The sequence below is a fragment of the Pinus tabuliformis genome, chromosome X (genome assembly GCF_031772625.1).
Source record: "Pinus tabuliformis cultivar Carrire ecotype Pingquan chromosome X, CPIR1, whole genome shotgun sequence".
Lineage (NCBI taxonomy): Eukaryota > Viridiplantae > Streptophyta > Pinopsida > Pinales > Pinaceae > Pinus > Pinus tabuliformis.
In genome coordinates this window covers 1,521,942,135-1,522,014,223 of record NC_142308.1, presented here as the reverse complement: position 1 = coordinate 1,522,014,223, position 72,089 = coordinate 1,521,942,135, and the positions used below count along the sequence as shown (strand labels likewise).

Below are 72,089 nucleotides of genomic sequence, written 5' to 3'. Positions count from 1 at the left end.
TGATGCTCCTTTCTGTGATGTTTTCCTTGGCTTAGCAATCTTCTTAGGGTCAGGCACTGGGTCAGCTGGTGATTTCTGAGGATTTCTCTAGGTATGCCTCACAAACTGAGCCAGAACTGTAATGTCAAGTTGCCACTAGGTTGGTCCTCTAGTAGAGTCGCCAGATAGATGATCACAACTAGAAATGTGTCTAGACTTTGTCTATCATCAAAGCTGGAACTGTGTCGTTCTCCTAGGGAAGCTGAGCTTCAATATCCTCTCCCTAGCAATGGCGCCAATTAATGTTATCACCCTAAGAAACTCTCCTAGGTTGTAGCTCAGATATGCTCAGGAACATATAGATTCAACTTATTGTTATGGATGGATGAATGGAAGGAATGATGCTTATTCAAGCCAGATAACCACTTCTACTTTGCTTGACTCCAGACATGTGTGAACACCCCCAGACTATAAGGCTTTAGACCACCAATTACTCACAGTTTAAGGATTGGGTAAATATGGAGAATATTGACCACACCAACAGATGCACAAGACCATGTGATGACCGGCTGCAACCAGTAAAGAAGTTTGCAAATCTAACTCCCTATGCATAGATAGGATGACAACTCTCTAGCACTAGGTGAAAAGAAGCCTGAATAGCTTATTCACTAATACATACAAGACTTTAACACAGAGATAGGATGACATCTCCTCTAATGCTAAACATCAAGGGCTCATAAATACAACATATCAGGCACAGCTTGGAATAGAAGAAGGATGAAAAGAGAGCAATTAACAACAAAAGAAGCTTGTATTAGCTGAAAATGAAGATGAGATGCTGCAAGTGCCAAAATAGTTATAATATCTAGAAGTCGAACCTTACATCAAAACATCAACTATCAACCTTGATTACATCTTATTTTAGGGTATATATAGAGTTTCAATACAAAGGCACTCGGCCATTCTAGGTATGGAAGGGTCATAATTGACCACCAACTGCATTTAGTTGCTTGATGGAGCTTTTGAGTGCGTTTGCTTGCTGTAGTGGATGAATTTGATCTTTTTCCTGTGCTCTGTTGTCCTCTTAGGCAGTTAGAGTGTTGTATAGGATGAAGCTCCATAACTGTTAAATGTAGCTATCTATTCGTGCTTCGTCCTTTTCCTCCTCGGCCATACTGTTTGTTGAATATGGTGGTTGAGGAGCAAATGCATCGGGTACTAGTGGACTGATCACCTTCATCCTTCAGAAGCACGGAACAGTTAAGAGATGCGGACTACATGGCGAGTGTACGAGCAGGATGAAGGAGCTAGACTAGCCATTGGATCGGGAGGATAGATGGCAGGGATGAATCAACGAGGATATTGGAGGAGGCGAGAGCGGGATTATTGTGGCCCATTAGATCTCAGGCAGGTAGATCCAACGGTCATCGAGCAGTGGAAGTGTGTAGTGGTTAACGGGCGTCTTATAGACATTTTTGTGCCTTACAGCTACAAGCATGAAATGTCCATAATTCAAGGGATCCAAAGTCCCTAAAGGTTTTGTTACAGCTCCTAAAGGAACAAGGTCAACCAATGACAGCTTCTCCCAGAAGTTCTCCACCAAAAACCACTCAAAAATAGTCAATTCAGGGTCAATTCAGAGGCTCCACTAGCTGCCTGCGTTGAAATGCAGAGTCTACACTGGCTAGGTGCACGTTCAACGCAGATGGAAGCACTACCAGGGTGCGCTGAGCGGGAAATGACAAATGGCAAGCTCATTCAACGAGGTGGAAAGACCCTGGAAGCTTCCAGAATCTTCTCCAATGACACTTGCCTCAATGAATTCGACTAGTGATGAGTAAGAGGTTCTCAACCTCCAAGTGGAAGCAAGAACTGACAGAGAGAAGCCACAAGTCAAAACATAAGCTGACTCATCCTCTCTGCTTACATCTATATATGGATCTCTCACCCAGAGGTTCATGAGGCTGGAATTTTGTACTTTGCAGAGAATTGCTGTTGGTTTGAGATTGAGATTAGTACATTGGGTGATTTATGCTTTGTTGGAGGAGAGGAAGGGATTCCTTTGCTGGGAGGTAGATGCTGGATTGGAACTCACTTGGTTGTATCTCCTCTTGGATTTTCTTATTTCATCTATAAACTATTTGAGTTTCTCCTACATGATGTGTACCAATGATGTTTTGTTATGCTTACATGTTTAGCTTAATCTGATCTTGAGCTTTTTATGAATGTATATCTGTATCTTTGTGTAGCTTCTCTCTCTTGTGATCTTGCAGGAATTCGGTGAAGCTGGGCCGGTGAAGGAGCAAGAAGCTGGGAGCTACTGAAGAGAGGAGTGATTTGGATCGACAAACTAGTGGAAGACACAGGTTAGTTAGATCCTTCTTCCTCATTTACATTTCATAAAGAAGAATACTCAAATAAGTTTCCTTGTTTGTTGCTAAGGCACTATCACCTCTTAGAGTGGGATAGGGGCATTCCAAATTGGATACTTTTCCCAACAACAAATTGGCGACTCCGCTAGGGAGAGTATCTTGTTATTTTATTTGTGTTTCTATTGTTGTTCTTCTCATAAACTCAGGAGTGTCGAATCGAAATGCATTTGCTATTTTCAAATGCAAAGTAGAGATCTGCCACTCTAGTCCACTCACTGGGCCTATTTTTATGATCTGAACAAATTGATCCACAAGTGCTCTAACAGCCCTTTGTGATAGATCTTAGTCCTCCTTTAAATCATCCTCCTAATTGTACCTAATTGATAGCTTTGATCCGGCCAAAAACTGTAGATTTAACTGCAAACCGTAACCCAGAACCCAGAAACAACTCTCGTTTCTGCTTCAGCGCAGACTCTGTGAAGAGGCTCTTCATTTCAACGCAGGTCCCGTGAAGGATAACTGCGCTGAAGTTCAGTTTCTCTGTGCTGAGGGTGCACTGATCAGCCTTTGCCTTGTGCAGCTGTGGTTCCCTGCTTCCTTTTGCTCAGTTTTATCTTTGTTTTTGCAGCCTGTTATCAGTCAGTGTACCTATCTGAAACCCCTTTTCTTTGCCTCAATTCCGCCTTGGTTGTATAAAGAAATTGTATTTTTTCTTTGTGTATTTGTTACATCATTTGCAGTTTCCCATTACAAAAGTAAACTAGTCATACTGGCGCCCTTAGATCTAGACATGTCGTAAGTGTCGTTTTGATCTTAGGAGTGAGTTTGTTTGCTGTTCACAGTTGATTGAGCTTTTACTTTTGTCGTTTGGTTTGAATTTATGCATTTCTAGTGACGAAACAAGTAAATCATAAAGTGTCGTAATCGTCTTTTGATTTTGAAAAAGGAACTTGTTTATGTTTTCACTTGAAATCGAATTCAAATTTGTACAACAAATTTCTTTTTAGGCATCAATATTAAGAAAGCGAAAACAAATACATGCATTTGTGCATTTGCATTTTGATAGTTTGCATGCTTTGATTTAGGAAAAGTGCATTTACAGTGTGCTCTATGCTCTTTGAGAAAAGATTGTGTCTTTCTTTTCCCCTTGTAGCTAGGATTTTCATTGTTGAAAAGATATAAAAGCTTGCTTATCATCTTTAGACTGCATTTAGGAATTGTATCATACATCTCGTGGTGATCCAAAAAGGAAAACTTCTAAGAAAGATCAACCTAAAATAAATTGAATGAACTTAACAACGCTTTGTAACTTAACGCACAACATAGAGGTCTAGGCTAGAGACGTGTTCCGGCGTCGTAAAACCTGGTGACTGTCGATCTCGCTGATGGTTGGGTGATTCCTCCTGAGACACGATAGCGCCAGTACGGATTGTGCTCCCACGTACCGTCGGGTATATATTGGGAGACCCCTATAGGCATAAAACCTTTATCCTTAGGAAGCCGTGTCGGCCGCCCTACTGATCGCAATGCACTGAACACAACATTCGGGAAGATTGACCGCCCGTACCATAAAAAGTATTCTGCGGTTTTGCGAAAAGTTTGGCACACCCTCTACCTAGAACTCCAAAGCAGTTACTTTTGGCCTTTTTCAGAATCTATAACGGAAAAAGTCCATACGAGCATTTGTCACTTCGGGCTCGTTAAAACATTGAAGGAGACTAGAGTCATCTTTTGCTTTTTCTCGACTCTTTAAAATTGAAAAAGAAAGTTGTGTCTAAAGCGTCGTTAAAATTTATTTTAAACGGAACAATCACCCCTTTTTCCTGCGTTGATCTTTAGGTTGAGAAAATGGAACCCACCAGCCAAGGAATTCCCCTTGGTGGAAATCCTAGTCCTTTCTCCTCTTGGGGAGATGTTGGTGCGCCCCATATGGCCACATTGTCGCTTCCAGGACTGACAATTGGCTTGCCGTTCTGGCTCTTCTCAACCAATGTCGTTCAGAACACCACTATTCCTGAATAGTCGAATCAACAGTTAGACCAGTCCAGAGTTGCCCACCAGCCTTCTACTTCCTCTAATTCTTCCTCTCCTCCTTCCTCTTCGCTTAACGGAACTGGTAAAACAAAAAACCAAGTTCCTAAGGAAAAGAAGGAAAAGAAGAAGAAAGAGAAGAAGAAGAAGGAGCCAAAAGCGACTGGGGGCAAACAAGTGTCGTCTGACAAAAATCCACACACAGCACTGACTAGGCCTAAATCGCCATGTGTCATATGCAACGGAGACCACTTCCACAGAGATTGTCCCTGCATCCCTCGGATACTAAGGGACTGGTCTCCCCGTTTGCACAATCTGGTGGCATCAACCTCTGATATCCATGTTGAATGCACACCGTCAACTAGCGAAAGTGAAGTCCTTGGACAAAAAGGGAGAGCTAGATCCCCCTGTCGACTGTGCGAAGGCAATCATGCCATCCACCGTTGTCCCTTCTTAGACGAAGCGAAAAGAGTTTTGGATGATCGTCCGGTTTCACCGTTACGACTTCCTCCTGGATATAAAAAACTATTGTCGAGTCCTTCGTTAGTTGAAAATCCAGCTGGCCCGCTCAAGTGGTCAGTTGAAGCGCCGGTCATTGAAGATGAACCAGCTGAATCCATACCCGACGAAAGTCAAAAGGTCGAGGCGGCAGTTGACCCGGTCTTGCCTTCAGAGGATTTATCTTCTAATGATAAAGTCACTGAAGAGGATAAAGATGACACCATCCAAATTCTCTTCATCAACACAGACTCCGACAAGCACGGGGGCACTCCCCCCATTCCTTTATTGCAGGAAGGAAGTTCGTCAGAGCGATACCCGCCCGTCTACTCGATCCCACCACCAAGCAACCTAGTTGTCTCCTTCGACTGGAACCAACTAGGCAGACCCCGTTTGCCAGCAAGCATACCATTCAGAATTATCGTCCAAATATACAGAATGTTCATGGCTGGCACCATCATTGATGAAGGGGTATCTGTGAGTATCCTTTCCTCCACTGCTTGGAAAGCACTTGGTTCGCCAGCGCTTTTGCCTGAAATGAGAAATCTGATAAGCTTTGATAAAGGAACCAGTCGACCTTCAGGGATCCTCCCCAATGTGCCTATCACATTGAAAGGGAAGACTGTTCAAATGAACGTGATGGTCGTTCAAGGACCCTTGGATTATAACCTACTCCTTGGACGAGACTATATATATTGCATGGGAGCCATCGTCTCCTCACTCTTTAGAGTAATTTGTTTTCCGCACGAAGGAAGAGTGGTCAAGCTCGTGGACCAGCTTTCATTTCCCGGATCACACATCGCAAATAGTCATATACCATCCCTAAAAGGTCTCTTCATGCAAGAAATGTCTCAACCCACGGTCCGTCCTCCCGATGAGCGTGAGTGATTCGGAAGGATATGACTAGAACCCAGGGGGCATGCGTCCTGGTCTGCTTCGGCAGGAAAACTTTGGGTATAGGGTAGGTTTCCGCGGGAGAATATGACTAGTCTGTACCCCGTCCGTGATTGGAAGAGGGGTTGTTCTGGAATAAGATTCTTTTGTCAAAGTTATGTGAGTTGGCGGGCATCGTCACTCACCTTTGTTTATCTCGGTAGACATCGCTGAAGAAGTGTTTTGTTTGAAAGATTAACAGGACAATCTTTGGGTAACCAGAACGAGGTAGGCCTCTCTCGGTAAAACAATTGTTTTGGCGGAAGTGAAGTAGAGGTAACCTTGAAATCATACTTTATACCTGGGGGCATGCAAACCTTTTGGAGTGCAAGCAAAGAGCGATTATTTATCTGTTTTTTGGATTAGTCATTTCCTAACTTGCATAAAGAAAGGATGCGGGGCATAGCTTTGTAAGGCGCAAGCTCCATAAAAAATGGCATCTTACATGAGACATTCTTATCATATGACTGGATAATCGAGCAGTTTTAGCACATAGTTCATGCTCGTTAAAAAATAAACATAAGACTGAGCAGTGTTTTTCGGCGTTTAAGCTCGTTAAAAAATGAACTACCCTCCGGTAAATAACCACCGTGAATGTAACATTATCAGCCATTAAAGCCTTGGTCGTGTTTGCACCATCACCTCCACTTTTCCATTGGCCGATCATTCACCTCCATATGATTGTTTACCCATTTTCAGGAACAGCTGCGAAGAGTGATTTCACTAGCCATCCTTATGACACTGCCGTGCTTGGAAAATTCCAACCCTTACCTGGAATTAGTTGCTACCCATTTTATCACTCGTTCCTCAAAAGACGAGTCTTCTTTAAGCTCTTTTCATTTGACTCGTAAAATATGAAAAGATTGCCGAGTTTTGGCCTTCTAGCCCGTTAAAGTGACCGGAAGTGCTATCCCTCCTTTAGATTTTAATCTTTTTGGACCTGAGGGATTATTGCACAAAAAGATCGAGCGCTTGTTTTGTTCGGCTCGTAAAAACTATCGAAAATTCATCCCTTCTATATTGTTTTATACTTTTTCAGACTTAAGGGATTAGATGACGAAAAAGGACTTTCGGAGTTATCTTTACGTACCTTTTTTGACTCTCTAAAAATGAAAAGGGACCGAGTTATCTTTGTCGTTAAACTCGTTACAAAACATTAATAGCGACAAACTTGTCTTTAGACGAGAATGAGTTTCACTATCGCTAGGCTCGTTAAAACATAGCGATGGGTTTGCCCGAAGGGCAAATTATAGAACAAGCATATGTTATCCTCCTCAAGCTTGACAAAAATAAAGAGGTACTGGTCAGCAATGACTGGGGAAAAATTGGGAAGAAACTCAAAGAACTCTATTGGTAGCAAGTCGCTCTTGAACATGACACTTCCACTCCATGCCTGAGTCGGGTTGGGTTGTTTCATTCACCGGTCACATTGCCATGGTCTCGCCATACCATCCACCTTTGGGGTAAATGCTACCAATCCATCACACAAGTGTCGCCGATATGTTCAAGAGAAGTCATCCAGAGAAGTCAACCGTGTCCCATCCACTACCATACATTATCCTTCATTCTTTCATGACCGCCACCCTGAACCATATATCACCAGATCGTTTTCACCTCCATCAAAATCATTTGCTCCGTTCCGTGTCACTGATGTGGGATACATTAAGGCCCTCCTTTGACGGATCGCTTCTTGTCGACATCAGCTCATTATCCAAGAAGTTGATCTAGGGACACCCCCTTCAGTACTTTGAAGCTTGCATGCCTCAATGGCAAGTTTCTCACTTCCGGCGACAAGTATACCTCAATGACCTTCGACCGAAAGATTTTGCGTGGTGTTCGACGCCAAGTCCTTTATTCACACCACGTGAATTGTACTGCAGTACCTTGAGGGTCATTATCATTATCGGTGATTCCTCTCGCACTTGTTAACGGTTTACCTCATTGACTGGTAATCAAGCGATGTCTTTCCATGTTCGACTTCAGAAAATTTCTCACATGGATCAACTTGTACTTTGAGTGAAGATCGAACGAGTTTGAAGACCCCGGATCTAGTTTCAGCCATCCGGGCTGCGATATATATTCAGGAAAAATAAAGACATTGACATGTACAACATTGCAGCACAGACAATCATCCTACCTAAGGATGATGATTTCAGCAGGATCATCAGTCTATCATCAGACAATTATCTGTCCTATGTACATAAAAATGAATTTATAAAGTTGAGCATGGGAATGCCCGTCTCAGCTAGATCATGAAAACAGTATGAAAAATAATGTATTGTACTGTATCTTATTACAGGTCTCCTCCCAGCATTGAATGAACTTCGGATCCTCCTAATAAAGCATTTGACCCGATAAACGGCCTTATACTTTAGGGGGCAAATGTTATAGACATTTTTGTGCCTTACAGCTACAAGCATGAAATGTCCATAATTCAAGGGATCCAAAGTACCTAAAGATGTTGTTACAGCTCCTAAATGAACAAGGTCAACCAGTGACAGCTTCTCCCAGAAGTTCTCCACCAAAAACCACTCAGAAATAGTCAATTCAGGGTCAATTCAGAGGCTCCACTAGCTGCCTGCGTTGAAATGCAGAGTCTACACTGGCTAGGTGCACTGCAACGCAGGTGGAAGCACTACCAGGGTGAGCTGAGCGGGAAATGACAAATGGCAAGCTCATTCAACGAGGTGGAAAGACCCTGGAAGCTTCCAGAATCTTCTCCAATGACACTTGCCTCAATGAATTCGACTAGTGATGAGTAAGAGGTTCTCAACCTCCAAGTGGAAGCAAGAACTGACAGAGAGAAGCCACAAGTCAAAACATAAGCTGACTCATCCTCTCTGCTTACATCTATATATGGATCTCTCACCCAGAGGTTCAGGAGGTTGGAATTTTGTACTTTGCAGAGAATTGTTGTTGGTTTGAGATTGAGATTAGTACATTGGGTGATTTATGCTTTGTTGGAGGAGAGGAAGGGATTCCTTTTCTGGGAGGTAGATGCTGGATTGGAACTCACTTGGTTGTATCTCCTCTTGGATTTTCTTATTTCATCTATAAACTATTTGAGTTTCTCCTACATGATGTGTACCAATGATGTTTTGTTATGCTTACATGTTTAGCTTAATATGATCTTGAGCTTTTTATGAATGTATATCTGTATCTTTGTGTAGATTCTCTCTCTTGTGATCTTGCAGGAATTCGGTGAAGCTGGGCCGGTGAAGGAGCAAGAAGCTGGGAGCTACTGAAGAGAGGAGTGATTTGGATCGACAAACTAGCGGAAGACACAGGTTAGTTAGATCCTTCTTCCTCATTTACATTTCATAAAGAAGAATACTCAAATAAGTTTCCTTGTTTGTTGCTAAGGCACTATCACCTCTTAGAGTGGGATAGGGGCATTCCGAATTGGAAACTTTTCCCAACAACAAGGCGGGAATATGGGTTTGAGCGGTAAGTGGTTTTGATCGCACTGCCTTCGAACGCTAGGTGGTAAAAGGACAATGGTGTGAAATGCCATACAACGCGTGACATGTGGCGGCGATGGAGGGAGGAAACCACTCTCTATTGTGCATTATCATGCCATTACTTCATAGGCGCGAGGAGAGTGGATGTCGTCCGATCGTGGCAGAGATGATCGAACGGCGGGGAAACAATCATGCGGGTTTTCCATCGGATGTGACGGGGAATCGCTGAATCGGGCGCGGTGACCGACGACAGAGGTTATAGGTGAAGAGTTTATGGGGGTGTGGAGTCCCGTGGGCATGGTTTTATGGGGTTTTGTGTGTTAATGCTCGGGGCTCAAGAAAAAGGGCTTATATGGTTTTTTAACAAAGGCATGGAAAAAGGAGATGGGAAGAGGATGAGCAAGGTAAAGGAAAAGGTGAGGGTAACCATTATAGACCTTCTTTGAACATGACCAAGGACCAAGTTTGCCTCTAGCTTTTAGAGAATCAATGTTATATAGCAGAGCTAACAGTCACTACAACACCTATACTTTTGGTGACGCCACCTTTGGTGATGTTCAGTTTTTGGTGACGGAGGCTATGGTCTGTCGCCATTGCTCATATGAAATGGTGATGGTCACTATCCGTCATTATAAATAATTATTGGTGACGAACTTTGTGTGTCACTACAACACCTATACTTTTGGTGATGCCACCTTTGGTGACGTTCAATTTTTGGTGATGAATTCTCTTTTGACCATCACCAATGAGCTTATCGTGACATTTTTCACCCCTCACCATTGTCCTTTTTTCTTGTAGTGATTTTTCTTCAGGAAAAATCATGACGAATCTAATCCCTCTCAGATTCTAGCAATTTTCATCGTCTTTTCTCGGGTCAGTCCATGAATTTTCCAAACTCAAGATCACAACATTAATAACTTTATTAATGAAATATAAACATTCATATAATCATGGTTATCACCTACTAGCATGTGTTTCTTTGCAGTTATTACATAATAATTCAAGTTATTGAAAATGGGAGGTGTTACAACATGTGAATGACTGATGAGCACATGAATGTAACTGATGAATGGAAAATACTGGGTCCAGGCTAACAAGTAAAATTTTTGTCAAAGCAGCAACAAATCACACCTATTTGAGTGTGTCTCTAGGGGGGTTTCTTGAAAGGAAACACAATGTACACATATTCTCAACACAATATAGCCATCAACCCATATTAATTTGAAATGTTTTTTCTTTGAAATGTTGCATATATTTTACTTAAAAGATCATGAAGCAAAAAAAAATTACACCACATGAATAATATGCGTCTCAAAAAAATCCTGCCATAAAAATTGCCAAAATAGGAAAGCATATGAACTTGCACACCAAGAGAGAGACTTAACACCATGACATGGACAGAGTTTGACTCTCATAAGTAGAGCCAACTCCTGTTTAAAGCTTCTAAAATCACATAGGCTAAAAGAAGAGGGATCCTAAATAATAACTTTACAATGATGCTTCGGAAGAAAGGCAATAACAATCAACTATGTTAGATTCCATAGATATTTGCAGTTGTTCTGAACAATAGAAGTCTCACCCATAAGATAACTTTCAACGAAAGTAGGGTAGGGATGAAGAAATCAAAATCAGCCTAATACCACATCCAAAATAAATATTTTTGCAGCTTCCATTTCATCCTCGTGACACAAATCACAAGAAAGATCCATCCCCAATCTATTGAAAACTGGCCCTTGTAGGAATAGAATCTATCTCCAAACTTTGTGCTTATAAGAATGTTATTTTCAGGTGGAATGGTACCTTGTCAACCAGCAGGCCATAGGATCCTTGGCCATCCATTGTTTGTCCAAGTGAGGGACAATTTTAATGGGTTGTCTAGGCATACCACAAAGATGAAAGATCCTTAGTCACACAGATGTAGAAGGGCTACCCAACCCTCCATCCCCAGACTCTCTACAACAGACCTGGCTTATGTAACAGTTAACTGCATTTTACTCTTTACGAATCAGGAGGCAGAGGTGGTGTTTATTTCATTAGGTCATGGTCTTTGGTTTGTATTAATATATCCTTTTCCAACCAATCTCTTATTCAAAATCCATATTTGTAGATCTCAGGATTAGGTTGGGAGAAAATTCTATTCTTGATGAGATTGACCTTGATGTTCGGGACATGATGGTTGCTTGTGTAGATTTTAAAAAAGTTTGCTTACATCTACACAGTCGTTCTGTTTGATCTCTGTGCCATGTTTTTTTTGGATCTTCCATTGATATTTGATATGAATGATACCTATCAACACTTCTTTTGACCCAATAAAACCGATAAATATGTCTTTCATTCAGTCATTTAAGTTCTGGTGGATGTTAACCATTTTTGTTATTTTTTCTTTCTCTGGCTCCATTTAAAGGTTTTGCTTCTGTTTTAAACAAGACATGATATTCGTTATCATATTAATTGCAATCTTATTATATTTTGAGCTTGAGCTAATATATTGTCTTGTCAAAGCTTCATTAGGATCTTGTAGTAGGCAAGTCTATTAAGTGTCAACATTCCAAGTGAATGAATTCTATTGACACTACTTGGGAATTTGTAAGACATAAACCTTTATTTCTTAATTTAGCCAATATTGTAGCTATTTTTTTGTATAAAGCTACTATTTCCTATTTTCTATTTATGGCTAGTGTGAGTATATCTCTTAATACTATTAGGACATGTAGATTGTTTTGTCTCTACAATTTTCATGTAGAGATACAGAATAATATTTACCAATTCTGTAACATTCTTCTTTTGATGAAAACAGTTAGAAACTTAGCAGTAAACTATGATTTTCCAGAAGTCTTAGGGGGCATGCCTTTGGGACCAAAAACAGATGCCATCTCCCAAGGCATAGATATCGAATACACACACAATGTGTTGTTACATCTATGGTTGTGCATTACAAATTCAATGAGGGGATTCCAATACTAGATTGACTAGCATGTACAAGACCAACTAGTCTATCAAAACTTCAAATGTGGACAATCCTAGCATCCTTGAAACTAGTCCTTAACTAAGTAGATTACGTGGATGTAAATTTTCTCTCAAAATCAAGCGTATGTTTATCTATATAGGGAATTACATAGGGTAGTTGTTAATGTCTATGTTGATTAGCAATGTTGTCTTTTGATCCTCACCTTGTGATCCACATTCGGAATGGAATCACGTTGTACAAGTTGCCATGTGAAGTTGCTAATTGAAGACTTCTGCTGGAAACAACATCCCACCTTCCTCTACAAAGATAGTTAATCTTTTGCCCATTTCTTGGAGTTGGTATCAAAGCGTAATATGCCTTCGGTGGTCACTCTTGATAGTAATATTACTATAGATATTTCTACCTTCCTCTTGGAAATAATGCATTTTGTATGCATCGTTTATGTGAAGAATGTTTGTTTTCTATTACCCAAATACAAACTATGTTTATAAAAACTTATAATGTATAAATTATTCATTTTAACTTTGTTCCACGATATATTGGATTTTTAGGCATTTTGATCATGTTATCCCATGTTTTAGATGAAAGGGAAAGAAATTATTGCTGAGAGTAGGTTTGATGGCGATCGCATGCAAGTGCACAAAGATAATTCTTGCATCCAGTTTTGGTCAAGGTAAATTACTTCCTCCCTATGCATTTTGTTGTGTATGCTGATCTTCAAGAACATATGTGATGCAAGAAAATATATGGATACATTCTATGATAGGATTAAGTCTAACATATGATCATTGAGTCATAACTAAAACTATTCTTGATTGCAGAGGATAGGAAGTAAAAATTTATTTGACAACAGAGGAATGTGATAATAAATTCCGAAGGATATGATTTCAGAACTCATAATTGACTTGTATTAGACATCATTATACGATTTTGACAAATTGAGAATGGTACCGGAATAAAGTTTATACATGCAATCTTTACCTTGATATTTTGAAGTAATTTGTAATATATTGTTTGCAAACAAATTAGCATGTTCTATTTCAAAGCTAGAATATCAGTTTTAAATAGTCCTCAAATTTAGGTGGAACAACATTTTATGGAAGTGGGTAGTTGTTAAAAAATTTCATCTTTGCCTTCACTTTTTTGTTTGTCACAATACCCAATGACAAAATATTTGTAAACAAGAGTCTTAAGCTATGGAAGCATTGAATTATTTATAAATGGTACTTCGCAAGAACTTTCTTATGAATGGGCCACAATAGAGAACTGTATCCTAAACATGCTGGAAATTTATGAAATTAGTAGGAAACTTGAAATTCCAAATGAAATTAAGATTGGAATTATATTTTCATAAATCAATATAGAAAATACACAAGGTACTCGATGATGCAGTCTTTCTTCTGTGACTACCATATCCTGAGTTACCTATCCCTCCCTGACCCTATCACTACCCCTCCTTACCCTCTCAAATTACAGCAGGAAGCAATAGAGAACTGTATCCCAAACATGTTGGAAGTTTATGAAATTAGTAGGAAACTTGAAATGTCAAATGAAATTAAGATTGGAATTATATTTTAATAAATCAAGATAGAAAAAGACAGGGGGTACTTGGCATGTTGGGTTGTGTTATATTCTTTCCACGACTAACCTACTTGGTTAATCGGGGGGTTAGAGGGGGGGGGCGGAGGCACCCCTTCATTGCATAGCGGGGGGGTTACATGGGGTTTAAGGGGGGTAGGTAGTCCCCCTCTATGAGGTCCGAGGTAGCGCCCTGGGGAAATTTTTTTTGGACCCTATATTGGGTTAGACAGACCTACCTATGATTTTGTGCATGGTTTTCGCAGATGGTTTTGGAAATGATGGTTTTTGGTCCATGGTTTTGGACGTGATGGTTTTTCGGTCCATGGTATTGGATGCTTCAACATGTATAAATATGTATTGTAACATTGAAAGGAACATAATGAAAAATCAATCTAGTAGTCCCAGTTTTGGGATCCAGGGGAAAATCTCTGTGTATATGTATTTTATGTGTTATGCTTTCGCATTGTTTATTTTCCGTGTTTTAGAATTTGTATCCAGGTAATTTCTTTACGAAGCTAAAACCTACATTTGGTATTAGAGCTTGTTTTGGCTTCAAGGGGACGCCTTTATCGCTGAGGGGTTTCACTCGAGCCTGTGGTAGACCCTATTCAGTGGGAGATCTGTGGATTGATTCTGGTGGTGAAGGAAGATGGTGAGCAGTGGAAAGATAGAGATCGAGAAATTTAATGGTCAGAGTTTTGAGTTGTGGAAACTCAAGATGGAGGATCTGTTGGTGGATAAAGATCAGTGGATCGCAGTAGATCTAGGTACTAAACCAACGGGAGTGTCTGATGAAGAATGGAAGAAGTTGGATCGGAAGGCAAAGAGCATAATACAATTGTGTGTCTCAAATTCAGTATTGTTGAATGTATCAGGGGAAGCTACGACTAAGGCTTTGTGGGAAAAGTTAAGGAATTTGTACCAATCTAAGTCTCTAGTGAATAAATTGTTCCTACAGAAAAAGCTGTATAACCTAACGATGAAAGATGGAGACTCAGTGATAAAGAATTTGAATGCATTTAATACTGTGGTATGTTAGTTATTATCTGTTGATATTAAAGTTTCAGATGAAGATAAGTGCATCAATTTGTTGTGTTCTCTACCAGATTCGTGGGATAGTCTAGTTATTGTAATAGGTAGCAATGCAACTGCCTTGCAGTTTGATGAAATAGTCTCATCCTTGTTGACGGAGGAGATGAGATGAAAAAATATGGAGAGCCAGAATGGTGATTCCTTGTCTGTACGAGGACGGTCCTAGAAAAGAAACAAAAATAAGTCATCGAGTGGAATCTAGATAGGAGATCTAAATCTCCAGGAAAACCTATAAAGGTGGTGCTTTGGAAATGCGGAAAGGAAGGGCACTACAAAAGGGATTGTAAATCTAAAGCTCCTAACATAGGAAAGGGATCTAATGATGCTCCTTTTGCAAAGGCGAAAACCACCTCAGATGAAGGTGGGGATGTGTACTTGGCTTATTCAAGTACACATGTAGATCATGAGGTATGGTTGATTGACTCAGGTGCATCGTTTCACTTCACTCCCCATATAGAGTGGTTTTGCGAGTATGAGAAATATGATGGTGGTGATGTATTCTTGGGAGGTGACAGGAAGGCTAGAATCGTTGTTCGTGGAAAAGTAAAGTTGAAGTTGCAAGGTGGAAGGGTTATAACACTTCTGGGTGTTCTACATATTCCTGCATTGGCCAGAATTTTGATTTCCGTAAGCAAGCTGGATGATGTAGGTGTAAAAATAGTGTTTGAGAAGGATACCCGCAATATGGTTCGGGGAGCACTGGTATTGATGCGGGGACTTTGAATTGGAACTCTATACAAGTTGCAAGGTAGCACTATTGTTGATGGGTGCAACATTTCTGTGGTTCCTGAAAGTGGAGCAGAAAATCTAGTAGTCTCTGGAGAGAAGACCATACTGTGGCATAAAAGGCTTGGACATATTGGAGAGAAGGGCCTTCGAATACTTCATGGTAGAGGTATGGTAGAAGTTATGATTAATAGCTCTCTGGATTTTGATTTCTGCGAAAATTGTGTATATGGGAAGCAGGATCGGGTGAGTTTCCCCTCCGTTGGTAAGAGGGCGAAACTTATATTAGAGCTTGTGCACAGTGATGTGCTTGGACCTGTGAAGGTTCCATCACTAGGTAAGTCTGTGTACTATGTATCATTTATAGATGACTTCTCAAGGAATACATGGATATAATTCTTAAGAATAAATCTGAAGTCTTTAACAGGTTTAAAGAATTTAAGGCTCTGTTTGGTTTTTTAAGGCTCTGGTGGAAAACCAAACAGAGAAGAAAATAAAGGTGTTGAGGTCAGATAACAATGGAGAGTTTTGCAGCAAAGAATTTGAAGAATTTTGTAAGAAGTGTGGTATAGCACGGTAGAAGACTACTCCATACACACCTGAGCAAAATGGAGTTGCAGAAAGAATGAACAAGCCATTGATGGAAAGGGAAAGAAGCATGCTCAGTGGTGTCTGGTTAGGACAAGAATTTTGGGGAGAGGCAGTGGAGACAACATGTTAGCTAGTCAACATATCACCTTCATCAGTGTTGGAGGATAAGGCTCCACAAGAGGTATGGACTGGTAAGAAATGCTCTATTTCACATCTAAGGGTATTTAGATGTGATGCACATGTACATGTTCCAAAGGAGAAAAGAACCAATTTGGATAGTAAATCTGAAAAGTGCATCTTTATTGGGTATAAGAATGGTTTAAAGGGTTACAAGCTTTGGAACCCAGTAACAAGGAAGGTTGTGTATAGCCGAGATGTGCTGTTCAAAGAGGTGAAATATGTTATTAAACATGAATTCCAACCAAAAGAACCTAAGAAGATATAATTTTAGCTTAGAGAGGAAGAATCAGACTCTACAGTAGAAGAGGAATCATAAGATGTAGAGCCACAAACTCCGGGTGTGAGAAGATCAGTTCGAGAAAGAAGGTTGCCATAAAGGTATAGTCCATCTGCTTTATGTTCAAATTTTGCTTTATCTATTACTAATGATGATCCGAAATCTGTAAAGGAAACAGTAGATTCAGAGGATGTCAAACTCTGGAAAGAGGCCATGGTTGATGAAATGGCATCTTTGCACAAAAATGAGGCTTGGGATCTGGTGGAGTTGTTGGCTGGAAGGAAACCTATTGGAAACAAATGGGTGTTCAAGAAGAAGACAAATGCAGAAGGAAAGGTGGAGAAATACAAAGCTCGGTTGGTATCAAAATGTTATTCCCAGATGCCGGGAATTTATTTTGGTGATATTTTTTCTTCTATTGCCAAGGTAACTTCTATTAGATTACTTTTATCTATTGCTACTGCTTTTGATTTTGAGGTAGAATATATGGATGTGAAGACAACATTTCTTCATGGGGATCTAGAAGAGGAGATCTACATGAAGCAACCTGAAGGCTTTGCGGTGAAGGGTAAGAAAGAAGTAGTATGCAAGTTAAAGAAGTCTCTGTATGGGTTAAAATAGTCACCAAGGATGTGGTATCAAAAATTTAATACATTTATACGGGGACTTGGCTTCACCAGAATCAAGGTAGATCACTCTCTGTATTTTAAATTAATTGGTGATCATGTTATTTATCTAGTCTTGTATGTGGATGATATGTTGCTGGCTGGAAATGACAAAGAAATTATCCAGGATTTGAAGTCCCAATTGTCGTCCAAATTCGACAGGAAATATGTTGGTGCTGTAAACTATATTTTGGGCATGGAAATTAAAAGAGATCAGGTAAAGAGGAAGATCTGGTTAAACCAGAGGAAGTATGTCGAGATAATATTGCAGAGGTTTAATATGCAGGATAGTAAACTGGTGAAGGTTGCTACCTGTAGGTGTAAAGTTATCTTCTAAACAGTGTCCCAAGACAAAAGAAGAGGAAGAGGACATGTCCCGTGTTCCATATGCAAGTGAAGTCGGTAGCCTAATGTATGCAATGGTCTATACTAGACCAAACATTGCACATGCAGTGGGAGTATTGAGCAGGTTTATGTCAAAACCAGGGAAGGAGCACTGGACAGCAGTTAAACGAGTTTTTAGGTATTTGCATTGGACTAGTGATTATGGTTTGTGCTACCAAGGAAGACCACGATTCGACAGAATGTTGGATATTCATGGCTTTATTGATGCAGACTGGGTTGGAGATCTGGATAAAAGAAGATACACAAGTGGGTATGTATTTAACCTATTTGGAGGTGCAGAAAGTTGTATGAGTAAGAAACAATCTGTAGTGGCACTATCAACTACAGAGGAAAAATACATGGCAGCCACTCATGCAAGCAAGGAAGAAGTTTGGTTGCAGAGATTGTGTTCAAGTATCGGGTTAGTACAAGGAGATATAAGGATAGGACAGCCAAAGTGCAATTTTCTTGGCAAAGAACCTTGCTTACCATTCAAAGACAAAGCACATTGATGTTCAGTATCACTTTGTGAGGGATATGATAGAAGACAAAAAGGTGTTGTTGGTAAAGGTGAACACTTTGAAGAATACTGCAGATGCATTGAAAAAATCTGTGAGCTCTGATAAGTTCTCTTGTTGTAGAGAAACAATAGGCATTGCACAGCTGGAAAAATGACTAAGCTCTCCTGTGGCCCCTTGTGGAAAGAAAACAACAAGTGGGAGAATGTTGGGTTGTGTTATATTTTTTCCACGACTAGCCTACGTAGTTAACTGGGGGGTTACAAGGGGGCAGAGCCCCCCCTTCGTTGCATCGATTTCGCAGTGGGGGAGCCACAGGGGGTTTGAGGGTGCAGGTAGCCCCCCTCTACAGGTTCCGGGGCAATGCCCCGGGGAATGTTTTTTGGAAGCTATATTAGGTGAGGCAGACCTACATATGATTTTGTGCATGGTTTTCACACATGGTTTTGGACGCAATGGTTTTCGATCAATGGTTTTGGACGCGATGGTTTTTCGGTCCATGGTATTGGATGCTTCGACATGTATAAATATGTATTGTAACATTGAAAGGAACATAATGAAAAATCAATATGGTAGTCCTGGATTTGAGATCTAGGGGAATATCTTTGTGTATATGTGTTTTATGTGTTATGCTCCTGCATTGTTTATTTTTTGTGTTTTAGAATTCATATGCAAGTAATTTATGTACATGGTTAAAAGCTACACGATGATGCATTCTTTCTACTCTGTCAACCATATGCCGAGTTTCCTGTCCCTTCCTGACCCTATCACTACCCCTCCTTACCCTTTGGAATTACAATAGGAAGGAGGTAGATGCTGGAGGGTGGTCTTTCTTTATAGGAATCTCTCCAATTCTTGAAGATGCTTTTCTAGCAGAGGCTGAACCAAGGGTTATGAATTCAAGTGATACAAACAAAGAGGGTTTGCATTTATATGGAGAAGTTGTAGTCAAGCCATACACTGATGTATCGTGACTAGTCCAGGTATATCCTTTAGGTTAATGAGAGTACATGAGGGCCCTTCTGTAAGACGCACCGTTGAAATTATGAAGATGTAGCCAAACGATAATGTGCAACCATAGAATGATGAAGGAAAATTATAACATGAGATTATAAGAAAATAGGATTAGGTAGTGAGCCTTCTAATGGATGAACAACCCATCCATTTTTCACATTATAACATATAATGCATGAATTAGCAAGCCATAACATGTGTCATACCAAATTTGTAGTTATAGCTGCAAATTCCCCAATATTCCAGATTACAGCAAAGGGGAAGGACTTCAGAGGGATAACAACCTCATTCTTAGTTCCTTCTCACATATAATGTGATAGCTGTTGATTTTATAAGAGTCTTCTATATTGATAATTTATTTTGATGATTTAATTCTTTTTCATATTCTTATTCATGATTTCATCATTAAGAAAATTACATAGACAACCTCAAATCATATAAAAAATAACACACTAGGATCATAAAGAGACAACCACACAAGGAACATAAATATTTACCCTCGAAAAACCCACATGGGGAAAACCTAGCAACCTTTTCAATAGAGAATTCATCAATTCAAGAAAGTTACATCTAAGTCAACAACTAGGTCAAACCTGGTCCATGGTCCATCCTCCTAGTCAGGTCAATCTGGCCCAAAAAAATACTTTGTTCTTGCCTCAAATGCTGCCCACCTAGCCCTCATAGACGACACTTCATAGCTCAGAATATGCCCTTCGCTGGCTACTTCAGATCTCAGAATTCCTTGTCTTAGAGTTACCCTTCTTCACTACCTCAGACCTTTGATTTTTGTTGTCTAATATTTCCATTCACTGGCTACCCTAGACCTCACTGCCTTAGTGTGTGAGTTCTCTGCCTCAGATATATGAGCTACGATGCATCAGATATGTGGGCTACTTGCCTTAGATATGCAAGTTTTCTGCCTCAGATAAGAGAGTTGTCTGCCTCAGATATGCGAGCTATATTAATTCCCTGAGGGAGTATGAGTTGCCTCTTATTTATAGATATTCCTTGGGCCGAAAGGGTGCATCCTTCAACTGAGTGACGACAACATTTCACTCTTTTACTCAAATCTACTCCTCCCTGCCTCACTCGAACGATAGCAAAATCTACTAAAGCATAGTTTTATTTGTTCGTTAGGCTTCATCATTTTGCCTCATTGCTTCTATATTATGCTATCTTTCTACTTTTTCAATGTATGAATTGCATTAAATAATAACCTCCCTTACAATGAACAAGGATTATTTGGGGCTCCATTTTAGACATTAATAGAATTTAGATGCTCTTCATTTTGTAGGTCAAACATGCTCCCGTTTCACTACTAGAGAAGTTTGGTGAGCCTAAGTGTGCTGTAAGATACTCTGAATTTTGCATTATGAATGTCAAATTAGAATAGTTATTTGGAACTTTTCTTTTTATATTTGAAGTTTCTATAATCTCTCATAGGGAAACTAAGTTTGTAAATCTTCATTTATGGTTTTATATATTCTCTGATATCTGGTAGAATTGCTTTATATTTTTCAAATATATATTAAAAGATTTCTGACTTGTTTTCTTGTATGGCCATTAGTAGAACCCCTCCTATATTGACATCAACCCTTGCAAGTACCCCTTTATTTACAAATACTAGTCTTATGAATATGTATTAAAAGGAACCATGGGATTGCAACACCCAAACACCAAAAACCCATGCAACTCTCTCGGGAGCTACTTGTATGTTAAGTCTTACAGTTTTGTTTTTAATAAATCATTTTACATAATCTTTTTGTATTTTGCACAGTTATAATCCTACTCCTTGCCTTAAAAGTTACTGTGATACTAAGCTCATATTAGCCATGGATTTTCTTCTCCATGCTTCATATCATACTATTGATTTCTCTATCATGAATGTTATGGTCAGAATTTTGTGTATTGTATTTTGAGAGACACACTATTTTTCCAATTTGCATACAAGGAATTAACTTTTGTCAACTCTTTTTCCAAATTTCCACAAGAGGATGGTTTATCTTTAAATGGTGACAAATGGCATTGGGTGGTTGGAATTATGGTTTCAGTTAATTTTGTGAAGTTTTTCCTCGTAATGAAATGTTGAAGTTTTACTAATGAGATTGTGAAGGCATATGCTCAAGATCATTTCTTTGATGTGATCACCAACACAATTGGTCTAATTTCTGCTATTCTTGCAAGTATTATGTGCTACTGGATAGATCCTGCTGGACCTTTTGCTTTACAGTTCATAGTTTGCAACTTTACACATGTTATGCTTATCTATTTTGTTGAGTGTGCACCATGGTTTCTTGGCAATGGCTGCTGAAGAGTATTTTGTCTTCCATTATGTCATCCTCTCCTTTTTATAATCAACGTCCACTTGTTTAATAAGAAACTTGTTGTTATTTTTTTCATTATCATGATATATCTTTGCATTTAGTAGCAACATAGATGACATTTTTAGCACGTGTTCTCGGTCATCAGTACTCTTCATTGTCATAAACAATGGCTGGAGTGGAACTCCCAAGCCATAGAGCGTCTGGAATAATTGTGGAGCTAAGATGGAGCCATGAATCTATCCAGCTTAAAATTCAAAGGAAAAACATACTCTAGGTCTATTAACTTTTAAGTAGGGAGAACTGATTGTAAAGGTGAAAGAGAATATATCCACTCCATTTCATTTATTTTGCTTTGATAATGACTGAATCACAGATTGTGGAGAAGAAGATGAAGAAAAATAAGTCTTAACATGTAATGAAACCCCAACATAAGGATATGCCACTGTAGCAAGATAGCCTGTATACACGAACATTTAACTCTATACTAATAGAAGATTTTGAGATTTTTTGCTGGAGATATAGTCCGCCTCTCTTTGCGCCTTTTGGGGCAATCTCTAGTTTTAGTAAGTTAAAAATATGGTCTGCATGATTATAGTTTTTATAAAGATTATACATTATGTGTCAGATTTTTTTTTTTTTTTGTTCTTTTTATATTAAATCAATGGCTATAAATGTAGCTTTCAGGTTGCCATAACTCTTCACGTAATTCTTTAAAGTGTGTTATCTCAATGGAAGAGTACCTGCCTTACAAGCAAGAGGTTGGTGGTTCAATTCCACTGTGTGCTAACATGAATTAATCAACGATTTTGTAGTTTATTTTTAATTAAATGTTTTTTATATCGATTTATTTCAATGGTGAGATATTTCTGGATTCATTGTTTTATATTGTCTCTAGAGAGACAAAAGTGATCTTTAAATAAAAAAATTATTGTCTCTAGAGAGACAATAGCTAGTATTAAAGACATATTGTCTCTAATCTGAGTGTTGTCTCTAGAGAGACAAAAATGAAATTGTCTCCTAAGAGACAATAATGCTTGTGCTATATATTTTCTTTATAGAGACAATTTTTTAAGACAATAATCTTTAAGACAATAATTCTTGAGACATCCGCTTAAAGACAATACACAAGGCTTTTTTTTGTCTCAAGTTAAGACAATTTACCCAAAAATCATCTCAAATATTGTCTTAAAACCCCCCTTTATGTAGTAGTGTAATAACTTGGGTTTATTAGTCCCTTCGGCTTATAATATCAAGGGTTTATTACTGTAAGATTGTAATGGTACAAAATGAAACCAACATCACATTGTGACAAACATTTTCTCAATATCAAAATAAGTCTAACAATCATTGTCACAATGTTACATTAGATTGTAACTTATTCAATGTTGCATTGTTACATTACTCAACTTGGATTTAATACAAGGTTTATAATATTAGGGCCTTTTAATATTGGGTTTCTAAGACTAAAGCTTAATATTGAGTTTATAATTTGTAGTATTAGGGTTTATAATATTGATCTTAGGGTTTACACTAATCCCTTGAGTTTTTAATATTAATTCTTTGGGTTTATCAATCCCTTAGGTTTATAATATTAATCCCTTGCGTTTAAAGTTACCCCCTGATTATATAATCCATTGAGCTTATAATATTAATCCCTTAGGTCTACGAATTCCTTGGATTTATAGTATTACTCTCGAGGGTTTATAATATTATTCCTAAGGTTTAATATGAACAAAGATTATCTTAATATGAAAATCAACCATGGTCAACCATCTTCAATCATGGTCAACCATAGTCAAATGTTGCATTTTGATAAAGATTATCTCAAAATGAAACTCAATCATGGTTAATCATGGTCAATCATTCTCAACCATGGTCCAATGTCACACTGTGAATAGTTTCGTCTCAATATGAAAATCAACCATTGTCAACCATGGTCAATCATTACCAACCATGGTCCAATGTCGCATTGTGACAATCATTGACAATTTGAAAATCAACAATGATCCACCAAGGTCAATCATTGTCAACCATGCTCAACTATTGTCCAACGTCACATGGTGACAAAGATTCTCTCAATATGAAAATCAATCATGGTCAACCATCGTCCAATGTCGCATTCTGACAAATATTGTCTCAATATGAAAATCAACCATGGTTAACCAAGTTTTTTTAGGGTTTATAATATTAATCATATGGCTTATAAAAGGTTTATAATATTAATCACATGGTTTATATTCCTACGGTTTATTGTTAATTCTAGTGCCTAAAGTTATTCCCTTTTTTTATAATATTAATGCTAAGGTTTATAATATTAATCATACGACTTATATTCCAAGGGTTTAATGTTAATCCTAGGGTCTAATGTTATTCCCTTGGGTTTATAATCCCTCGTGTTTTTAATTTTAATTCAATGAATTTATTGATCCCTTGGGTTTATGATATTAATCTTAGGGTTTAATATTAATCCCTTAAGTTTATAATCTTTTGGGTTTATAGTATTAATCCTTTGGGTTTATTAATCTTACAGTTTATGTTCCTAGGATTTAATATTAATTCTACGTTTCAATGTTATTCCCATGGGTTAAAAACCCGTTAGGTTTCTTAATAGCATATGTTTATAAGGTTAATCCTAAGGTTTCTAATATTAACCTTAGAGCTTAATATTTATTTTAGGGTTTATATCCCTTCAGTTTATAACATTAATTCCTTATGTCTAACATTATCCCCATGGGTTTATAATCCCTTGGTTTATGAGTCCTTTCTATTTATGATATCAATTCCTTTTGTTTATTAATCTAAGGGTTCATATTCCTAACGTATAATATTATTCACAAGATTTATAATAGTAATCATAGGGTCTAATTTAAATCTCTTGGGTTTATAATCCATTGAGTTTATAATACAATTTCATTTGGTTTATTAACCCCTTAGTTTAAATATTAAGTTAATTAAATTATAGGTTGAAATATAACTACTAATATAATATTATATAAAGCATAGTATTATATTAATCTATAGTATAATATTAATATAATAAACATATTATTATTTATATCATTATTAACAATTACACATATTTATTTTTTAATAGCTACCTTTATGCTATACACCTAATAATTATTAATCTGGTTGATGTAAACCTATCGGGATACATCCACCACCATTTACTAGTGTATTGTAAATGCACTTGATATACACCTCTCTATTAATGGGTTGTATTAATACCCATTAGTAAATGTAATTGTACTAATACTATTAATTAATTAATAGAAATAATGAAATGAACCACACCATGCTTTTAAAATGATGACATTTTATGGTAAAATCTAAAGAGGTATTATCCTAAACCTCGCGTTACTCTAAAAGTTTATTATGAATGCATATCTTTAAAATGTTGTAGTAGTAAAATCTTGTGGACATAAGATCTAAAAACCAACCTTTATTTAAATAAACTTAAATTAAAAAACAACTATCCGTTCGACATCAATTCAAAATATCTTGGACAAATATAAAGCCGTTGTTTTAGTAAAGATGAAGCATCTTTTAACCGCTGTCTTGGTGAGGATTATCTTTGTAAAACCTATTCATCCCTTATCTCATCTCATTGCTGGTTCATAGTTTAATGGTATCAACGTTTTGATTTGCTCGTCTTGCATGTTATTAGATCTCTTTTGATCTGCAAGTTCTTGGAGAGCATTATACATAAATTTCCAACGATCCTGAGCGAAGATGTTCAAAGAAAAATAGGCGCCATCAACAGACGGTATATAATCTAGATCAATTATCCTTCCATGAATTCAACCTTTTCGAATACAGATTAAACTTTTCCATATAAAACAGAATTCATTATTGCGCAAGGCACGGAGTTTTTAAATCGCAACGTGTTGGGGCAGGCAGTAGCACTTGAGTTTACGGTACAGTTTAAAACAGCGGACTAAGGAAAAGTGGAGCGAACTGGATTGCCTTCACACATTCCCATGGAGTTCACTGGAATAGATCGTCAGTTGGTGATCACTTCAATCCTGTACATGATGATCGATTTAATTACAGGTCTTGTTTTATTGGTAATCACCCTTCTCGAATGGCGCAGATCTGGGCGTGTTAATAAGTTGATGATAGCTTTAAGCATCTCTCTGATATTCATTCCTATGATAACGGCGAGTTTATTCCTTAGCTATCTTGAAGCCCACTCTATGATACGCAGCGAAAGCCGTCCTTCACAAAATTAGTTATCAGATTACATGTTTTGTGGAAAATGTTGTCGGCGAGGACTTCCATTTGGTTGCTGAAAATTGTTATATGTTCATGTGCATTCGCTATGAAATATCCAATCAACAATCTTTGTTATATGTTCATGTGTATTCGCTATGAAATATATAATTCGCAAACTTTGGAAACTTAGCTCGGGAGCTTGCAAACCAGACGCTGTTATTAGCGAAGAGGGAGTTTCGTGGTAGGTTGCGCTATTGTAATTAGTATTTCTGGAATCTTTGGTTTCTCCTTTGTTGTGAGTAATTGAATGACTGCATGGAAATTCGCTGTTAGATTGTAATCGTAAGATGATTTATAGGATCCTCCCTCTTGCCTGATACCACTCTTTGAATCACTGTACGGGTGAAGTCTTTGCAACAGTTTTGTCATGTCCGTCTGATATGTTGGGAAGGAATCTTGTAAAATAAAATATAATGTGGACAAACCCGAATCTAAAAAATCCTATAGTATTTTAGTTCTCAAAGATGGAGTGGGTCGGATCCATGTTTAACCATAATTGTAAGACTGGAATAATGTATAACAAATTAATGTCTTGATTGAATCTTTATAATACATTTGTTCCCTTTCCTGTTAAATCTGTTTAACTCCATGTGCATGTTAAGGAACGCCATATTTGCAAAGGATTTAATGCATTGCAACTTTTCTTTGAGACGTGTTTAATGCAAGTCTTTTTTATTTAGGGATGGCCTATGGAAAATGATTAATAATGCTTAATCTTTATATATATAACAGTTATGCGAATCTCTATACACAAGGCGACATCAGTAATCTTTAAACATGAATCTCTATACATAGAGCAATAATACGTAGGAGAATAAATAGCTCAATTACAGTTACTCTGAAAAAAATGTCTGACTGAAGGGATAATGGAGTAAAGATAAGCTGTATTTTAAACTAGAAATTTATCGGAGACCTTCTGGTCAAGGAAATTCATGTTAAAAACGATCAATCCAGAGACCCTTTTACATTGATTGAGCAACTTATTTTCACTCTAGGTGAGATGAATTTCATTAGTCTTCGACATTGTGATATTATAATCGTGTCTCGATTTATCATTGCATTCATTTGAGTTCAAATCAAAGTATACCTTCTAAATCAGAATCCCATCCTAGATTTGCATGCGTACAAGGTCAGAATTTCATCGTTGTGCAGTACATGCAGAAATGATTGAGGTTGAGGTTGAAAGAAGTATAATAAAAAAAAATGTTAATTGTATTTATTTTGAGTGATTATGAGTAATTATCATTGGATTTATTTTGCCTGATTAGAGAAATGATTGTTATCATTTCCCATTAACTTAAATTCTAAGTACTTCTAAATATAAATTTTATACTCTGTTTTAATAATTTATTAATTTGAGTCATCAGTTAAAAAAAAGATATATATTTATTTTATCGAATAGGAAAAGAGAAAAAGAACAACGAAAAGTTGACGGAAGTAGAATGCCTTCAAGATGGAACATTGTCATTGAGTTGAAAGAAACACACAGCGGCGTGTTGATGGCAGGTTCAGGTCTGCTGTCGATCATTATGATCCATGGCTAGAAGTCTTCCTTTGGTTATTCTGTTTACTTGTTAGATGTTGGGTTTTATAGAGAGCGAAAAGGTTTGCATTGCACGTGTTTGTCAGATTTTATGAAAATTTTCCAAAATCACCGAAAATTAATATATAAGTTTTGGGCGAATTTTTAAAGAATATCCATGGGCGTTTCTGCATAAATTGTTTGCATCAGTTTTGTTATGTGAGTGTGCAAGGTTGGACAAGGAATGTTGCAAAATGCAAAATAAAATGGATGGACGTGAATAAAGTATGTTAGCTTTTTAAAATATAATGGTTTGGATCCATGTATAATGACAATTGTAAGGTTGAGACAGTGTACAACGAATTAGAGTCTCCATTGAATCTTTATAATACATTTATTACGTTTCCTGTTAAGTCATTTTCAATCCCAAGTCCATGTTTAAATAGCGCCATCTTGGCAAACCATTTAATGCATTGCAACTTTTCTTCCAGACGTAGCTTAATCCACGACTTTTTTTTAATGAGGGAATGTGTATGGAAAATGATCAACCAAGTGTCTTCAAGCAACATACCGAGTTCTTGAAACAAGAATCTCTATTGCCATCGAGTTCTTCGAGACACACAGCGGCTGATGGCAGGCTACAGTTATGACCTTTGTTCTATTCGCAAGAAGCCGTCTCTCGAGATTTGACCGTCCTCTTTACACGTTCATGTCGCTTTCATCTATTCTGTGATATTATTGGGATGTCATGGTGGATTTAAGGACGCAAGCTGATAATTATAATGTTTATCTTAATGTCCATGTCGAATGAGGTTACTTAAGATTTCGTATTATCAAACCTCTTTATCTTGATGTTCACATGAAAGAGATTTTGATCCAGTTTATATACTCCAATGGTGGCCAATATTTATTTTGTCCGGATCTACCACATTGGCTCAGGGTTTCTCTTAATATCCATATCGCAGAATGTAGTGTCAAAGTCTCATATATTTAAGATATGTCTTCTCATGATTTAACATATTAATGTAATTAGAATTTAGTTGTTTTTGGTGAAATTTTTTGGATTTTCCCATGCTTGAGCTTTGGAAAAAATTGAGGTGAAATCTTGATTTGTGTTATCTAAACTAGTGTTTTGACTGGATATATGGATTCAGCACGCTCCAAAACTTCTAGGGCACTTCTATTGCATAGTATTATCTATCAAGCTTATGATTTCAATATATTCCTACCAGATTTTAGAAAAATTTAACCAAAAAAACCCACTTTAAAAACTTCCAAAAAATCGTGCTAAACACAACTCCAATTAAAACGATTTGCAACATCGGGTAATGTAATAAATGCAGAGAGCGTTGTTCTTACATTCCGACACTCTTATCAATCTGTGTTTCCCTAAAAACAAATGTCCTAATTATTTAGTATCACATCACAGTTTCTAGTATTAAATAGAAACAATTTAAAAATGTACTCTTCCCTACTGTAGAACTACAGGAATGTTCATTACGAACTTGGTAACTATTCCGATTTGATGATATTACAAACTAATTTACGTAATATTTATAGTTTTATGAAAGTTCGTGTAAAAGTTAATATGCTTTTTAGATGATGATGATGATGGTTAACGTCCACTGACACCAAATTTTGGTCTATCAAAGGTAAAGAAACAAATTATTTAGTTTGATTTAAGATTTTATTCCTATGCTCAAAAAGTTTGGAGAGAAGCCTCCCGAGCTCATTGTAACTTTGACAACGTGAAAGGTTAGGGAGGTCACTATTGCAACAAATATTTTTAAATTGAGATCTAATGTGGTTGTACGCAGGGCACTCTAAGAGGAAGTGATTTTCATCCTCGATGTTCGTATTCTCACAGAGATGGCAGAAACTTTCCATCCATGGTGTTTTAGGAACTATCAAATGACCCATTTCACTATGGAGCTCGTGAGAGTTCGTTCTAATCTTGGCTATATTAATTTTCTTCTTTGAGCTAATTAAAAGAAAGAGATACTTTTGATCTTCTAGGGTGGGGTTGATGACCTCCTTATAATATCTTAATTTTCTTTTAGCTCCTAAATCTTTCTCACACCACATTTTTTTCTTTGAACTTAGAAGTAACAATATTTTTAATGTTTTTAATGTCTTGCAATGCAACATTCTCATCAATCTCCCAATGGTTTAACCAGGCCCTGGTGTCTTTATACCAACCTCTTTTGAGCCTTAGGTGGTTTTCGCTGGAATTTATAGCTCCCTTAGAAAGTCTATGGTCTCCTATGTTATTGAGTTTGTGCTTGTACAACAGAAGCCTAGTCATAGCTAGGCTCTTGATAGGGGAAAGACCCACTTCTATAAGGAGAATAGGATAGGGTGTGTTGCTTTTAAGTTTGAGGTTATACGTTATAAACGCTTCTGGATTCGCTCAATCTTTCTCCAGGATTCTCTAGAGATGCTACAACCCCAAACCTCACATCCAGATAAGATAACCGGAGTGACTAAAGTTTCAAAGAGGAACTTCTTTCTATCCCACATTACGAGGTTTTCCGTTTTACAATTATTTTCAAGACCAAAATAGGCTTTCCATCCCCCATTAATCCTTTTCTCAATGCTATAGTTCCAGTTGAGCTTGTGATGAATATCAATTCCTAGGTACTTGTACGAAGACACTTCCTCCAAGTTACTATTGTCATACATAAAATTAGCATTTAGTAGCAACATAGATGACATTTTTAGCACATGTTCTTGGTCATCAGTACTCTTCACTGTCATAAACAATGGCTGGTGTGGAACTCCCAAGCCATAGAGGGCCCCGAATAATTGTGGAGCTAGGATGGAGCCATGAATCTATCCAACTTAAAATTCAAAGGAAAAACATACTCTAGGTCTATTAACTTTTATGTAGGGAAAACTGATTGTAAAGGTGAAAGAGAATATATCCACTCCATTTCATTTATTGTGCTTTGATAATGACTCAATCCAAGATTGTGGAGAAGAAGATGAAGAAAAAGAAGTCTTAACATGTAATGAAATCCCAACATAAGGATATGCCATTGTAGCAAGATAGCTTGTATACATGAACATTTAACTCTATACTAATAGAAGATTTTGAAATTTTTTGCTAGAGATATAATCCGCCTCTCTTTGCACCTTTTGGGGAAATTTCTAGTTTTAGTAAGTTAAAAATATGGTATGCATGATTATAGTTTTTATAAAGATTATACATCATGTATCATTTTTTTTTTGTTCTTTTTATATTAAATCAATGTAGTTTTCAAGATTGACATAACTCTTCACGTAATTCTTTAAAGTGTGCTATCTCAATGGAAGCGTGCCTGCCTTACAAGCAGGATGTTGGTGGTTCGATTCCATTGTGCGCTAACATGAATTAATCAAAGATTTTGTAGTTTATTTTTAATTAAATGTTTTTTATATCGATTTATTTCAATGGTGAGATATTTCTAGATTCATTGTTTTATATTGTCTCTAGAGAGACAACATCTAGTATTAAAGACTTATAGTCTCCAATCTGAGTGTTGTGTCTAGAGAGACAAAAATGAAATTGTCTCCTAAGAGACAATAATGCTTGTGTTATATATTGTCTTTATAGAGACAATTTTTTAAGACAATAATCTTTAAGACAATAATTTTTGAGACACTTGTTTAAAGACAATACACAAGGCTTTTTTTGTCTCAAGTTAAGACAACTTACCCAAAAATCATCTCAAATATTGTCTTAAAACCCCCCTTTATGTAGTAGTGTAATAACTTGGGTTTATTAGTCCATTGGGCTTATAATATCAAGGGTTTATTACTGTAAGATTGGAATGTTACAAAATGTAACCAACATAACATTGTGACAAACATTTTCTCAATATCAAAATAAGTCTAACAATCATTGTCGCAAAGTTACATTAGATTGTAACTTATTCAATGTTGCATTGTTACATTACTCAACTTGGATTTAATACAAGGTTTATAATATTAGGGTCTTTTAATATTTGGTTTCTAAGACTAAAGCTTAATATTGAGTTTATAATCTGTAGTATTAAGGTTTATAATATTAATCTTAGGGTTTACTATTAATCCCTTGGGTTTTTAATATTAATTCATTGGGTTTATCAATCCCTTAGGTTTATAATATTAATCCCTTAGGTCTATTAATTCCTCGGCTTTATAGTATTACTCTCGTGGGTTTATAATATTATTCCTAGGGTTTAATATTAACAAAGATTGTCTTAATATGAAAATCAACCATGGTCAACCATCTTCAATCATGGTCAACTATAGTCAAATATTGCATTTTGATAAAGATTATCTCAAAATGAAAATCAATTATGGTTAATCATGGTCAATCATTCTCAACCATGGTCCAACGTCACATTGTGACAAGTTTCGTCTCAATATGAAAATCAACCATTGTCAACCATGGTCAATCATTACCAACCATGGTCCAATGTGGCATTGTGACAATCATTGTCAATTTGAAAATCAACAATGATCCACCAAGGTCAATCATTGTCAACGATTCTCAACTATTGTCCAACGTCACATGGTGACAAAGATTCTCTCAATATGAAAATCAATCATGGTCAACCATCGTCCAACGTCGCATTCTGACAAATATTGTCTCAATATGAAAATAAACCATGGTTAACCAAGTTTTTTTTAGGGTTTATAGTATTAATCATACAGCTTATAAAAGGTTTATAATATTAATCACATGGTTTATATTCCTAGGGTTTATTGTTAATCCTAGTGCCTAAAGTTATTCCCCTTTTTTTATAATATTAATGCTAAGGTTTATAATATTAATCATACGGCTTATATTCCGAGGGTTTAATGTTAATCCTAGGGTCTAATGTTATTCCCTTGGGTTTATAATCCCTCGTTTTTTTAATTTTAATTCAAGGAATTTATTAATCCCTTGGGTTTATGATATTAATCTTAGGGTTTAATATTAATCCTTTAAGTTTATAATCTTTTGGGTTTATAGTATTAATCCTTTGGGTTTATTAATCTTACAATTTATGTTCCTAGGATTTAATATTAATTCTAAGGTTCAATGTTATTCCCATGGGTTTAAAACCCGTTAGGTTTCTTAATAGCATATGTTTATAATGTTAATCCTAAGGCTTCTAATATTAACCTTAGAGCTTAGTATTTATTTTAGGGTTTATATCCCTTCAGTTTATAATATTAATTCCTTTTGTTTAATATTATCCCCATGGGTTTATAATCCCTTGGTTTATGAGTCCTTTCTGTTTATGATATCAATCCCGTTCGTTTATTAATCTAAGGGTTCATATTCCTAATGTATAATATTATTCACAAGATTTATAATAGTAATCCTGGGGTCTAATTTAAATCTCTTGGGTTTATAATCCATTGAATTTATAATACAACTTCATTTGATTTATTAATCCCCTCGTTTAGAATATTATGTTAATTAAATTATAGGTTGAAATATAACTATTAATATAATATTGTATAAAACATAGTATTACATTAATCTATAGTATAATATTAATATAATAACCATATTATTATTTATATCATTATTAACAATAACAAATATTTATTTTTTAATAGCTACCTTATGCTATACACCTAATAATTATTAATGTGGTTAACATAAGCCTATCGGTATATATCCACCCCATTTACTAGTGTAATTATAAATGTACTTGATATGCACCTGTGTATTAATACCCATGGGTAAATATAATTTTGCTAATAGTATTAATTAGTTAATAGATATAATGAAATGAACCACACCATCCTTTTAAAATGATGACATTTTATGATAAAATCTAAAGAGGTATTATCCTAAACCTCGCGTTACTCTAAAAGTTTATTATGAATGCATATCTTTAAAATGTTGTAGTAGTAAAATCTTATGGACATAAGATCTAAAAACCAACCTTTATTTAAATAAAGTTAAATTAAAAAACAACTATCCGTTCGACATCAATTCAAAATATCTTGGACAAATATAAAGCCGTTGTTTGAGTAAAGATGAAGCATCTTTTAACCGCTGTCTTGGTGAGGATCATCTTTGTGAAATCTATTCATCCCAAATCTCATCTCATTGCTGGTTCAGAGTTTAATGGTATCAACGTTTTGATTTGCTCGTCTTGCATGTTATTAGATCTCTTTTGGTCTGCAAGTTCTTGGAGAGCATTATACATAAATTTCCAACGATCCTGAGAGAAGATGTTCAAGAAAAATAGGCGCCATCAACAGACGGTATATAATCTAGATCAATTATCCTTCCGTGAATTCAACCTTTTCGAATACAGATTAAACTTTTCCATATAAAACAGAATTCATTATTGCGCAGGGCACGGAGTTTTTAAATCGCAACGTGGTGGGGCAGGCAGTAGCACTTGAGTTTACGGTACAGTTTAAAACAGCGGACTAAGGAAAAGTGGAGCGAACTGCAGTGCCTTCACACATGGAGTTCACTGGAATAGATCGTCAGTTGGTGATCACTTCAATCCTGTACATGATGATCGATTTAATTACAGGTCTTGTTTTATTGGTAATCACCCTTCTCGAATGGCGCAGATCTGGGCGTGTTAATAAGTTGATGATAGCTTTAAGCATCTCTCTGATATTCATTCCTATGATAACGGCTAGTTTATTCCTTAGCTATCTTGAAGCCCACTCTATGATACGCAGCGAAAGCCGTCCTTCACAAAATTAGTTATCAGATTACATGTTTTGTGGCAAATGTTGTCAGCGAGGACTTCCATTTGGTTGCTGAAAATTGTTATTTGTTCATGTGCATTCGCTATGAAATATCCAATCAACAATCTTTGTTATATGTTCATGTGCATTCGCTATGAAATATCCATATAATTCGCAAACTTTGGAAACTTAGCTCGGGGTCTTGCAAACCAGGCGCTGTTATTAGCGAAGAGGGAGTTTCGTGGTAGGTTGCGCTATTGTAATTAGTATTTCTGGAATCTTTGGTTTCTCCTTTGTTGGGAGTAATTGAATGACTGGATGGAAATTCGCTGTTATATTGTAATCGTAAGATGATTTATAGGATCCTCCCTCTTGCCTGATACCACTCTTTGAATCACTGTACGGGTGAAGTCTTTGCAACAGCTTTGTCATGTCCGTCTGATATATTGGGAAAGGAATCTTGTAAAATAAAATATCATGTGGACAAACCCGAATCTAAAAAATCCTATAGTACTTTAGTTCTCAAAGATGGAGTGGGTCAGATCCATGTTTAACCATAATTGTAAGATTGGAATAATGTATAACAAATTAATGTCTTGATTGAATCTTTATAATATATTTGTTCCCTTTCCTGTTAAATCTGTTTAACTCCATGTGCATGTTAAGGAACGCCATCTTTGCAAAGGATTTAATGCATTGCAACTTTGCTTTGAGACGTGTTTAATGCAAGTCTTTTTTATTTAGGGATGGCCTATGGAAAATGATTAATAATGCTTAATCTTTATATATATAACAGTTATGCGAATCTCTATACACAAGGCGACATCAGTAATCTTTAAACATGAATCTCTATACATAGAGCAATAATACGTAGGAGAATAAATAGCTCAATTACAGTTACTCTGAAAAAAATGTCTGACTGAAGGGATAATGGAGTAAAGATAAGCTGTATTTTAAACTAGAAATTTGTCGGAGACCTTCTGGTCAAGGAAATTCAGGTTAAAAACGATCAATCCAGAGATCCTTTTACATTGATTGAGCAACTTATTTTCACTCTAGGTGAGATGAATTTCATTAGTCTTCGACATTGTGATATTATAATCGTGTCTCGATTTATCATTGCATTCATTTGAGTTTAAATCAAAGTATACCTTCTAAATCAGAATCCCATCCTAGATTTGCATGCGTACAAGGTCATAATTTCATCGTTGTGCAGTATGTTATCTCCTCAAAATCAGGCCTTGAAGGCTACAAACCAGGAAGACTTCAAGTAATTGTTTCAAACCAATCTTTTGACTAAGGCTTAGCCTCCTTAGCCTGAGAAGGCTCTCTCAAAGGGTTATTGATTTTGGTTAAAAATAAGAGGGCTAACTCTTGTTACATAACAGTGACAAATATAAAGGCTGGACAAACATTTCATAAGTTTCCATTGGGCCTATGGAGTCAATCACACTTCAGTAAACAATGGTACTGCCTTTGCATAGAAGTCACGGCACTTAGCATTTGAAAATTCAGAACACAACACATATGGAACCACAGCTCATAAATGCATACAGGAAATCAGAGCACAATCAGTGAATTCTGAGTGATTGTACACCTATGCAACTGCAAAAGACATTAAGGAAAAGATAAATTCATACATTCTGAACATAGAAATCCTTCATGAATCCTGAGAAGAAAAGCAGTCAAATTATATTACTGAACTCTGTCTTTACATAAGCCAAAACAATACTCTGTTATAAAATTTCCAACCCTCATTACATTGCTGTCTCAGCTATATATAGAAACCTTATTCTAACTAAATCGAGCTTCCTCCTCCAGCATGAGGGGAATTCGATAACTACCTCTAATGACACCTATCAGCTATTTAACCAACTAATAAATACAATAAAGTGCTGACTGGAGTTTTAAAAGAGTTCTAAATTAACTATAACTCTAACTCCTTTTTCCATGCATATGGCTTCTCCTTGTTCTTTGACACCTGGTCTTCTTTTCGATTTGGCTGAGCTGGATGTTTAATATTCCATATCGACTTTGAACACTGAGTCTTTAAACTGCTCAGAAGTATTAGGAGATTTCCCTTACTTCTCGGTTCCAGTTTTCCTCAAATTGCTCGAATGTACAGAAGTATGTCTTCTAGTCTTTATTAACCCAAAATGAACATATTGCCACGTCCATGCTGTGCTGGCCACCCTTTTCCATGTACCTGTGTGATGACAAAACTTTTCAAAAAGATTTGTCGCTTTGTCAATTATAATTGATCACTGAATTGTAACATGCAGCTACAGCAGTTTCGTAGCGCGCTACGAAACTGCTGTGTAATTTCAAAAGCACAGTCTTCCAGCATCAGTTATACAACATGACTTTATGTTGAGATCTGTTAAAACAACAAGACCTGAAATTGTATTCATTTATGCCACAGTCACCGGACAACCTACATAAACAATGTTTGAATCTGCGACTTTATTTCGATAAGTCTGCAGCTCCTTCAAATTTGTAGGCCCAGCCATAGGTTTGATATCTGAGTTCTTTATACAATTGCACCATCCAATGTCCAATGCTTCTATTTTTATAAGCCCTTTCAATCACCTTTTCCTCTATAGTGTACTCTGTACAAAAGCGGAAAAAATTGAACTTCTTTCTTCTGTCCAATTCCATGTGCACGATCCTGGGCTTGTAGATCAACTTGTGGATTCCAGTCACTGTCATACAAAATGACCACATCTGTTGTGGCAAGGTTAATACCAAGTCCTCCAGCTCTAGTTGAAAGCAATAAAACAAAATTTTCACTCCCTCCTTGATTGAAAGAATCTATGGAAGCATCACGATCTTCTCCTGAAGTATTCCCAACAATTCAACAATACTGATATCCACGGAACATACAATAATCCTCCTAAATGTCCAACAGTTTTGTCATCTGTAAAAAAAATTAAGAACTCTGGAAGCACGGTCTATCAGTTTTGGAACTATTTTGTCCGCATTGGTGATTAATTGCATGGCTATATTCAAAAGGCGCTTACACTCTCCTCCAGTCATTCACAACCTCCAAATCCTTTTGAAGCAATGCCTGGAAAAATTTCTTTTGCGCTATCACAACTTCTGTAACAACCATTGACGACAGGATCACAAGGTTCATTCTGCACTGCAAATGATGACTCTGCTTCTATGATGCTTCGGGTGATATTGGCTCTCCTTCTCGGCAAACTACATGATCTGCTACTAATTCTATCGCACCTTCATTTAATCGAACTAGCATCCCCTGCTTCCGCAGAAATGGTTCCATCTCATGCGTTAATTGTTCCAAAGGACCTTCATTCAACTCAACCGTTTCTGTTGCAAGTGACCCAGTCCTTGCAAAATCACGCTCTTCAAAAGTTTCAAAAATTCTCATAACCTCTTCTTTTGTTAAATTGGTAAAGAATAGACCACATTCACCATGTAACATCTCACTAGCTTTATGAATATCGTCCTTGACTTCATCAGCAGCTGTGCGACCCAATGCAATCTGTAATACTTTGTTTGATCCTAGAAAGAACCTGCTGCTACCCTTTAATCGGTCCCTGAGATCTTTGAACTTCACATATGGGATCACCGAATGTATAGCATTCGTATATTGCAACATCATGAAACAATCGCCACCTACACAGAGATCATGGGAAACTGACAATTCCTCCACATCAGCTTCACAGTAAGTAATTTTCATCATCTCATCAGGTGAAATCCACTCGAGCCCTTCACTGTTTCATCATATTTTCTCAGTTTGTAGCAGCAAACAGCACGATTGGCAAAACACATTAAACGGACTTCGTTGGCCATGGGATCCTCTGGGGCAATAGCTATCTTCGATATGTGCAGAGACCGAGGGGGCTTCGTCTTCACTTCCACCTTCGCTGGCAATCTCGGCACCCCATTAGATTGCAGGGATTCTGAATTGTTTAAACCTTATGAATTTTCTCCGTAGGCGCTCGGTTTCTTGGGGATTCTCTGATCTGAGACATCTTCGCTGGCGGGCTCGATCTTAGCTTCTTCTTCTTGGTGTTTTTGTTCTTCTTCTTCTGGGGTTTTTTATATCTTTCTGTTCTTTCATGCTCTTTTGTTGTGTCTCCCGCAAATCCTTTGAGAGACAGTTGTGAGATTCTTTCCACGATTGCAGATCTGACATTTGTTGCATCAGCTGCCAAATGTCAAATTCACTTTACCCTCTTAACACGCCGCTTTACATCTGAACCAGTAGAGCCATGGTGGCCTGATCTTTGTTTCTCGGGCACTTCGTTTCCGCAAAGCTGCTTCTTCCCACTTTTGGCGTATTTTTCCATGAGTTGCTTCCAGAATTTCGTAATCAGAACTATCAATATTCAAATCTAGAACATTTCTATAATATCCCGAAGAACTTTGCTTGCGATGTATTTGAGTACCTCTCATTGAAGTAAACGGTGGTTGGCTGCCATATTCAAACACAACTTGACAATCATCATCGTCCTCAGAAAGATCTGTAGATTGGGAACTAGGTGGCCAAGCATTAGGATTCTGCTCTACAGTTTGCTTGGATAAGGAACTTGTACTTTCATTAGAACTAGAATCACTTTCTATGCTTTCATCATCACCATCTAGTTCTGTATCAGAAATTACATTCCCAGAATTAATTTCTATACATGAATCATGGTCATCTTGTTCATTATCTGAACTTACATCACAAGTACTTGTCCCAGTGTCATCATCCTCATCATCTATAATAACAACATTATCCATGGGAATATTCCTACCACATGAACCAGTCCTTGGTACTGAAGATCTGACCAGCTTTTCTACTTTTATCTTTCGGTTTGCATCTTCCAATGTACCCATTGAACACTTCAGAGATTCTCTCCATGAATGCAAACTATATATTTTTTCCTTGCAGTGACTTGAGCTTCCTTCATCTACCTTAACCTTTGAACAATTCCCCGTAACTCCTCTTCCAGATTGTGATCCTTGATCCTCGTTATTTGCAGAAGATGATGCTACATGTTTTGCAGAACTATCTCTTTTAACCTGCAGTGATTATTTGTGATACCATTTCTTCTTTACCTTCAGATATTGCAGTTGCACATTGAACTAACAGCTGCTTGGAAGAGCTCCCTGTATGAACATTATCTTGCCGGTGACCAGTTGATGCATATGCTTCTTGTTGCAAAGAATTAGTTTGTGAAACAGAACATGAATCAGAGATATTTGCAACACTGGGATAATCTATGCTTCCATTAGAATAATCCTTCAAGGTTGTGCTCTCCATCGGAGAATGCATAGGGGAATCCTCATACAGGAGGTTTTCTGTTGTGTCTGCCCATTCCCTGTCAATATATGTGCTTTGAGCGGGGCTAATAATACTTGCTTCATCAATATCACTAAAAAGTTCTCTCTCCAACTCTTGCAGCCATTGCCTGATGTACTCTGGATTTTCATCAAAGATACTACCATGTATAGCTCCTCTTTGGCAATCTGATGACGGAAAATTTAGGTAACCTGATGTATATTCCCCTGTGAGATTCTCACTAGATGCAGATTTCTGGAGGGAAGCAGAACTCTGTACAATAGGCATGCTAGGATTTTGACCTCCACTGGATACCAGAACTTCGGCCAATGTAGCGGGATTATAGGAAAAACCTTGAGAATGAAACACAACAGTATTATTTGTATGTTGATGATAAGATCCAACACTGTGACATGTTGAGTCAGATATTCCCACAGAATCCATAGGAGACAGAGGTGATATGGGTGAGCTATGGTTGTGTTGCTTTGCTACGAAATCACCAGAAACATGCTGCGCTGCGAAAACACCTAAAGCTGACTTATACGCTACGAAATTATTTAAGGAGCTTTGTGACACATAGTAATTTTTGAACAAAACTGACACATGGCTATGAGACGGGGATGAATGAGAATGACCGGTGACAAATGAGAATACACAGTTGACTCAAGGCTCTAAAAACCAAAATCAAACTTAGACTAGCACCGAATTTTTTTACCATCAAACTAATGTGAGCGGTTTTGAAATTAGAATTCTTGAGTGATAACACAGTACATGCAGAAATGATTGAGGTTGAGGTTGAGGTTGAAAGAAGTATAATAAAAAAAAATGTTAATTGTATTTATTTTGAGTGATTATGAGTAATTATCATTGGATTTATTTTGGCTGATTAGAGAAATGATTGTTATCATTTCCCATTAACTTAAATTCTAAGTACTTCTAAATATAAATTTTATACTCTGTTTTAATAATTTATTAATTTGAGTCATCAGTTAAAAAAAACATATATATTTATTTTATCGAATAGGAAAAGAGAAAAAGAACAAGGAAAAGTTGAGGGAAGTAGAATGCCTTCAAGATGGAACATTGTCATTGAGTTGAAAGAAACACACAGCGGCTTGTTGATGGTAGGTTCAGGTCTGCTGTCGATCATTATGATCCATGGCTAGAAGTCTTCCTTTGGTTATTCTGTTTACTTGTTAGATGTTCGGTTTTATAGAGAGCGAAAAGGTTTGCATTGCACGTGTTTGTCAGATTTTATGAAAATTTTCCAAAATCACCGAAAATTAATATATAAGTTTTGGGCGAATTTTTAAAGAATATCCATGGGCGTTTCTGCCTAAATTGTTTGCATCAGTTTTGTTATGTGAGTGTGCAATGTTGGACAAGGAATGTTGCAAAATGCAAAATAAAATGGATGGACGTGAATAAAGTATGTTAGCTTTTTAAAATATAATGGTTTGGATCCATGTATAATGACAATTGTAAGGTTGAGACAGTGTACAACGAATTAGAGTCTCCATTGAATCTTTATAATACATTTATTACGTTTCCTGTTAAGTCATTTTCAATCCCAAGTCCATGTTTAAATAGCGCCATCTTGGCAAAGCATTTAATGCATTGCAACTTTTCTTCCAGACGTAGCTTAATCCACGACTTTTTTTTAATGAGGGAATGTGTATGGAAAATGATCAACCAAGTGTCTTCAAGCAACATACAGAGTTCTTGAAACGAGAATCTCTATTGCCATCGAGTTCTTCGAGACACACAGCGGCTGATGGCAGGCTACAGTTATGACCTTTGTTCTATTCACAAGAAGCCATCTCTCGAGATTTGACCGTCCTCTTTACACGTTCATGTCGCTTTCATCTATTCTGTGATATTATTGGGATATCATGGTGGATTTAAGGACGCAAGCTGATAATTATAATGTTTATCTTAATGTCCATGTCGAATGAGGTTACTTAAGATTTCGTATTATCAAACCTCTTTATCTTGATGTTCACATGAAAGAGATTTTGATCCAGTTTATATACTCCAATGGTGGCCAATATTTATTTTGTGATCTACCACATTGGCTCAGGGTTTCTCTTAATATCCATATCTCAGAATGTAGTGTCAAAGTCACATATATTTAAGATGCATGGCCATGTCAAAAAGGTTTGATATGTCTTCTCATGATTTCACATATTAATCTAATTAAAGCTTAGTTGTTTTTAGTGAGATTTTTTGGATTTTTCCGTGCCTAAGGAAAAAATTGAGGTGAAATCTTGATTTGTGTTATTTAAACTAGTGTTTTGAGTGGATATATGGATTCAGCACGCTCCAAAACTTCTAGGGCACTTCCATTGCATAGTACTATCTATCAAGCTTATGATTTCAATATATTCCTGCCAGATTTTAGAAATATTTAACCAAAGAAACCCACTCTAAAAACTTCCAAAAAATCGCACTAAACACAACTCCAATTAAAACAATTTGCAACATTGCATAATGTAAAAATGCAGAGAGCGTTGTTCTTACATTCCGACACTCTTATCAATCTGTGTTTCCCTAAAAACAAATGTCCTAATTATTTAGTATCACATCACAGTTTCTAGTATTAAATAGAAACATTTTAAAAATGATGTACTCTTCCTACATGAACGTTCACTACGAACTTGGTAACCATTCCGATTTGATGATATTACAAACTAATTTACGTGATATTTATAGTTTTATGAAAGTTCGTGTAAAAGTTAATATGCTTTTTAGATGATGATGATGATGGTTAACGTCCACTGAGACCAAATTTTGGTCTATCAAACCTAAAGAAACAAATTATTTAGTTTGATTTAAGATTTTATTCCTATGCTCAAAAAGCTTGGAGAAAAGCCTCTCGAGCTCATTGTAATTTTGACAACGTAAAAGGCTAGGGAGGTCACTATCGCAACAAAGATCTTTAAATTGAGATCTAATGTGGTTGTATGCAGGGCACTCCAAGAGGAAGTGATTTTCATCCTCGATGTTTGTATTCTCACAGAGATGGCAGAACCTTTCCATCCATGGTGTTTTAGGAACTGTCGAACGACCCGTTTCACTATGGAGCTCATGAGAGTTCGTTCTAATCTTGGCTATATTAATTTTCTTCTTTGAGCTAGTTAAAACAGAGAGATACTTTTGATCTTCTATGGTGGGGTTGATGATCTCCTTATAATTTCTTAATTTTCTTTTAGCTCCTAAATCTTTCTCACACCACATTTTTTCTTTGAACTTAGAAGTAACAATATTTTTAATGTTTTTAATGTTTTGCAATGTAACATTCTCGTCGATCTCCCAATGGTTTAACCAGGCCCTAGTGCCTTTATACCAACCTCTTTTGAGCCTTAGGTGGTTTTCGTTGGAATTTAAAGCTCGCATAGGAAGTTTATGGTCTCCTATGTTATTGAGTTTGTGCTTGTACAATAGAAGCCTAGTCATAGATAGGCTCTTGATAGGTGAAAGACCCACTTCTATAAGGAGAATAGGATAGGGTGTGTTGCTTTTAAGTTTGAGGTTATACGTTATAAACGCTTCTGGATTTGCTCAATCTTCCTCCAGGATTCTCTAGAGATGCTACAACCCCAAACCTCACATCCATATAAGATAACTGGAGTGACTAAAGTTTCAAAGAGGAACTTCTTTCTATCCCACATTATGAGGTTTGCCATTTTACAATTATTTTCAAGACCAAAATAGGCTTTCCATCCCCCATTAATCCTTTTCTCAATGCTATAGTTCTAGTTGAGCTTGTGATGAATATCAATTCTTAGGTACTTGTACGAAGACACTTCCTCCAAGTTACTATTGTCATACATAAAATTAGCATAAGTGTCCTTCTTGGATTTGATAATCATAACTTTTGTTTTGTTAGTGTTAACAATCATACCCATGGTAGAGCAGAAATCCGTAAGAAGTATAAGTTGCTTATCAAGATCAGATAGGCACCTTGCGAGAAGAACAATATTGTTAGCGTAGAGAAGAAGGATGATGACTATCCTAGCTAAGATCGTGCCAGCACATCCTGCTTCCTCTAAACAACCTTCTAGCTTGTCGATGTAAATGCCATATAGGGTAGGGGAGAGAGGGCAACTTTGTTTAACTCTGATATTACACTTAATATCTTTTGACCACGCCTCATTGCTCTTTAACTTGGCAATTACATTCTCGTATAACCTTATAGCGGCAACTCTCAACTCAAAAGGAAACTTTAGCTCTTCTAATCTGTTCCAAAGGTTGTTTCTAGGAACCGTATCGAAAGCCTTTCTAAAGCCCACAGAGCAACAAAAGAGATTGGATTTATTATTGCGGCATTCCTCCACAATGATCCTAAGCATAACAAGGTGGTCTGTTGTTGAGTGTTGCTTTCTAAAATCCGCTTGGCCTTTAGCCCGCTTACCTTCACTTTCAAGCCATTTGCTCAACTTCCTTTCCAAAATAATACCATACAAATTGGCTAGGAAACGGCTAATCATAATTCTCCGATAATTAGAGGGGTTGTGTGTATCCCCACTTTTAAAAATAGGGATAATGAGGCTTTTAGGGAACCCTTGCTTGACCGCTTGATTGAAAAGCTTGTGAATGTGGGGGATAAGGACACGATCTCCAATTTTTAAGATTTCCGCCTGGAAAACTTCAATGTCCTTAGCTTTCCCATTAGCCAAGTGATTAACCCCAAAATCAATGTCTTGTAATGAGAAAAATTCTTTCGTTGTGAGCAGGGTTTCAAAGTTATCTATGACATTTGGATATTCATAAAGCTTTTTAAGATAGGAATTCTAGTCGTGTAAAGCAATTTTATTATTATCTTTAGTTTTCCTAGTTAGAATCTGCCTCCAGAATTTCTTAGGAGCCACCTTAGAGATGTGTAAGAGATTCTCTTGTCTTTTACAAATATACTGCCTTTTTTTCCTTTTAGTTAGGGCTTTGTATATTTTTATCTTGCTAATTCTAAGAGATTCATCAACAACTTCCTTAATTTCTCTCCTCGCACTTTTACAATCTTTGTCATACCATGGGTTGGTTTTGTTATTTCTTTTATTACTTGAAACTTCAATTGAGAACTTGTTAATAGAATATGAGAGGGTTGTAGTAAACTTATGATAGAGATCTTCTATGTTGTCTATACTAGATAAAGGAAGCAAATTAGTTTTTAATTCATTTACATAGAGATAATTTTTATTTCTATCAAAGATTAACTTCTTTTGGCTATAAGGATTATCTTCTATGGGATCTCTATGCATGACAAAATTGAGAGTTATAAGTAAAGGCCTATGATCAGAATCAGGCTCGTGGTCGTTTAAGATGTCAGAATTTGTTATTTTGTTGTATAGAGGGAGATCGGAGATAACATAGTCTACCACACTGCTACCAAGCTCATTGATGCAGGTCATCTAGCTAGAATTGGGCCACTTCTTTAGACCGTTGCAAATTATGAGATCTTGAGCACTACAAAGCTTGATTAGCTCCGACCCAAACAAATTCTCCTCGAGGTCTTCAGAGCTCCTTTTGTACCAGCTATCCAGAGGAAGGTCTTCTCTAACCAAAGAGGATTAGGGTTGGAAAGATTTCTTAGAAGAATAGCTTGGTTGCTTGAAGTTCGAGCAGTCAAGTCACCCATTAAAATGATATTGCCTTCATTCCTTAGGCTAGAAATATCATTCTCTAAACCATTATAAGGATTATTTTTATCTAGATTCTTTTTCTTATAGAAGTTAGAATTGATGGGGGAGAAATAATAGATTGCTATGTAGGTCTTTTTATCATAAATGTTAGTAATTTCTATCCAACTATATATATTTTTCTAAGTAATGATGATCTATTAAAGTAAAAAGGTAAAATTACATGGAGGCTCCGACCTCTATGGTGCAAAACAAAGTTATCTCTGTATGAATCTTAGAATACAAAAAACAAGACTGCCCACAAAGGGGAAACCAGTATGAGTGTATCCAAAAAATAAAGCTCACGCAGGGGTACCAGTTCATAAACAAAAAGAGTATAAACCCAGTCAGATTCCAGTCAGCATGAAATGAGTAAACCCCGTTGTGATCCAGTCCAAATGAGACATACAGTCAAAATAGAAAAAAACATGATTCAATGCAGCGGCGCCCACCTGGCAGGCTCAGCGGTCCAATGGAGCCCACTAGGCATCAGGTGGTTGCTCTTCCACTACGTAGCAGTCGTAGTCCACCCTGTCCACTGGTTCTTCCACGACGTGACAGCCGTAGTCATCCCCCTCTACCACCGCAACAGACATGCAACCTTGGCTGCCTCCGACCTTTTGCGTGTCTCCCTTGCGTCCATCTCCTACATGCTTTCCACTAGCCATATCCTCGCCATGCAAGGTGTTGCCATATCTTTCTCTATGCCTGAACAAAACAATCTTCCTTTCTATGGTTGCTCTAGCTCCTATATCACCCAGCTCCTCGACCTTCTCCTGCATGCTTGGTGTCACTTTCTTTGGTTCTGGTTCTTGTGTCCAGGCGATTTGCACCTCATGCTGATTCAATTCCTCATTGAAAGCCACAGTTATGGTAGCGAGGATGGTTGGTTGATTCATCATGCTCTAAAAGCGAAACGGGGTAGTGTGGTAAGAGGGGTGAGGGGGGTTAGGAGGGCCAATCATTTGAGTGGCAACATTCACTCTACGGGCACCATGAATCTGTGCTCAGCCTCTTCCACTACGGGTATGGGGGTTGTTGCCAGAGAGATGACCTCTGAATTAGCCAAAAGAGGGGGAGGAGGTAGGGGCTTCTGAATCAGGGGTGGGCGGCGTGGCTAGGCGAGTGCTACAGCCTCGACTACTTTTGCGTCTGCTACGCATTCTATGCCTAATCCACAACATTGTGTGACCAGCAGGTTGGCTATTGGAGTTTTGAGCGGGGATAGTTGAATTATGACCAGAATTAGAAGCATGTAGGATATCGTTTGGTCTGGGGTTTTTGGTGTTGATTGGGTTGGAGGTAGAGGAATTCTGGGTAAAATTCAAAGCACAGTGGGTCGAATAGGTTAAGTGGTGTCCATTGCCCAAATCCACATAGCTTAGAAGCCAGCAACGTCGCCCCGTGTCTGTGCGTGTGTTCGGCTCCTCTGCTTGTGGGGGGCAAGAGCATCCAAGTGGGGAGGGGGAGAATGAATTTTTGTTGATATTCGCCATGGCCTTAAGCCTGCTATAGTTTCCTCGACCAGTGCACCAGATAAATGGTGCCTGCCTGTAACTGGTATTTTTCCATAATTTGGCATGGAGGAGGATGCGTGTGACCATGTGGCTCTGCCGTCTGTCGTTCTCATGTCTTATTGGCATTGAATTCCCATTAATCACCCGCATCCGAGTTTCTATCCAACTATATTGGTTGTAAGGGTCATTTTTATAAATCCTAGAATGGGGAGAGATGTTCTTCTTAATGTAACAAGATATACCCCCAATGCCTCTACGTGAGGATTGCTTATTCCAGGTAGACCATAATGTAAAGCCATCTATGTTAGGGACCTTAGATTCTTCGTGCTCCCAAGTTTCAATAAGAAAAATAATATCAACATCATTCGAGATCCAACTTAGCTTGGGGCCTTTGTTCCATGGAAAGCCTCGATAGTTCCAAGAAAGAATTCGGAGCACGTTGAATTGCTATTTATTATTATCTTTTTGGTTTCTATCTCGAATAATAGCTTTTCTATTTCTGATTATTGCCCATTTTCCTGCCTTCCTAGCTTCCTTTACCTTTTGAACCTCCTTTCTCAATTCTACTTGATCTTCTGGAATGAGATCTTCATTTATAAATATTCTTGTTCCTTTTAGAATTGAGGTTTTACTAAGTATGTCATTCTTATGGTCAATAGAGCTCACCTTTATTCGAATTAGCCTTCCTTTATTCTCAGTTATTTTCCCCAACCTTGTTGCTTCTGTGAGACACGTTGTTTCAATTTGTAATCTGTTATGCAATTCTGTCTGGGCTATGACTAAAGTATCCTCGTCTACCTCCTCTTTCAAACCAAAGATTATAAGGTTAAAGGCCCTTTTGTTACACTCATGGTCTAATTCTATCAATTTTTTCATTTCATCTTTAATTGGTTTGATATCTAATTTACCGGCCACACTATTTAGGGTGAGGCAGCTATTAACTTTTTCTTCTAGCTCTTTAATCATTTCCTTCATTTTAAGACTCTCTAAAGTATCAGCATCTACTTACTGGGATGTTTGGTTTATATCTTGGTTTTGTTTTTCTATAACCTGCAACCTAGTCTCCATTGCCTCCATTTTATTCTCCAATAGTTCTATATTATTTTCTAATTTTTATTGATCTTGTCTTCAAGAGATGTGAATTTATTTTTTCAGCATGGCTACTAACTTTGTTTGTAGCTTGACTTCTCTTTCTTCTCTATGTTTCTCTAAAGACTCTATATACTCATAAAGGCTCTGTAGAGTAACCATGGTAGGTCTACCTTTGGTAATCTTTGGTAATTGTGGTGAATTATTCATACTTGAAAATATATGAGCATATATGTATTAGAAAAATATAAGGAATGTGTGCACCTGATATCAGCAAGGCGGACCGCAGACACACATGCCCCAGATTGTTTTTTTATTACCACAGAGAGATCGTGAATTTTTACCGTAGAGAGATCGTAAATTATGACCGCAGAGATCTTACTACATAGAGATCATAAATTATTACCGCAAAGAGTCACCCTAAATTATTATTGTAGAGAGATGGTGAATACATCTATTTTTTGAACTAATAATTTATAAATTAAAGCAATTGAAAATATTATAAATATATCTAATATTATATAATTCTATAAAAAAAATCATAAACCTATATTATTTTTAGAAAAGAGTAACTACTTCAAATCATAAATTTTAATATCCCTCTTAAAAATGAGAAATAATTTCGTTATTAATAAATAGCTAAAATCTAAATTCCTATTCATAGATTTAGTTATTCCAAGTGGATCTAGTTGAAAGCACACTTTCAAAAGTTGATTTGTTCTTCTAGTTAAACACTTCACATTCTACTCATTCCAAGTAGATCTAGTTGAAAGCACACTTTCAAAAGTTGATTTTGTTCTTCTAGTTAAACACTGCACATTCTACTCATTCTAGGTTGGGGAAGCACACCCAAACCCTAATTCATAGTTTTCCATTTTGGAGCATACAAAACATAGTTACTAAACTTGAAAAGAAATATGTATAAAACTCAATATGGAAAAAATTCCAAATTATATATCTTACAAATATTTATAAATAAGAATTTATTAATCTTTGTTACATGAATTAATTATTTTAGTAACTATAAACTTATTATTTTCTACTCTATTTCAATATGACACTGATTGTTTTTCAAAAAAGCAACTTTTCTAATATACAATTGAGTGTTTATATACCTTTTAATATAGAAATTTCCATTTTATATAGAAATTATATATCTTACAAATATTTATAAATAAGAATTTAATGATCTTTGTTACATGAATTTATTATTTTAGTAACTATAAACTTACTATTTTCTATCATATTTCAATATGACACTGATGGTCTTTCACAAATACAAATTTTCTAATATGCAATTTACTATTTATATAACTTTTAATATAAAAATTTCAATTTTATATAGAAATTATATATCTTACAAATATTTATAAATAGAAATTTAATAATTGTTGTTATAAATTTATTATTTTAATAAATATAAACTGACTATTTTATCCCATATTTCAACATGAAACTGATTATTTTTCATAAATACAATTTATTCTTTATTCTTTATAAAAAATTTAATATAGCAATTTCAACTTTTTAAATATTAAATTTTTTATTAACAAAAAAACTTTACAAAATTAAAGCACAATTATATTTTTTTAATATAGATTTTTATTTTTTATCTTTTAAAATATTAAATTTTATAATTCGCAATTTTTTTATTATCAAATTCCAGTTATTATAACTTTTTAAAATATATCGGATTTTAACTTTTTATTTTATACCAAAAATAACGGTATTAAATTTATTATTCACATAACCCGGACCGAATTCGAATTAACGAGTTTTCACTCGAACTGAACCCAATAGCCGTATTTTCGAATTTTATGGTTTTTTATTATATTTGATATTTGGTGGCAGTGTAATAAATTCATGAAATGGAACATATAATTTTTATTTAAAAAAATTATAATTATAAAAAATTATGCGTTTAAAAGTGCTGTCATTTTTCATGCCATTTATAATGCATATGATTCTATTATAATAGATGCTAGGTTATTTAACCAGACAAATCTCCTTAACAAGTTTATATTTAACGAGACAAATCTCCTTAAAAAGTCTAAAATTATAAGGAACATATTATTTTAACGTGTTATGTCATTTTTCATGCAATCTATAATGCATATGTTTCTATTACGATAGGTGTTAGGTTATTTAATCACACAAATCACTTTAAAAAAATATAAAATTATAAAGAACCTGAGTTGTTATTTTTATTTTTTTAATTTATAATATTAAATATTATATATATATAATAAGAAATTTATTATATTTTTGAAATTAGAATGAGAAGACTTTCACGTAGTGATGAAAGGTATAATCAAGTTAATGTTATTTGTTATTTTGAATTTTATTTTACCTTGTAAAATATCTCGTGGAAGTTGTTTGTGCTGGCAAAGAAGCTGTTGAAGAGTGTTATTGTGTGAAGATCCATAGGTTCGTATATTCATTACAGAAGACATAAAAATTGCACTAGAAATTTCATTTTCTCCTTCGGAAGAAGTGCTACAAAAATTGGTATCAGAGCTAGTAACGTCTGGTTCATACGGGTATTTATCTTTTAAACTCTCACAAAAAGATAACATGTAACTAGGAAGAAGATCTGTTTCATTTAAAGAACTTTAGAAAGAAGAAACACTGGAAAATAATTTTGATATGGCAAATTTGTTTCATAGTGCATCATCTTCAATGGTTAACTCTGCAGAAATAGAGTTAATAGAAAGTCAGCTATCAGCCCGATGGGCTCTCCCTTTCATAAGCCCATTAGAAGTTTATGCTGATTTTTCTGTGTTTCATTTGAAAGTTATAACTAGAGTCACTGTCAAAGAATGTGTCTCTCAAATCCAAGAAAATGCCGAATCCATTCAAACCATTTCCCTTTTAGATCCTAAAAAGCTTCAGGAAGAAGCTCGAAGACATGGTACTTCTTATCTACATCTTGGCTATATCTTGGTGGGCATAAATTCTTTAACCCACAGAGGGCTTAATACATATGTGTTGGCTACTATCAGAGATCTCACGAATAACATATATATTGATTCATTAATTGGTGGTATCATGACTCCTTTATCAAATGGTTATGTATGGTTTGATTGCCACCTAAATTTATCAGTATATGTGTATGATGAACATATTAAGGACATCCTCCAATTGCAAATCAAAACTAGTGGTTTTGATATGAAAAGAAGGACAAACATTGCAATTCATACTAGAGGGTGTTTTAGGCACACCAACACATTATAGCAAACCATTCTGCATACACCCAGTCAAAAGTCAAAAGCCAGCACCCAGGTAATCACTGATGCTCACAATAAAAAAATTGAGCATCAGACCATCAAATGGGAAGAGGTCAACTTTCTTGAAAGCTGGGTAGTAGATCTAGCTCAGTCGCCCAAAGTTCAAAGTATCACGACTGCTCAGATACAAGAAGGAACAACTAAAGCTACTTTGTTCTTCCCTAGAAGATCTACCTTGGATTGCAAAAGAATACAAGAAGCCTGTCAAGCCACAAAATACCATTTAAACTTAGATCATATTTCATGTCAGCCATCCACTTCTACATTTGTAAATACTCCATCTTTAAGCTGCTCACACGTTGATTTATTTGAACTTGCTCAGTTATTACATTTTTCCACTCTCGAAGTAAAATGTCATGTCTGCCAAACAGTAGTTTGCTTACAATCTCTTGTAGAGCTTGTTCTCCACAAAAACCATAATCCTAGGATTGGTGAATCTCCTCCTACCACTTCTAGAAATTCTTGCCCAAATCCCAAATGTGCAGATATATCATTTCCTCATGATACTATCATGATGATACATGAGTTACCATCTCTTGAAAATGAAGATCCACATCTTACTTAAATGTTTAGTAAGATGCATTCTCCTAGAACTCAGTGATATGGTTTAGGATACCTTGAACAAATTGACAGTATAATTCCTTCGTCGAGATTCCAAAACTTTGTTCCCTCAAACTACAAAAATCCATCAAAACCAGAGATGTATAATTTTTTCTCTATTATGGATGGATGCCCAAAGAACAAAATTCATGCCAAATGGAAAAAAATATGCATTGGGATCTACATCCTCACCCTGAGGCCCAAGAATTTGATCTTAGTACAACTGCTCAAGAGAAAAATACACTTTCCCTACAATGGAAAAGATTTATGGAGAACACAAACTCATGGATCTCCTTTTATACTGGGAGAAAATTAGGAGACCAAACAAAAATAGAAATGGAAGATGTAGAATCATCATCTACATAGAAACATTCTTGGATAGCATGTGATGGAAGAAAACTAGAAACCAACAGTACTTTCCCTCCTTTCAAGGGAATTGTGCTAGGAGAAGCAGCAAACACTACCAAAGCCATTCGTTTAGAGTCAAAAGATGACTCAGCCCTAGGGATAGATGGAAGGATACAAAAAGCCAGTGAACAAATCAACTGGACAAACTCTGCAATTAAAGGGCTTGAAATGAATATGGAAAAAACCACTGAGCAAAAGGAATGCTTTGATACTATACAAGTTGGTGTAAATAATGTAAATAAGAACTTAAATGACATTAATTTTTTAGTTTCAGTTTTGAAAGGATTTGTCAAAGAATCTCTAGCATAGATAAAAGAGATGGATAAAAGAATGGATTTGGGACTCAAATCCACTCAAGATCTCATAAGAGATCTTTCTGAGCATTTTGACAATCTCATTATAACTCCAAAAGATAAAAACATACCCACTTCCATGTTGTTTAGCCATCATGTGCCCATCCAGCATGCGAAGAAATATATAGAGAAATTCCCTTTTCTCTTCCCCAAAGAAATGCCCGAAGGACAAGCTGAATCTCCTAAAAAGTTTATTTTTTCATTCATAGAAGACATATTCAAAGAAGAAAACCCTAACTCCTCGAGTCACCATCTTTTTCCCATATATGAACCATTGTCCAATCAATACACCAAATATCCAGCCCTTGATCTCAGTGGAAAAGGAAAACTTCCTGAGACACATACTTTTCAGTATGGTTACTACAAAGAATGGAATATAGATGGACTAAGTGCTAGCCAAATCAGGCAAATGATTGATCAAATTTATACTGAATACAAACAAATTTGTATGAGGGGAAAGTCTGAAGTTGAATCATGTAAAACCCTCATACAATGTTTCACAGGCTCCTTACAGAGATGTTGGGAAGCAGAGTCTTCTACTACTCTAATTGATCAATTGAAATCAGAAGTAGTAAAAGATGAAGAAGGAGATATATTCCATAAAGAGGATGGAGATCCCAAAAATAACATGATAGGAGCTTTAACCTCATTCATCCTTGAACACTGGTGTGGGGAAACTGTTGAAATTGCAAATAAACATGAAATGATTCTAATGAATCTAAAATGCAGAAAAATGTCACAATATGAAGACTTTCACAGGGATTGGACTCAAAGAATTTATGAGGTTAAAGACAGCCAAAATGCCTTATGGAAACAAGTCTACTTAGCAACACTTCCATCTAAATTTGTAGAATATATCCAAAGGCAAGAAGTTTTCCAAACATCTTTTGAGACATATACATGGGGAGAAATATATTGTAACATCAAAAAAACATTGGTAGGATTATGTACTAGCATGAAGGTAAATAAGTCTCTACATAAATTATCTAGACTACCTGACAGTAAGTCTATCTACAACAAATATGGATTATCAATTGATGATCCTATTGTACATAAAAGAAAGATCAGAAATTTTTTGAAGAAAAGACAAAATCAACCAACCAGAAATATCCCTGAGAAAACAAGAAAACATCCTAGGAGAGGGTATTACATGACCATGCCCAACACACATTATTTTGCGCCAAAGGATATTCACCTCAAATTGCAAAGGAAACAAATGATCACTTGTTGGCTATGTGGATAAAGTGGGCATACAACAAATATGTGTCCTAAGGGAAAAGAATCCAGACCAAACATAGGTAGGAAGTCACAAGAACAATTCCTCAAAAGAACTCAGAGACAGGTAAGAATATCAGTAGTTCAATTCAAAGAGAAAGTGCATTTGATGAAACAAGACTGTTGTAGTTCACCAAAATCAACTGAGTCTAGCAATTCAAACCCGGATTGTAGTGATGAACATATAAACATGCATATAAAATAGTGTGATTGCACAAATACTGACGAATTTCATTACAACCTCTCTGAAACTGAATCAGACTTTGATTCAGAAGAACAAGATGAAAAAACTACACAGAAAGAAAAGGTGTGTATGGCACATACCACAAATGATGATGAATCTAATGTACTTTCAAGCATCAAGATGCTTGCAGAAGGAGAAATAAAGGAAAAACTCTTAGAAACATTCCTGCAAACCATGCATAAAGGCACTAGTAGTTCTTCAAAAGGTACCATCTCTAAAGCTTTGTTTGTGGATGCCTCTTATGAAAAGAATACAAAGCATTTTCAAAGAAACCATCAACATAAAAATCCCAGATCCTTGACCCTAGGGGATGTCAGCCATGAAATTCATCACCTAAAGAAAGAAATGTTGAGATCAAAATAAAATTTTCAAAAATAGAAAAAGAAAAAAAAATAGAGAAAGGAGATTATTGGATAAATCCCAATGGAGAGATTTACGAAGGGAAACAACATGAGAATTTGGGATTTGGGAATATGAAAATAATGACCATACAATATCAACAACATTATGTGTTGTTAAAAATAGATATCCAAGGAGAAATCTTCACAATGAGAACATTAATAGACTCAAGAGCAAATATTAATGTTTTGAATAAAAACCTAATCCCTGCAAAATTTTGGACAACTGCACACATGCAAGTTACTGGAGTAGGAACTTAAGAATTCAAATATGAAGTTCCTAAAGCCACAATATGTTTCTCAAATTACTGTATGAATGTAAAAGTTGTAGTTGGAAATATTCCCATAGATTGTATCCTATGAAATGTTTTCCTAGCTGTTGAGCCACATGGGTCAGCCAGATTACCAGATGGTAAGGCTGGTTATTTCATATCCATCCCCAACCATAAGGATTTTTTCAAACTATTACTCTACCATTTATCTAAATTCCCGGGATCTCTACAATGGTCCAAACCATGCAAGAAGAAAGTCTGACAACACAAAAGATAGAAGAAATGAAATATTTCAAAATTTCCTTAAGGATAAAATAACGACTCCAATCCCTCAAATTGAAACACATGATTTGAAATCTAAAAGAATGTCTTGAAAAAAAATGTTGTCATGAAAACCCAAATTCTTATTGGCACAGGAAGCAACACACAGTCAAATTTCCCTTCAAAGAAGACCATGAAGGAAAGCCCTGCAAAAGTCAGGCAATACCTATGAACAAAGAATATCAAGTATTATGTCAAAAAGAGATTGCAGATCTCTTAAAAAGAGGGTTAATCAAAGAAACTAGCAGCCCCTGGAACTGTTATGGATTTTATGTCAATAAACACTCATAACAGATTAGAGGGGTCCCCAGATTCAATATAAATTACAAACCTCGACATACTGTCCTAGCCGATGACACATATCCAATCCCCCACAAAATCAGTTTGATAAGCAAGATAGCGGGTGCCAAAATATTCTCCAAATTCGACATGAAATCTGGTTTTTGGCAAGTTGCCATACAAGAAGAAGATAGGTTCAAAACTACTTTTAGTATTCCTGTTGGACAATATGAATGGAATGTCATGGCTTTTGGTTTAAAGCATGCACCATCCAAATTCCAGAAGATAATGGATTAGATTTTTAAGCCATACTTTGATTGCCTTATTGTGTATATAAATTATGTACTCATTTTTTCAAAATTTGTTGAAGAACATTTTAAGCACATTAAAAAATTCTCACAGATAATAAAGAATAATGGTCTAGTACTAAGCAAGAAGAAAATGGAGTTGTTTCAAACAACCATCAAATTCCTCGGCCATAGTATTGAAGATGGGCAGATCACACTAAAGAAACATGCATTAGATTTCGTTGATAAATTTCCTGATTAGATTACAGATAAGACGCAACTACAAAGATTCTTAGGATACCTAAATTATGTCAGTAATTTCTATAAAGGGTGTGCTTCAGATCGAAGCCTACTGAACCAGAGGTTGAAAAAAGAACTAGTACCATGGACTAAAGAACATACTATTGCAGTTAGGAAAATAAAATCCAAGGTAAAAACCTTACCCATTCTCTATGTTGCAGATGAAAATATTCCAAAAATTGTAGAAAGTGATGCCAGTAATATTGGATGGGGAGGAATTTTAAAGCAAATAAAAGATGGAGAAGAACAGGTCATATACAATTTGCCTCGGAAACATGGAATTTGGCTGAACAGAACTATTCAACAATTGAAAAGGAAGTCAAAGCGGCTTTGAATTGTATTGACAAGTTCGATCTCCACCTTGTACACAAGAAATTTTTACTTAGAACTGATGCCTTTGCACTCAAAAAAGTTTTGACAAAAGACATTAAAAAGTCTAGTGAATCCAAGTTTGCTAGATGGGAAGCATTGTTTGGAAATTTGATTTTGATGTTGAGCATATAAAGGTGGAAAGAAACTGTCTACTAGATTTTTTGAGTCGGTAGTATATGAAAAAAGAAAATCATCTAATGGTTATTATCAGTCAATGGGACCCTATAACACAACAATAAAAACTTAGAAATATCTTGGAGAGCACCTCATGGCCAATCTATGTGGAAAAATCGAAACCCACTTGGAAATTAAGAAACACCAAAGTTATGGATGCAAATATATAGCCTCATGAGGACTTACAACAGCTTGTACCAAAAAGAAAGATTTACCCTAAGTCCGGCACTTGGATACATGATATGGTGTATAAGAATTCAATGATGTATTCTAATATTGTAGATGAAGCATTAAGGGAAAGTTTTCATGATATCAGTCTGATATGGAATGAGGGAATAAATAGAACCAAAAAATTCCATAAATATTATACTATCAATAGAACGAGAGATCCTGAACATCCTACAAGAATAATGTGGCCACAAAAGGATCCGAGCGTTGTATTTCCTGACATTGTCTATAATTTCCAAGGCTATAAAGATCTCTGGTGGGATCTCTTATGCAGAGAAGAAAATCAGAAACGCATTACACATTATTAAAATTCAGACTTGTCTTCATTACATAGTTACTGTTACAACCAACTTGGTTACATGAATGGTGGAGATGGTATGGGATAAATAAGACTACTATGGATATAAGGTACTTTGAAAGAGACTTTCAAAGTGATTGCCAGGAGTGCATGGAGTGTAATGGCATGGAATGTTTTCAATTTCCCTGTAATACTATTGCAGATCTAAAGAATTTTTCTGATGATCACATATTAGGCTACTTCATGAGAGGAAATCATCATTGGTTAGTCTTAACCAAAGTAAATCATCATATTATCCCTAGGAAACCAATGATTGTCTAGAGGAAAGCATGGGAGACTAGTGGAGCATACCATCATAATAATGGTCGATTCCCAGGTACAAATCCATTGGGAATGTAACTTAAAAGACTCCAAGGGTTCTGGTGGACTCCTCCTGAAAAGCATCCATAGTGTACAGTAATGTCTTGTCACTTGAATTTGATAGCGACCGATTTTCTTTGGATTTTCCGACAAAAAATCTCCACATTGTAAATATCTTTTTTGTAGGATTTGGAATAATCTCTACTTTGTAAAAAAATCTGATTTTCGAGACTCAAAGCACTTCTCTGACTTTCGGTGTGATTTGATCCACATCTTGGAATCTTAGTACGATTATTTTTTGGTGTGATTCGATCCATATCTTAGAATCTCAGTACGATTGTCTGGTGTTTGTGCCCTTCTCATCCTAAAAAAAGAGAGAAGTAAGGCTCATTGGGGCATTCGGATTTAGGGAGTATGAGGGTGAGAATATTGTAGTTTGAAGTTTGAGATAATCTTCCTACTCTGCATCTGTGAACATCTGTGTTTGATTTGCTTGCATCATGAAGAAAGTCTCTTTAGAGTCAAGTTTTAAAAGCTTGTGTATTAGGGCCTAACAACCCTGGTAAGAACCTAAAGTGGTTGAAATCATTAAGTTTGAGTCTGTGTTTGTTTCAGAAAGTTCAAAGATAGAGTCTACAAAGGGCCAAGTAGCCTCTGGAGTGCATCTTAATTTGAGGTGTATCATCTGGTAAATGCCCAAGTAGTCTATCTCTGATTGAAGTTTCCAACATTTTAATTCATCTTTTGAAATCAATAAAAGAGAGATGTTTTTCAAAGTGTTCCGCATGAGTTTATGTTCTGTTATGCTATGTTAAGTATTCTGTGAGAGGATAGGTTCATGTGAGGTTCGACAGAGGTTCGTTGAGGATCAAGGGATGTTTTTCTCATGTCAGAAAAGAGGTTGTTAAAGAACGTTATTGTGTGAAGATCTAGAGGTTCACGTACGGGTTGATGTAAGAGTTCGTGTATTCATAACAGAAGACATAAAAATTGCACTGCAAGCTTCATTTTCTCCTTTGGAGGAAGCCCCTACTACAAAAATTGGTATCAGAGCCAGTAATGTTTGGTTCATATGGGTTTGTGTAAGAGTTCGTGTATTCATCATAGAAGACATAAAAATTTCACTGCAAGCTTCATTTTCTCCTTTAGAGGAATCCCATGCTACAAAAACTGGGTATTTATCAAATGGGTATTTATCTTTTAAACTCCCTAGAAAAGGTAACATGGAACTAGGAAGAAGATCTGCTTCATTTCAAAGGACTTTAGGAAGAAGAAACAAAAGAAAATAATTTTGGTATGGAAAATCTATTTCATAGTGCATCATCTTCAATGATTAACTTTGCAGAAATAGAGTTAATAGAAAGTCAGCCATTAGCCTGATGGGTTCTCCCTTCCATAAGCCCATTAGAAGTTTATGGTGATTTATCTGTGTTTCATTTGAAAGATATAAATAGAGTCACTATTAAAGAACGTGTATCTCAGATCCAAGAAAACGCTGAATCCATTCAAAAAAATTCCATTTTAGATCCTAAAAAGCTTTAGGAAGAAGCTTGAAGACATGGTACTTCTTATCTACATCTTCGTTGTATCCGAGTAGGCATAAATTCTTTAACCCACAGAGGGCTTAATACATATGTGTTGGCTACTATAAAAAATCTCACGCATAATAGATATATTGATTCATTAATTGGTGGTATCGTGGCTCCTTTATCAAATGGTCCTGTATGGTTTGATTTCCATGCAATTTTCTCAGTATATTGTATGATGAACAAATTAAGGACATCCTCCAATTGCAAATCAAAACTAGTGGTTTTGATATGAAAATGAAAAGGACAAACATTGTTTTTCATACTATAGGGTGTTTAAGGCACACCAACACATTATATCCAGCCATTATGCATACACCCAGTAAGATTTATCCTCCTGGAAATCAATGATATGATTTAGGATATCTTGAACAACTTGATAGTATAATTCCTTGTCAAGATTCCAAAACTTTGTTCCTTGAGACTGCGAAAAGCCATCAAAACTAGAGGTAAATTTTTTTCTCTCTTACAGATGGATACCCAAAGAATAGAATTCATCCCAAATGGATGAAAAATATGCTAAATTAGGATCTGCATACTCACCATGAGGCCTAATAATTTTGTCTTAGTACAACTGCTCAAGTGAAAAATACACTTTCCCTATAATGGAAAAGCTTTATGGACAACACAAATTCATGGATCTCCTTTTATACCTGGAGAAAATTAGGAGACCAAACAGAAGTACAAATGGCAGATGCAGAATCATCATCTACATAGAAACATTCTTGGATAGCTTGTGATGGAAGAAAAATAGAAACTAGCAATACTTTACCTCCATTCAAAGGGAATTGTGCTAGGAGAAGCAGTGAACATTGCCAAAGCCATTCCTTTATTGTCAAAATATGACTCAGCCCTAGGGATAGATGGAAGGATATAGAAGGCCAGTGAACAAATCAACTAGACAAACTTTGCAACTAAAGGGCTTGAAATGAATATGGAAAAAACCACTGAGCAAAAGGAATGCTTTGATACTATACAAGTTGTTGTAAATAATCTAAATAATAAATTGAATGATATGAATTTTGTAGTTTTACTTTTCAAAGGATTTTTCAAAGAATCTTCAGCACAGATAAAAGAGACGGATAAAGGAATGGATTTAGGACTCAAATCCACTCAAGATCTCATAGGAGAACTTTCTGAGAATTTTTACAAGCTCACTATACCCCTAAAAGATAAGAACATCCCCACTTCCATGTTGTTCAGCCATCATGTTCCCATCTAGCATGCAAATAAATCTATAGAGAAATTCCCTTTTCTCTTCCCAAAATAAATGCCCGAAGAACAAGCTGAGTCTCCTAAAAAGTCTATTTCTTCATTCCTAGAAGAAATGTCCAAAGAAGAAAAACCTGACTCCTCGAGTCACCATGTTTTTTCCATCTATGAACCATTGTCCAGTCAATACACCAGATATCCAGCCCCTTATCTCAATGGAAAAGGCAAACTTCCTGAGACACATACTTTTCAGTCCAACTCCTGCAAAGAATGGAATATAGATGGGCTGAGTGCTAGCCAAATAAGGCAAATGATTTATTAGATGTATACTGAATACGAACTAATATGTATGAGAAAAAAGTCTGAAGTTGAATCATGTAAAACCCTCATACAATATTTCATAGGCACCTTATAGAGATGGTGGGAAGTAGAGTCTTCTCCTTCTCTAATTGATAAAATGGAGGCAGAAGTAGTCAAATATGAAGAAGGAGATATATTACATAAAGAGGATGAAGATCCCTAAAATAACATGATATGATCTTTAACCTCATTCATCCTAGAACATTGGTGTGGGGCAACTGTTGAAATTAAAAATAAACATGAAATGATTCTAATGAATCTAAAATGCAGAAAAACATAATATGAAGACTTTCACAGGGATTGGACTCAAAGAATTTATGAGGTTAAAGACAACCAAAATGCGTTATTGAAATAAGTCTACTTAGCAACACTTCCATCTAAATTTGTAGAATATATCCAAAGGAGAGAAGTTTTCCAAACATCTTATTGAGACATATACATGGGGAGAAATATATTCTAACACCACAAAAGCATTGGTAGGCTTATGTACTAGCATGAAGGTAAATAAGTCTCTACAAAAATTATCTAGATTCCTAATAGTAAGTCTATCTGCAACAAATATGGATTATCGATTGATGATCCTATTGTACTGAAAAGAAAGATCAGTTTTTTTTTGAAGAAAAGACAAAAACAACCAACCAGAAATATCCCTGAGAAAACAAGAAAACATACCAGGAAAGTGTATTATAGGACAATGCCCAACACACATTATTTTGCGCCAAAAGATATTCACCTCAAATCGTAGAGGCAACAAATGATCACTTGTTGTCTATGTGGAGAACGAGGGCATACAAAAAATAAGTGTCGTAAGGGAAAGGAATCCAGAGCAAACAGAGGCAGGAAGTTACAAGAACAATTCCTTAGAAGAACTCAGAGATAGGTACGAAGACCACTAGTTCAATTCAAAGAGGAAGTAAATTTGATGAAACAAGACTGTTGTAGTTCACCAGGATCAACTGAGTCTAGCAATTCAAACCCAGATTGTAGTGATGAACATATAAACATGCATATAAAACAGTGTGATTGCACAAATACTGACGAATTTCATTGTAGCCTCTCTGGAACTGAATCAGACTTTGATTCATAAGAACAAGACAAAAAAACTACACACAAAGAAAAGGTGTGTATGGAGCATACCATAGATGATGATGAATCTAAAGTACTGTCAAGCATCAATGTCCTTGCAGAAGGAGAACTAAAATAAAAACTCCTAGAAACATTCCTAAAAACCATGCACAAAGGCACTAGTAGTTATTCAAAAGGTACCATCTCTAAAGCTTTGTTTGTGGATGCCTCTTATGAAAAGAATACAAAGTTTTTTCAAAGAAACCAACAACATACAAAGCCCAGATCCTTGACCTTGCGGGAAGTCAGCCATGAAATTAATCATCTAAAGAAAGAAATTGTTGAGCTCAAAACAAAAATAGAAAAAACAGAAAAAGAAACAGAGCAAGGAGATTATTGGATAAATCCCAATGTAGAGATTTACGAATGGAAACAACATGAGAATTTTGGATTTGGGAATATGAAAATAATGACCATACAATATCAACAACATCATGTGTTGCTAAAAATAGATATCCAAGGAGAAATCTTCATAATGATAACATTAATAGACTCAGGAGCAGATATTAATGCTTTGAACAAAAAGCTAATCCCTGCAAAATTTTGGACAGCTGCACACAGGCAAGTTACTGGAGTAGGATCACAAGAATTCAAATATGAAGTTCCTAAAGCCACAATCTATTTCTCAAATTATTGTATGAATGTAAAATTTGTAATCGGAAATATTCCCATAGATTGTATCCTAGGAAATGTTTACCTAGCTGCTGTTGAGCCACATGGGTCAACTATATTACAAGATGGTAAGGCTGGTTATTTCATATTTGTCCCCAACCATAAAGGATTTTTGCAGATTATTACTCTTCCATATATCTTAATGCCCAGGATCTCTACAATGGTCCAAACCATGAAAGAAGTAAGTGTGACAACACAACAGATAAAAGAAATGAAAGATTTCAAAAATTCCTTAAGGATAAAAGAACAACTCCAATCCCTCAAATTGAAACACAAGATTTCAGACCTTAAAGAATATCTTGAAAGAAAATGTTGTTCAGAAAACCCAAATGCTTTATGTCATAAGAAGCAACACACAGTCAAATTTCCCTTCAAGGAAGACTATGCAGGAAAGCCCTGCGAAAGTTGGGCAATTACTATGACCAAATAATATCAAGTATTATGTAAAAAAGAGAATGCAGATCTCTTAAAAAGAGGGTTAATCAGAGAATCTAGCAATCCCTGGAACAGTTATGGATTTGGGTCAACAAACACTCAGAATAGATTAGAGGGGTCCCTAGATTGGTTATAAATTACAAACCTCTGAATATTGTCCTAGCCAATGACATATATCCAATCCCCCACAAAAGAAGTTTGATAAGCAGGATAGCGGGTGCCAAAATATTCTCCAAGTTCGACATGAAATCTAGTTTTTGGCAAGTTTCCATACAAGAAGAAGATAGGTTCAAAACTTCTTTTAGTATTCCTGCTAGACACTATGAATGGAATGTCATACCTTTTGGTTTAAAGCATGCACCATCCAAATTACAGAAGATAATGGACCAAATTTTTAAGCCATACTTTGATTGGCTTATTGTGTATATAGATGATGTATTCATTTTTTCAAAATATGTTCAATAAAATTTTAAGCATGTTCAGAAATTCACATAGATAATAAAGAATAATGGTCTAGTACTAAGCAAGAAGAAAATGGATTTGTTTCAAACAACCATCAAATTCCTTGGCCATAGTATTGAAGATGGGTAGATCACACTACAAAAACATGCATTAGATTTCACTGACAAATTTCTTGATAAGATTACAGATAAGACACAGCTACAGAGATTCTTAGGATGCCTAAATTATGTCAGTAATTTCTATAAAGGGTGTGCTTCAGACTGAAGCCAACTAAACTAGAGGTTGAAAAAAGAACCAATACCATGGACTGAAAAACATACTATTGTAGTGAGGAAAATAAAATTCAAGGTAAAAACTTTACCCATTCTCTATGTTGCAGATGAAAATCTTCCAGAAATTGTAAAGAGTGATTCCAGTAATATTTGATGGGGAGGAATTTTAAATCGAATAAAAGATGGAGAAGAACAGGTCATACAATTTGCCTCAGGAACATGGAATTTGGCCGAACAAAATTATTCAATGATTGAAAAGGAAGTCAAAGCAGCTTGGCATTGTATTGACAAGTTTGATATCCACCTTGTACACAAGAAATTTTTACTCGGAACTAATGCCTCTACACCCAAAATAGTTCTGACAAAATACATTTAAAAGTCTAGTGAATCCAAGTTTGCAAGATGGGAAGCATTGTTTGGAAATTTTGATTTTGATGTTGAGCATATAAAGGGAGAAAGAAACTGTCTAACAAATTTTTTGAGTCGAGATTATCTGAAAAATAAAATCATCTAACGGTTATCGTCACTGAATGGGACCCTATAACACTTAAGAAAAACTTAGAAATATCCCGGAGAGCACCTCATGGCCAATTTATTCAGAAAAATGGAAACCCACTTGGCAATTAATAAACACCAAAGTTATGGATGGAAATCTAGAGCCTCATGAGGACTTACATCAGCTTGTACCAAAAAGAAAGATTTACCCTAAGTCTAGCACTTGGATATATAATATGGTGTATAAGAATTCAATGATGTATTCTAATCTTGCAGACGAAGCATTAAGGGAAAGTTTTCATGATATCAGTCATATGGAATGAGGGAAGCAATAGAACCAAAACATTCCATAAATATTATAATATCAATAGAACCAGATATCCTGAACATCCTGCAAGAATAATGTGGCCACAAAAGGATCTGAGCCTTGTATTTCCTGACACTGTCTATAATTTCCAGGGCTATAAAGATCTCTCGTGGGATCTCTTATGTAGAGAAGAAAAATCAGAAACACATTACACATTATTAAAATTTGGACCTGTGTTCATTACACAACTACTTTTACAACCAACTTGGTAACAGGAATGGTGGAGATGGTATGGGATAAATAAGATTGCGATGGATCCAAGGTACTTTGAAAAAGACTTTCAAAGTGATTTCCAGGAGTGCATGGAGTGTAATGGCATGGAATGTTTTCACCTTCCCTATAAGACTATTGTAGATCTAAATAATTTTTCTGATGATCACATATTAGGCTACTTCATGAGAGGACATCATCATTGGTTAGTCTTAACCAAAGTAAACCATCAGATTATCCTCGGGAAACCAATGATTGTCCGAAGAATTTATACAAAAGCATGGGAGACTAGTGGAGCATACCATCATAATAATGGTTGATTCACTGGTACAAATACATTGGGAATGTAACTTAAAAGACTCGAAGGGTTTTGGTGGGCTCCTCTTGAAAAACATCCATAATGTACAATAATGTCTTGTCACTTGACTTTGATAGTGACCGATTTTCCTGGGATTTTACAACAAAAAATCTCCACATTGTAAATATCATTTCAGTAGGATTTGGAATAATCTCTACTTTGTAAAAAATGCTTATTTTCAAGACTTAGAGCACTTCTCCGAATTTTGGTGTGATTTGATCCACATCTTAGAATCTCAATACGATTGTTTTTTGGTGTGATTTGATCCATATATCAGAATCTTAGTATGATTTTCTAGTGTTTGTTGCCTTCTCGTCCTATAAAAAGAGAGAAGTAAGGTTCATTGGGGAAGTCGGAGTTGGAGAATTTGTGGGTGAGAATCTTGTTGTTTGAAGTTTGAGATAATCTTCCTGCTCTGTATCTGCAAATGTCTATGTTCAATCTGCTTGCATCATGAAGAAAGTATCTTTAGAGTCAAGTTTGAAAATCCTGCGTATTAGGGCCTAACCACCCTGGTAAGAACCTAAAGTGGATGAACTCATTAAGTTTGATTATGTGTTTGTTTCAGAAAGTTCAAAGACAGAGTCTGCAAAGGGCCAGGTAGACTCTGGAGTGCATCTTAATTTGAGGTGTATCGTCTCGTAAATGCCCAAGCAGTCTATCTCTGATTGAAGTTTCCAACATTGTAATTCATCTTTTGAAATCAATAAAAGAGAGTTTTTTTCAAAGTATTCCACATGAGCTTCTGTTTTGTTATGCTATTTTAAACATTCTGTGAGAGGAGAGGTTCATTTGAGGTCCGTCGAGGATCGAGGGACATTTTTCTCGTGCTAACAAAGAGGTCGTTGAATAGCATTATTGCGTGAGGATCTGAAGGTTCATGTACAGGTTTGTGTAAGAGTTTGTGTATTCATCATAGAAGACATAAAAATTGCACTGCAAGCTTCATTTTCTCCTTTGGAGGAAGCCCTACTACAAAAGTAGGGTTGCGGTTGACCGACTTGTGTACATGGGAAGAGAAGCTAACCAGATTTGGTTAACAAAGTGAAGTCCACGAAGATACATCATAAAACTTGTAAAGCATAACATAGTGGGCAAACCTAGGCACCAAAAAAGGAACAGGTGGAAGGCCAAGCGAGATGAGTTAGCTGACTCAAATGACGCCTTGTGTTGCCCCTGCACCAGGAACCCCTGAGTCAACATAAACATAATTAACATTTAAACTTGAAATAAATAAGATGGGAGACAAAATAAACCATAATTCAAAAAGATAAGGTTACCTTGGCTTGCATTGAATGGGTGCAGAACAAAGTGCCACAGTTCCCTTGACTCCATACAAGTGCTTGGGTTACCCGTGGAATTCGCGACAACTCATCAAGGAGGATTAAACTGTAACTATAAAGTCCGAATGGTAATAGGTATAGACCTAAGAGAAATATGAGTGCTGAGTCTCCACGCAGTGGTGCAATGCAAAATCATATGGGGGTAGCATTTTGAAGAGTAGGGGTATGAGAGGGAGTATGGAGTCTTGGAGGAGGAACATTACCTCTGTCAAAGAGCGAGTAGAACAGATGAAATGAGGCTAATGAAGAACTTAGGGAGTTGAGACTAGTTAGGGTTAGTAAGAAGAGATCTGCGTCGTCGATCAAAAACCCATGAACCGCAACCATAGATGTTCCTTGGAACAAATAAACGTAAATAAATACACCATCAAGTATCCATTTCACATGGGCTGAGGCAACGTGGAGGTTGGTCACAAGCTCGAGTGCTAACAACAGGACCAACGTCAAGTATAATGAGTACAAGGCTAAGCGGGTGAACTAGTGATTCATTTCGCGTTGGGGCAGGTAGGATGCGACATCCTTGAGAACTGTAAATGTAGTACTGGCAATAAAGGGTCCACAGGGACGAGTATTCACACCAGCAGATCCAATGCCCTCCACATGTAAGGGGTTTACATAGTCCTCTTGACAACGTATTGAATGGCATAGCTAGCTACGCTAAACACTTGAGGGGTTTGGTTAGGCAGATGTAAACATAGGGAGGTTAGGAATTTATGTAATCCTCTTACAAAAATAAGTATGGAGGTGAAGGGTAAAAACATTTAGGTTATACCAAGTTGGGCAAGACAAGGTTGTAATTCACGAATGAAAATATGCGTTATACCAACATGTTAGGAAATATAAGCATACATATACGAATAGACAAGTATGTGAAGGTACCCTACGATGTCAACTGTAATTACTTTAAATCCATGCATTGTTATTAGCTAGAAAAAACAATATATTATGCTATCAGATGGTGTTATGTGGTGTTGAGGTTCATTACAATTCCAGTTGTCCAACATCTAAAATATCCACTGCTGCACGTGAATCCCGACAACCACAAGCACATGTCAAGACTTTCTTTAACTAACAAGTCATTTTCAACCTTTATGCTATTAATATTTTGATCCTTTGCGTAAACATCCAATGTTGGATTATTTTCTTATATATGGAGTATACAACTACAGTGTATTTTATCTTATCACTGCTACACTCATATATTCAGAACTATTGCCCTTCTTGCTCAAACATTTGTTTACCGAATTGTATTTAAATTCATTTATAATTGCCCATGCCTCTCTGCATCTACATGGGTCACACCGGTACGCTTTTAGTGTCATGGCCTCTTATGGTTTATTCTCAGTTGTCGCCCTTCTTGCTGAAAGATTTTTTACCGATTTATATTTAAATTCAATTATATATGCTCTCTTTTCTTTAATTTTTTATCTTAGGGTTAACTTGTAATTTTTGTTTCCCTGTTGTTATTTGCAGCCATTGTCAATACTGAAGTTTTATCCAGCCATTACAACCGTTGCTTTTCCTTAATCAAAGGTAGAGTCCTTGATTCAGTGGCGGTTAGTTCATCAACCCTCTAAAATTTTCTGCAACTCCTAAATTTTGAAAACAATTTTTTCTTTTAACCTCCTTTAGTTCTTTTCTCTTGTTATAACTTTTACGTAGGGGATTTACATGCTCTGGTGTTGCACTTCAGTATTTTCCATCAGAATTGACTTATGTTAAACCCCAATGGCTATCGGGGTTAGCTCCGGTATTGGGTAGGCGTTCCGCGACTTGACCCTACCATAAATGCATTTATTCAGTCGAGAAAATGTCTTCTGGGAAGATATCATATTATTATTTTTTTCCAGGGCTTATAGACCTATCTTCATTTTTATTTAGTTTTCACGTGACGAACGTTTATGCCCTTTCTGGCCATGGTTTGGTATTAAAAATCAAGGAAAAAAAACAAAAATTGTGTTTTTTTCCTCAAAGCAATTTCGAAAAAACATAAATCTGCTTCAAAATTTCTTTAGCTTTGTTATTTCTATATCTATGTTATTCCTTTAGCTTGGTCATTTCTTTGGCTCTAAAATTTCTTTACCTCGGTTACTAAAATTTCAGTTATTAAAAAATTAGTTCCCACATGCAGTAATTATTTTTCTCTACTGAATCTAATAGAGTGTTTCTAAACATTAAATGCTATGTTCACCAACTGTAAACACTCCAGTAAAAAAAAACACTGCAATTTAAATGGTAGCCACAATATCTTACTTTTATTTCACGACACCCGTCGACGACGCAACAAGGATCGTCACCACCCGAGCCCATTGACCGTATTTGACCCTCCCAACAAACAACGAAGTTAAACTACCAGGACTTTTCATATGCACCGCACCTAAACAACACACACACATTACAACGCACATAATATACTATATGCAATCCCACGACCAAGCTACTTCAGATTTTTGTAATGCAAAGCCGCGCGTGTTAGGTCCACCCCGTTAGCCATTAGGCCAGAGGTCTGTCCCTTTGAATTTGTGTAACGCAGAGATATGTGTCTTACGTCCACCGTGCCAGCCAACCCCACCAGCCAACTCCACCAGCCAAAAACCAACACACCCTTCCCTTCAAATTTTGAACCAGTACAAATTTTTCTTTGCCAAATTTCTTTTGAAACTCATAATATTTCCATATGGAATAGTTCACGCTTGACGCTCAACGCCGGCCTATTTCCTTTTCAACTCACAAAAAAATAGCCGAGTCAATCGCGACCGTAGATAAATTAACAAATATATTACTAATTTAAAGTCAACATTGGTACATCCACCTGGGGTCGAAATAGAGTCACCTATCAGCTAATAAATTAGAGTTCCCATTGCATATTTATCATACATTTATTATTTTCCTGGTCAAATCATTTTAAACCCCAAGTCCATGATTAAATATCTCCATCATCGCAAACGATTTAATGCACTGCAACTTTGTTTTGAGACGTAGCTTAATGCATGCTACTTTTTATCGAGGGAATCTGTATGGAAAATGCTCAATAAAGTGTCTCCTAGAAATTTAACGATGTCGAGAGATTCGTGTCTTTCTTTTCAAAATCTACGAAGTTCTTGAAACATAAACCTCTATTGTATAAGTATCTATTGTCATCAAGTTATTTGACACACACAACGGGTATAAGTATCCATTGTCATCAAGTTATTTGACACACACAACGGGTTGCGGTGGCAGTGGCAGGCTCAAGTCTGGTGTGTAAAATATTTCTATTGACAGCCTAAAGATCATCAATACCAAATATTTCACTAACAAAACTTAATATGATGTATTATGTAAGATGACATACCTTGACTAACAACGGAAGATGTAATGGCTGCCATCTTCTGTCTTCTGTCTCCTGACAGCTGCTACTCTTCTTCTCAGAATTCGGTTTCTCTCCTCTTGCCCTCACTTCCTTTATGTGTTTCTTGATGGAGAAGAATACAACTCTTGTGTGTGGGAGAGAGAGGACCCAATCCTTTATATATTATTTAACTCTAATCTGGTACGTCCATCATATACCAATTCAATGCTTAAGATCTAATGCTTTAGATTAGAAACTGCTTTAGGATAAAATCTAAATGCTTTAAGATTAGATCGGGTCACATTAAGATTAGAAACTGCTTTAACGTTAAAAAGCAATGAGCCTTTTGCTGTTTCTAATAGCAGTTTCTAACATTCTCCCACTTGACCCGACTATTCATAATATTAAGTGTTGAACATCATACTATGATAAATTGCTGAGAGTTATGGCGGTTGTGCACTATTAATTCAATGCATTCCCTTCCATATACTACAATACCAGCAATCCATCAATTCATACTCATAATTTATATAAAACAACATAATGGTCCACATAATGTCTTATATCATAATGATTAAACATAATATCTTTATAAGACTCTTTCTTGTTTAAAATTCCATAAAATACGTACTACTACATTAAAACAAGAAACACATGATTGTATATCAGAAACACATAAAAGAGCTCAGAATGTCACACATCAATTATTATTAATACAACCAAGACCCATTCTTTGAACATGTTCCTTAAATTGTCTTGGTTGTAACCCTTTCGTCAAAGGGTCTGTAATCATAAGTTCTGTCCTGATGTGCATGATTGACACTCTTTGTTTCTGAACCTCATCTTTCACAACAAGATACTTCAGTTCTATATGTTTGGCACCTTTAGAGTACTTGTCGTTCTTTGAGAAAAATACTGTTGCAGAGTTATCACAATAAATTTTCAGCGGCTTGCTAATGGTGTCGACAACCGCAAGTCCTGAAATAAAGTTCCGCAACCATAATGCATGAATTGTGGCTTCATAACATGCCACAAATTCTGCCTCCATAGTGGATGAAGCAACGATAATCTGTTTCGCACTTTTCCATGATATGGCACCTTGAGCAAACATAAACAGGTAACCAAAAGTCGATTTTCTAGTATCGATGCATCCAGCAAAATCTGAATCGCTATATCCAATCACATAGGATGCCTCTCCCATATCTTTCATTTCAAGGTTCGTCGAGAGAAATTCCTTAGTCTCATGCAATATTCTTAAATTATTTGCAGCAAGCAAGATGTCATCAACATAAAGGACCAGAAAAATAAACTTGCTCCCACTGATCTTTTGGTATATACAGTGATCAACCGTATTTTCCTTAAAACCAAAAGATGTAATAATGGTATTGAACTTAATATACCATTGCCGGGATGCTTGTTTAAGCCCATATATTGACTTCTTAAGTTTACACACCAATTGTTCTTTACCTTCGACAGAAAAACCCTCAGGTTGATCCATATAAACATCCTCATCAAGATCTCCATTCAGAAAGGCTATTTTCACATCCATTTGATGCAACTCCAAATCATAATGAGCTACTAATGCCATTATTATTCTTAGTGAGTCCTTTTTCGAAACAGGAGAAAATGTCTCCTTGTAATCAACACCATCTTTCTGAGTGTAACCCTTAGCAACAAGTCTAGCTTTATATCGTTCGATATTACCACTAGAGTCGTGTTTGGTTTTAAAAACCCATTTGCATCCGACTCTTTTACAGCCATGTGGTAACTCAACGAGATCCCAAACTTCATTATGTTGCATGGATTTCATTTCTTCTTTCATGGCATTAATCCATTCCTTTGACTCTTTACTTTCTACAGCATGTGAAAACGAAACTGGATCCTTATTGATTCCAATATCATAATCTGATTCTTGCATATAAACCACATAATCATCAGAAATAGCTGACCTACGATTTCTTTGAGGTCTTCTTAATGCTACTTGTTGTGGTTCATGCATATCAGTATTATGTAAGTCATTTACTTCAGGAAGTACTTCTTCATTTATATGTTGTTCATTATCATCATGCTGTTCTACAACAGCTGGAACAACATTTGGAGTAATAGTAGATGGAGGAACTATTCTAGGCAATGTAACATTTACCCTTGTTTCCTTTATTTCTACTATTTCTCTTCTAGTACTCCCACTGACTTCACCATTCTCAATGAATCTTGCATTACCAGTTTCTACAATTCTTGGACTATGATTAGGACAGTAAAACACATACCCTTTAGATTTCTCAGGGTAACCTAAAAAATACCCACTGATCATTCGAGAATCTAATTTCTTTTCATGTGGATTATGAATTCTCGCTTCCGCTGGACAACCCCAAACATGCAGGTGTCTTAAGCTAGGTTTCCTGTTAGTCCATAACTCAAAAGGAGTCTTTTGAACAGCTTTACTAGGAACCCTATTCAACAAATAGTTAGCGGTTTTGAGAGCATACGACCACAAATTCTTAGGTAGTGTAGAATCTGACATCATACTCCTAATCATATCCATTAACGTCCTATTGCGCCTTTCTGCTACACCATTTTGCTGTGGTGTACCTGGCATTGTGTATTGCGCACATATGCCATGACTTTCGAGGAATTTTGCAAATGGACCTGGACACTGGCCTGACTCATTATATTTACCATAATATTCACCACCTCTATCAGACCTTATGATTTTCACCTTTTTATCTAATTACCTCTCAACTTCCTTTACAAACGTCTCAAGGACA

General features: G+C 36.2%; 1 pseudogene; it reads right to left on the bottom strand.

Annotated features, from left to right (window-relative positions):
• Nucleotides 1-37,232: 37,232 nt before the first annotated feature.
• On the bottom strand, nucleotides 37,233-37,775 carry LOC149145841 (uncharacterized; annotated as a pseudogene).
• Nucleotides 37,776-72,089: the final 34,314 nt, after the last annotated feature.